The sequence below is a fragment of the Phyllobates terribilis genome, unplaced genomic scaffold (assembly GCF_046119375.1).
Source record: "Phyllobates terribilis strain yellow unplaced genomic scaffold, ASM4611937v1 Scaffold_5__5_contigs__length_657084704, whole genome shotgun sequence".
Lineage (NCBI taxonomy): Eukaryota > Metazoa > Chordata > Amphibia > Anura > Dendrobatidae > Phyllobates > Phyllobates terribilis.
The window spans coordinates 422,923,942-422,996,030 of record NW_027362765.1 but is presented as its reverse complement, the minus strand read 5'-3'; positions in this window follow the sequence as shown (position 1 = coordinate 422,996,030).

Genomic DNA, 72,089 nt, shown 5'->3' with positions numbered 1-72,089 from the left:
ATAATTTTTATCTGCATCTACCTCTGAAAAAATATTTGGGCTTCTAGCTGTGTGTGGGACTTGTTCTATTACTCCATTTATACTGACCTCCATCAGGTTGCAAATTGAATATAATTTTTTTCTGCATCTAGCTCTGAAAAAATATTGGGCTTCTAGCTGTGTGTGGGACTTGTATTAGTCCATCTATACTGACCTCCATCAGGTTGCAAACTGAATATATTTTTTTCTGCATCTACCTCTGAAAAAATATTGGGCTTTTAGCTGTGTGTGGGACTTGTTCTATTAATCCTTCTATACAGACCTCCATCAGGTTGCAAACTGAATATAATTTTCTTCTGCATCTAGCTCTGAAAAAATATTTGGCCTTCTAGCAGTGTGTGGGACTTTCTCTATTAGTCCATCTATACTGACCTCCATCAGGTTGCAAACTGAATATAATTTTTTTCTGCATCTAGCTCTGAAAAAATATTTGGCCTTCTAGCAGTCTGTGGGACTTTCTCTATTAGTCCATCTATACTGACCTCCATCAGGTTGCAAACTGAATATAATTTTTTTCTGCATCTAGCTCTGAAAAAATATTTGGCCTTCTAGCAGTGTGTGGGACTTGTTCTATTAGTCCACCTATACTGACCTCCATCAGGTTGCAAATTCAAAATAATTTTTTGTCTGCATCTAGCTCTGAAAAAATATTTGGCCTTCTAGCAGTGTGTGGGACTTTCTCTATTAGTCCATCTATACTGACCTCCATCAGGTTGCAAACTGAATATTTTTTTTTCTGCATCTACCTCTGAAAAAATATTTGGGCTTCTAGCTGTGTGTGGGACTTGTTCTATTAGTCCATCTATACTGACCTCCATCAGGTTGCAAATTGAATAGAATTTTTTTCTGCATCTAACCCAGACAATAGTTTTGGCCTAATACCACAGTTTGGCCACTCAGCTCTGCTCGGTTCCCATCCATTGTTTTTTTGTGCAAACAACTCCAGAGTTGTGAATTAGTTAATCACCAAAATGAGTGGAAAAAGGCCTGCTGCTGGTGGAAAGGGGAATAGGCGTGTTGGGAAGGGGAAAAAAGGTTGTGTCCGTGGGGTAGGTGTTAAAGCAACAGTAACATCTGCAGAAGAAAGACCATCTTCCAGCCAAACTAAAATGTCTACTTCTTTTAGCGGACAATGTGATAAGATCCCTTTCTTACGGCCACGCCAATCGCTACAAATTCCAGATGAGGCACAAAAACAGCAGGTGCTTCAACGGATATCAAGTGCTCCTTTAAGTGGGCTCTCCTCCACATCAACTTCAACATCACAAATACTCCAGTCCTCAAAGGTGTCACCCCAATCGCACTTGCTTCCTCACAGCTCCCAAATTTCCAGCTGCCCGTCTGAGTATGAGGTAGAACAGATGGTTGAGTCTGCAGAGCTGTTTACTCATACTATAGCCTGGGAATCAGATGTCGACTCCAGCGCTTCTGTGAATCCAGACGAGGAAATGATCTGCACTGATGCCCAGAATCTTTATGAGTCGGATCCAGGACCAGACGCAGAAGGTTCTGACCATAATGTAGACCCTCATTCCCAAACTGTAACTCCTGTTGGTGGAGACAATGAGGAAGACGATGATGAGACTCAAATACCTGATTGGAGCGACAACTTTAGTTTTTTGTCAGGGCAGGAACAGGTTGGCTCTGAGGACGACGGGCGTGATAACGCACAGGGTGATGATGATGAGGTTGGAGATCCCACTTACTGTCAACCCACAGTCAGCCAAGAGATGAGGTCAGCAGAGGAGGTGGAGGAAGATGCTAGTGACGACGAGGTCAGGTTGCGCCTTCCTGGACAGAGACGTAGTACTGGAAGCACGTCAACAACTGCATCCTCAAACACAACTCTGCCTCTCACCACAAGTCGTGGTGGCTCTTCAGGTCGCATGGGTGCTAAGCCTTGCATAGCCTGGGCATTTTTTCAGATTGATAAAGATGACCCAACTCGTGTTATCTGTAACATTTGTCAGCAAAAGCTAAGTAGAGGCCAAAAAATACATAGTTTGAGTACTTCATGCATGAACCGGCACATGGACATGAAGCATAAGTTGCAGTGGGAAGCTCAGTGTGCTACAATGCGGCCTAGCCGGCCGGGCCAACCACCGTCTGCCATATCTTGTGCATCCGCGGCCTCTTCATCCTCTGTGACTGGGGGGACAGCAGTCACACCTGTTTTGGGGCGCAGACCTGCCACCTCTTTAAACGCAACAGCCAGCGTGATTGGCAGGTCATCATTTTCTTTGGAGGTGGTAACACCAGCTGGTGTTGAGCGCTGTCCGACATCGATAGCACCACCTTTGGATCAAGGCAACCTAACATGTCCGCCTGCATCTTCCTCACAGACAGGTAGTTTGCCGGGGACACCCTTATCAACCCCGTCTAAGCACAATAGCCAGCCCTCGGTCCCTCAGATGTGGACAAGTAAAAGACCATTTCCTCCTAGCCATGAGAAAGCTAAGAGGTTGAATTTCACCATCTGCAAGCTCTTGGCTACAGAAATGCTGCCTTTCCGCCTGGTGGACACAGAGGATTTTCGAGACCTTATGTCCGTCGCAGTGCCCCAGTACCAGATGCCCAGTCGGCACTACTTCTCAAAGAAAGGTGTGCCTGCGCTCCACCAGCATGTCGCACACAACATCACCGCTTCTTTGAGAAACTCTGTGTGTGACAGGGTGCATTTCACCACAGACACTTGGACGAGTAGGCATGGACAGGGGCGTTAGATGTCGCTGACTGGGCAATGGGTAACTATGGTGACAGCAGGACAAGGGGCTGCTGTCCAAGTCTTGCCGTCCCCACGAGTTGTGCGTCAATCCTCTTTATGTCAAAGTTCCTCCACTGCTTCTGCCTCCTCAACCTCTTCTCGGTCTTCCACCTGCACCCAAAGCCTGTCTGGTCATGCCACAAGCTTTCTAACTGCGCAGAAGGGATCCTGCACACCTCCTTACTATGCTGGCAGTAGGGCTCAACGTCATCAGGCGGTTTTTACTTTGAAATGTCTGGGAAATGTGAGTCACACAGCTGAGGAGTTGTGGTCAGCTTTGGAGAACCAATTTCATGAATGGTTGTCTCCACTGGACCTGAAACCAGGGAAGGCCGTGTGCGACAATGCTGCAAACCTGGGTGCGGCCCTTCGCCGGGGCAATGTCACACACGTGCCTTGTATGGCTCACGTGTTGAACCTGGTTGTCCAGCAATTTTTAGCCCACTATCCCAGACTAGATGGCCTTCTGCAGAGGGCACGGTCGCTGTGTGCTCACTTCCGCCGTTCGCATCCCGCAGCTCAGCGACTTACATCTCTACAGAAGTCGTTGGGCCTGCCACTTCACCGGCTAAAATGCGATGTGCCTGCCCGGTGGAATTCAACTCTACACATGTTGCAGCGACTGTGGCAGCACCGACAAGCCCTGGTGCAATACGTTCTGACGTATAGCCTGGGCCAACGAGATCCAGACGTGGGGCAAATCACGCTGGAGGAGTGGTCTCAGATCAGGGACCTATGCACCCTTCTGCACAGTTTTGAAATGGCGACGAAGATGTTTAGTGCTGACGATGCCATTATCAGCATGACTATTCCGGTGATTTACATGCTGGAGCACATGTTAAACAGAATTCGGAGTCAGGTGGTGGCACAAGAGGAGGTGGAGGAAGTAGAGGAGGAGGAGTTGTATGCGGAAGGGCTAACATCTGCAAGGTCCAGACTGTCGGCAGCACCAAGGCGGCAGGCATGTGAGGGTGGGGGAGATGGTTTTACCAGGGCGCATGGTAGCAGCCAAACTAGTGAGGAAGGTGCAGGAGCCCAGGAAGAAGTGGAGGACGAACTGATGGAAGACTCATCAGATGAGGGAGACCTTGATCACATTTCTGTTGTGCGAGGTTGGGGGGAGAGGACAGAGGAAGGAAGCATGATTGTTACCTCGCCACCAACACAACAGGGACTTGGTGCTCCTGGATGCGCAACACACATGAGTGCCTTCTTGCTGCACTACCTGCAACATGACCCTCGAATTGGGAGAATTAGAAATAATCCTGACTACTGGGTTGCCACACTCTTAGATCCCCGGTACAAAAGTAAATTTGCAGAAATTATTCCTGCCATAGAAAGGGATGCACGCATGCAGGAGTATCAGCAGAGACTGTTGCAGAATCTTACATGTGCTTTTCCACAAAACACCAGTGGTGCACGTAGTGAATCTCACAGTTCCAACTTGCCAACCGTGGGACCGTCAAGTGTTCAGCACTCAAACCATAACAGAACCACAGTATCTGCTGGTAACATCAATTTTGCGCAATCATTTCACCACTTTTTTAGCCCATCCTTTGCAAGGCCACAGGAGACAAGAAGTCTGACACATAGTCAACGCCTAGAGACGATGGTACAGGAGTATCTCCAAGTAAACATTGAAGCCATTACTGTGTCACTGGACCCTTGCTCTTTTTGGGCTTCCAATCTGGATAAATGGCCGGAGCTAGCCACTTACGCCTTGGAGATCTTGTCATGCCCCGCAGCCAGCGTTCTGTCTGAACGTGTGTTCAGCGCTGCTGGTGGTGTGCTGACAGATAAGAGCACGCGGCTCTCCACTGATAATGTAGACAGACTCACGTTCATAAAGATGAACAAATCATGGATCCGAAACGACTTTTCTACCCCTGTGTCATCCTGGGGAGAGTAAAAGATGGATGATTGGTTAAAATCACCCTACCAACCGTTTTAAGCTTTCAAATTACTAATCATGTTTATCTGTATCTTGGCTGGAAAATAATTTGGGCTTTGTAGCAGTGTGCAGCACTGATTCTATTAGGCCATCTATAATAAGCTCCACCAGATTTAAAATTACTAATCATGTTTATCTGTATCTTGGCTGGAAAATAATTTGGGCTTTGTAGCAGTGTGCAGCACTGATGCTATTAGGCCATCTATACTAAGCTCCACCAGATTTAAAATTAATAATAATTTTTAGCTGCATCTAGCCCGGAAAATAATTTTGGGGCTCCGAGATGCGCAAGACACATGAGTGCCTTCTTGCTGCACTACCTGCAACATGACCCTCATATTGTCAGAATTTGAAGTAATCATGACTACTGGGTTGCCACACTCTTAGATGCGCCAAACTTTTCGATCAACCTTTTCATTTTAATAAAGACCAAAAAAATGGTCATTTTTGAAATTATAAGCATTAGTAGGTTATTAGAAACTGAAATCAAACAGTTTTCAACTCAAAACTTTATTCTAGGTGATGTTACATTTTCACATAGGACCCCTTGTTCGAAAGGAGCTTCTGAACTCTCTCGTCCATTGAATTTGTCAGGTTTTGGATGGTTTCTGCTTCAATTGTTTTGCATGAGGACAGAATACCCTCCCAGAGCTGTTGCTTAGATGTGAACTGCCTCCCGCCATCATAGACACTCCTTTTGATGATGCTCCAGAGGTTCTGAATGGGGTAGAGGTCAGGGGAGCATGGGGGTCACACCATAAGTTTGTCCCCTTTTATGCCCATATCAGCCAGAGATGCAGATGTTTTATGTGCAGCATGAGATGGTGCATTATCATGCAAAAAAATGATCTTGCTGTGAAATACACGGTTCTTCTTCTTGAACCATGGCAGGAAGTGATGTTTGAGAAAATCCACATACATTATGGAGTTCATCTTTAGCGCCTTCAGGGATCCTAAAGGGACCGACAATCTCTCTCCCCATGATTCCAGCCCAAAACATTACTCCACCTCCTCCTTGTTGGCGCTGTAGCCGTGTTTGCGTGGGGTGTCCATCAACCAGCCATCCTCCACTCCATCCATCTGGACCATCGAGCGCTGCACGGCACTCATCCGTGAACAAAACAGTTTTGAAATCAGTCTTCATGTAATGTTTGGCCCACTGGAGCCGTTTCTGCTTGTGTGAAGTGGATAGAGGAGGTCGACAGGATGGCGTATGCACAGCTGCAAACCTCTGAAGGACCCTGCATCTTGTTGTTCGGGGGACGTTGGAGGCACCAGCAGCTTCAAAAACTTGTCTGCTGCTATGACAAGGCTTTTTTGCCGCTGCTCTTTTAACCTGACGTAATTGCTTGTAGGAAAGAGTCCTCAATTTGCCCTTATCAGCACGCACACATGTGTACTGTGAATCAGCTACATACTTCTTGATTGCCAAGACACTTCATCCTGATCATCGCACAATGTTGATTGTAGTCATGCCTTGACCTAAACACTCCACAATTTGTTGCTTCTCAGCAGCCGACACATCCTTTTTCTTTCCCATTTTGGCAGAAAATGTAGGCTGCTTAATAATGTGAGACAGCCTTCTTAAGTAGTCTTGCCTTTCATTGGACACACCTGCCAAACTAATTAGCACAGGTGTCTGCAATTGCTTACAGTGATATAAAGAGCCCTGACACACATCACCATCAATGAGTTTAACTGACAAACAAACAAATTCTTCCCTTATCACTCCTAAACACTTTTTGCATAATAATTTGGAACACAGTGTACATGTGCTTTTCCACAAAACACCAGTGGTTCACGTAGTGAATCTTACAGTTCTAACTTGCCAACCGTGGTCTGTATGGAGTTGTTCAATAAAGGGCCCAAAATTAAGATAACATAGATGGGAGAGGTCTCTATGAATAGGAATTCCTAAGTATTTGATACCCTGTGAGGGCCAGGCAAAGGGAAAGTTGGACTGGATGGAATCCTATATGGATTTGGGGAGGGAGACATCGAGGGCCTCAGACTTCGCTGCATTGATTTTAAAATTTGACAATGTAACAAAGTGATCTATTTCAGCCATAACAGCATGGATGGATATATGTGATTGAGTGATATATACTAGGACATCATCAGCAAATAGAGAGCACTTGTACTCGGTGCCTCCCACCTCAATCCACCTAATATTGGGGTTATGGCGAATTGATGAGAGCAGGTGCTCCGTCACTAGGATGTATAAGAGAGGGGACAGAGAACATCCCTGCCTTGTCCCATTGGTGACTGTGAAAGGTGATGAAAATGTTCTGACGCGCCCCCTGGGCCTTGGGACACCCGGAGCCGGACCCTTTTTGGTGGATGCTGGTGGTTGTAGTCTCCGTGGCGGCGACCCGGTTCCGTGTCTCAGGGCGGTCAAACCAGCGGCGGAACTATTTATGTGGTTTTGATGTTTAAATGTCCGACTACGCCACCCGAGGATTGCGGTCAGAGTGAACCGCCGCTCCAGGGCAGACCACTGAGGCTGGTGTTGTGGGTGCAGCAGAGCGTAGCATAACTCCCCACGGGAGGAGTATAGCCTCAGAGCAGTGTATACGGAGGATGGGGGTGATGGTGCAGGGCAGCAGCAGTAACGACACGGAGTCAGTGATGCAGTCCAGGGCCTTTACTCACAGTTCTTATTATCCAGACCACGTCTGCAGGTAACGGCTGCCCACGTCGTACTGTGCTCACCAGGTGAGGGGCTCAGACAACTCCCAGATAACTTTGGAGCGCTTCACAGGACCCCCTTTGTGTGTCCTTTGTCTGGCCTTTCTTACCAACCCTTCTGTCCGGCTGCCTCGGGCCTCCTCTTGGTAAACTTGGCGCCAGTTTCCCTGACCCTATGTGGTGCCTTCCTAGCGGGTGTAGCGAGGGGCTGCGCCACATAAAATGTCACAGCCTCCGGTTTCTAGCTGAGGGTCGTTTCCTGCCTCCACTAGTTTCGGGGACCAGTCTCCCCCTTTGGCCTGACCCCTCCACGCAGGTGGATTCGGGCGTGCGGTGGCGACTCACCCGTCCGCACCCCTGGGATCCCTTAATTCCTCGTTCCTGGAGCCTTCTCCGCTCCTCTTCCTTCCTTCTCCCTCTTCCAGGCCTGGGCCTCTGTTACTAGGCCCGCCTCCGGAGCAGAGCTCATGCAGAGCCCCTGCTCCCTGCCACTTCTGCTCAGACTTCTCTGCACTGAACTAAGATGGTGCCCACCTTTTATACTCCCTTCTCAATGCACCCAGGAACTGCTTCCTCCCTGCTCCTGCACTACAGGGTTCCCCTTCCTCAGTGTTCCCTCCCCCCACTCCAGCCAGGGACAGGGACTGTCGTGCCCATCTCAGGGGCATATTGGTCGCCCTGCCCCACGGCAATGTGGTGTAATGCATGCAGGTGTCGGGTCCTGATCCACACTCCATCCTTACCTGAGAGTGAGATATCACACCTCTGGGTGAGGTGCAATACCTCTGTAGCAACCGAGCCCTCAGGGTAATACAGTTCCATTTATCTTCAGCCTAGGTGACGTATTGCGATACAGGGCCGTGATTTTGGCTATAAAAGGGTCCCCTAGACCCCTACCCCAAGCTTTTTAAGAGAATCATATATGGCGTGCCAGGAGACTCTATGGAATGCTTTCTCAGCATCCAACGAGAGTATCTAATTACAAATTTTTAACTGCATCTAGCCCAGGAAATACTTTGTGCCTAGTAGCAGTGTCTGCTAGTCAGCGGATTATCCCGGCTGTTAAGCAAGCTACACCACCTGTAGTTTGGACACTTAATTTTTTCAAAGGAAATGCTTCAGGACCACGGGATACTCAGTGAAGAGCATCAGGAGGCACCCCAAGGCATAGGGGCTGGGACTGGCAGTAGGATGCCTTGCGGTGGACAGCCGAGCTCGATCCTTATAAAAGCTTTTTAACTGCAGCAGCTTTAGTGGACGCTACTGGAGCTGGAATTACGCGGCTGCTGGCATGAGACTTGCCCTCCAATAGATCCTTGTAAATGGATTTAAAGTGTATTCATTCAAATTAGAGAGACAATTTAAATTAAAAAGCTTAGAGCTGCCTCCACCACAGGGGGGCTCGCTCGACCCACCAGCGGACAGGCACCAGTATTGGGAGAGGGGGGCTGGCCGTCAGGGTTCACCGCGGCTCTGGCACAAACCCGGCGACACGGAGGTGGCACGGGCAGGAGCGGACTGAACGTGTCGGCTTCTCACTTTTTGGATTTTAGAAGGGCATGACATGCCTATATCTGTGTCTCCCCCTCCTTTTACTCCTCCACCTCTTTTCTTTTCGCATGACTATATGTACTTGTCACTTTTCCATGTGTTAGTTGTGTCTTCAGAGCAGTTTGTCAGCTTTTGGACACCTTTGAAGGTGTTTTCTATGTGTTTCTATGTGTTTTTGTTTGCCTGCCATTGGTTTTAACGGTGTTCGAAGGTGTTCGACGAACAGTTCGACGAACAGTTCGGCGAACACACGGGTGTTCGACGAACCGAACTCGAACACTACGGGGGTGGCTCAACACTACTCCCTATCCATGCAACTCTGGCTTGGCATGCAATGTCAGGATAGAAACATTCAAGACATTCAAGACAAAGTGTATGTTGCCTATAGGTTACGTTATATTATGGCTTACCGGAAAGATTGAGCAGCAGCCGTAGACAGGCTTTCAGTTACTGCTGTTGAACTGATCAGCTTCTATCTCCGTTAGTAATTCCAATAAATTATATCTATATGAATGCTGTTTCCTGTGGGCGCTTGATTTATCGGACTGACATTGAGTGAGCAGTTTACTTTCTTTTACTGCCAGCTTGTACATAACCATAAAGCTATGTGAGCCGCTATTGAAAAATGTACTGGTGTGTGCTTTATCTGCTGCGCCGTCATTTTAATTGCAGAGCAGGTGTGGATGGGGAGAGGTGGTTTATAAAATCTACATATTAAAACGCTGCTTAGCATCATTTAGAATCATTTGCACATGATTATATTGAATAAATTGCTCAACACGCAAATATCATTGGATCAAGCTCGTGCTTATATAGATGCAAAGCATAGAATATTAATGATGAGTGGGTGCATAAAGTTTGGGAAAAGTTATCCTTAGTATTTACTTGTGTGCCTCTTATAGTAAATAGTATTTAAGGGGGAACATTTCTTCTTGTGGAGAGTGACAAGCCAAGCCTGGCATGCCAGAGTGAGGAGACTTATATACGCCATGTATGCTCCTTAGGGAAATTAAATATGCAAATAGCCTCTTCAGAAAGGAAGAGAACTAGAACTCTAGTGCCACCTATTGGAAGCAGTGATCCTAAAAGTCAATATCGACCCTTTCATGAGCCTTGTCATATGACTTAAGCCCCCGTCTCACATAGAGAGATCGCTAGCGAGATCGCTGCTGAGTCACGGTTTTGGTGACGCAACAGCGACCTCACCAGCGATGTCGCTATGTGTGACACTTTGCAACGATCAGGCCCCTGCTGTGAGGTCGCTGATCGCTGCAAAGTGTCCTGGACCACTTTTTGGTCGTGTGTGCGCACCTAGTAACCCGTTGTTTATCATGGTTACGAACCTGCTAAAGTGAGCGGTAACCTCCCGCTCACTGTAGCAGAGTGGTAACCATGATAAACAACGGGTTACTAGGAGCGCGTGTGCCCCTAGTAACCCGATGTTTACCATAGTTACCAGCCTGCTCCTGCTTCAGCAGGCTCGTAACCAGGAGCAGGACATCGTGGAAAGATTCTTTCCATGATGTTGCTGCTCCCCTGATCGTTGGTGAGCCTGCCTGTTTGACAGCTCACCAGCGACCACATAGCGACGCAGCAACGATCCCTGACAGGTCGTATCGTTGCAGCGTCGCTAAGTGTGACGGGGCCTTTAGGATATAAGCCAAACCAGAATCTCAATTTGTAGACACTGTGTTTTGGGGTATTGCCCCTGATTAGTGCAAAGTAAGAGATCTGATTGGGCTAGGTGAGTGGCTTAAGACTAAGGATCTAAGGGGTAACATTTCTCATTGTAGAGAGTGACAAGCCAGGCCTGGCATGCCAGAGTGAGGAGACTTATATATGCCATGCATTGCTACTTCCAATAGGTGGCTTTAGAGTTCTAGTCTTCATCCTCTCTGAAGAGGTAATTTGCATATCTTATAATAAAGAAATAGGCATTGTAAATCCAATATTCTGGCAGATTAGAAGTTGACATGTTTACCTAACATGTTATCATTTATATTAGACTAGGAATCCGGTCCTCTCCAGTGATAATCAAACTCAACAATGGCCTTCATCTCAGTGGTGCAAAATTGGGGAATAGAGGTCACTGGATGCATAATTCTTATGGGTGCAAAATTTAAAAATAATTATTTTTTTTTTCGCTTGAAATTTTGCACTCGTAAGAAGTGATGATGCTAGGACTGAAGATCCAGAGTAGTGCACGTGTCCTGGACTTCTGGCCATTTGCCCCAGATTGCCAAGAGAGAGCCCCTTTAAACTGTATCGACATAAATATGACAGCAATACAGTTGGATACTGTGTTTGCCATGGGCTCCCTGTCCCACCACTCTCTGTAGGCCACAGACCGCTGTATACCTATGGAGAACAAGACATCAACGCCTTGACGCAGCAGGCAAAATGACGTCATTGCATTGCACCGCCTTTGCCAGCTCATCTTTGCGCAGAGGAAAGGCAAACTCGGTCACTCAGATTAGGTTTGTATCAACTTCATTTTTTCAGGGGATGGCAAGAAAGTGGCATTATTCATTTCGGAGGGGGCACCGAGGAAGCATAATTATTTATTAAAGGAGTATTAATGCTTTCTAAAGGTGTCACTAAAGGGGCAATCAGTGGGCATTATGTCTGGGTTGAAAGCGAGACTTACCTTGCCTAGACGCTGGCAACCCATGCAACTCATTTCATCTACTTCTGCCGTACTAACCAACCCCAACCATCTCCCTTGCTTTTCACCAACAGTATATTTAATCCATGTCACCAAATTTGACAATCCAAACAATGTACAGCAATAAATAGATCTTTTAGATATGACAAATTAGGTTTTCTTACTTTGAAATCTGTATCCGTAGAGCTGTTTATTCATTTCTGAATGTTTTAAGCAAGATTGTGAAATGGCTCATAAGTCCAAATGTACTCATGCACTAAACTAAATCTCTGCCCACCCACACAGCCTGACTTACAGCTGCAGCTTGTACTGATTAGTGGGAGATTTTAGTAGCAGCAGGGAGGAGGACCAGCAGCTATCAACTTTGTTACTCGGATGGGATCGGTGGATGTCCAAATGGAAACTAGAGATATCACTAAACACTCAATACACACAGATTAATGTAAACCATTCATTTTTATGCCATCTCTGCTGTCCCCAAGAACAGTACACTTTGATCATGGAGCCCACAAGAAACTATTTCCATCTGCTATAACAAAGGGTAAGACGTGATCACTGTAGGATAATAAGGTAAATAATGTTCCCTTAATGGGAATTTCTCACCAGGTTTTTGCCACCTAATCTGTCAGTAGCACATTAAAGAGTCAGAGACCCTGATTCCAGCACTGTGTCACTTACTGGGCTGCTTACTGTAGTTTTAATATATTCACTTTTATCAGCAGGAGATTATGACTAAAGGACTAATAAACCTGCTGCTGTCGTCCGCAAAATTCGTGAGCTCTGTATAACCCCACCCCCATCACTGAGTGGCAGCTTTCTGCCTATGCACAGTGTACATAGAAAGCTGCCAATCAGTGGTGTGAGAGGGCTTATGCAGAGCATAGTATTACAAGCATCGCTAGATCTGCAGCTGATAAAAAAGGGATTTTAACAAAACTACAGAAAGCAGCCCAGTACCCAGCAGCCCACATCGCTGGAATCAGGGTCTCTGCCCCTACATGAATGCTGCTTTCAGTTGCAGCAGTAATAACCTGATGACAGATTTCTTTTAATAGTATATGAAAGTTTTATCAATAAAATTAAAATGATTATATGGCCTAAACTGCTGCATAAGGTGTTTAAAAAATGGAGGTGTGGAAGAGAAGTTAGGAAGAATGGATGGAGTTGCTGCTGCTCTTTCTATTCATTTTTTTTTCATCGTAATTTAAGTGCATCCTGCTAGATATATTAGGCATGCTTCCTTTGCATTGAGACCTCTCGTCTGGCTTACCCCAAAATTTGAACCAAAATAGTTGTGCATGTTACTCGTAGTCCAGTGCAGTTTACAACTCCTTTTAGCCCGGCCTTCTTTTATAACCACTTTTATAAAAGACCATAAAAAGGTGTAAAACACATAATAAGTTTGGCACACTGCAGGTATAATAGATTTTCATGCAATTTGTACCAGATTTCTGCCGCAAGTTTCTTTGTAAATCTCTTACAATGTGATTAATACAAGATGTGTTTCTAGCTATTATATGTCTGATGGAATTAAAATTCTTGGTTCTTTTTTTTTTGGTGTCACTTATCATATAATATTGTAAAAAAGATATGTTTAATGTTTAATGTGTAATGCTCACATTTACTTTGCTAATAAAATTCTAAGGAGCAGAATATCGGATTATAGCCATGTATTGACATATGTATTAAATTGGTGGCAAAGCCATGAGCAGACAAATAAAAGACTTCCGTTTTAATGGATATGTTATGTTTAAGCATTTAATTATTTATTGCTATTTGATTGAATATATATTGGACCAAAAACCTGGGATTATACAGCATTGCTGATTAAGTTAGGTTTCCTGCCTTAAAAAAAAGGACTCGAAGGGAGCCCATCACGATGGAAATGCAGCCATGTCGGTGTAATAGGGGCACTGTCAATCTCAGGTAGCAGGAAAGGGTAAGACAGACGGAAGCTGCTTGTTGGACATATCTCCTTGGCTTGCATAGTGGACACCATGATGGAGTATCTGTGAAAATTTTCTTTAGTTTTGGCTGTTTTTACTTTGTTCTTTTTCTACTTTCCTTACCACGTTAGAGCCACAGTTATAGCAACCTAATTCACTTGTCTCTGCTCCAGGAAAGCCTCCACTCATCCCCACCGTTCTTTGTTTGGGGGTTGTCATATCTGTTGGTTTCTCATTAATTACATTTATTCTGTGGCCTTTTTAAAGACCATGCCAACTTCACTTGCGTATTAAGGACATGTTTTGCTCTTCTTTTCTTCCAGATTGTTATTGTAACTCTGACCTTGACCTTGACTTTATTTTCTGGATTTTGCTGCCATCTCACTCTAGGATTTGTGTTGATCTACTCCAGTGTCCCTCAACTCCAGTCCTCAAAAGCCACCAACAGATCATGTTTTCAGGATTTCCTTAGTATTGCACAGGCGGTGAGTTTATCATCTGGGCAATACTAAGGAATTCCTGAAAACATGATCTGTTGGTGGCTTTTGAGGACTGGAGTTGAGGGACACTGATCTACACTAATTATTGTCCCCTGACTCATCTTCTGTTTCTATGTCTCAACCACAGCTTTGCTTATTCTGACTCCTTTCCTAGTGATGATCCTCATCTATGTTAGTTTATTATTTGGACTGCTCAACCCTGCCCAAATCCGCTGAGCTCAGTTGTTGGCTCCAGAGCTGTTGTTGTGAAAAATTCACCGTTTAGTGATATATTCTCAACGGCATATAAATTACAATAACTCACAGAACCTACACTACTGAAAACATTACTTTTATTAATTAATTTAAAATTATAGAAAGACAATAAATTCGTAGTAAACAACAATTCCAAAATATCAGACAAGCATTAAGCAGTATCATTCCACTAAACCATAAGTAAACTACTGGAATAAGGGATAGAAGGTGGGCAAATTATCCTGTTATCAGCTATTGTGCCCTACCTTATCACGGAGGATGGCACCCTATATATTTGCAAATAGCGCCCCCGCTCAACGTAAGCTATCCCTAGTTCCCCTGTTCCACCCTACAATCAGTGATCAGTAGTGGTAAGTTATCATAAATTTATAGTATAAACAACCATATCTCATAGCCAAAGGTCTACTGGTATATTATTTGGGATGCACAATAATGTGCCAAACTGGTTCCGCCAAACATTCACCCACATCGGTCAAGTCATAGGTACATTTAAGAAATTCCAAAGGGCAAAATATCCACTCTTGCTTCAATGCAGAAGAATATCTACCTAATCTATACCCATAGGGTAAATTTACCCCAAATGATTCATTATATTGTAGACATAAAGTATGCCAATAGTATGGAAGTCAGTTTATAGTGTACTATACACAATTGCTCAATATCTCAATATATATCATATACATCAATATACTACTAATATGAAAATCAGTTCAAAGAAAATATGACCATATAGTATGCCATAGTCTATATCATAGGCACCAGTACAACATTAGCATGGAAGTCAATTCAAAAAGATCATAGCCATATAATATGCTATGCTCAATATCAAAGGCACAAATATGCCATTAGCATGAAAATCATTTTCAGAAAAGCATAACCATATAGTATGCCAAACTTGATGTATTTCCCCAGAATAGGTTCATCAGGAGTACATCCTAAGGAAACATATATATATATATATATATATATATATATATATATATATATATATATATATATATATATGTATATATTGTGACAGAGTTACTGGTACGATATACGATGGGAGGTATGTGTCACTCAGGTTGCTGTCCTGTGTGAACTGAAACCTACTAAATTTCTGCCAGCATGTTATATGCTGGGGGTTAACTCTCTTAAAGGGTGTGGTTTTATGGGAATGGCAAAGAGGGTGGGAGGCCATTCCCCTACCTCCTCTCAGTATGTGTCTGAGCAGGGTTAAATACTCACTCAGTTTGTTCGGTGAAGTGTGTGGTCTGGAGAGGGAAGTCTCCGGGTTGTGTTTGGCTGAAGCCAGAGAGCAACACCGGAGGACTGGTGTTGGCTAAGACTTTATCGTGCTACCAAGAGTGGGCAGAGCCTCGCTTGCTAATGGACTCTGTTATACCTTCTCATTTGTTTTCCCGTTAACCCCGAGAGGGCCTGTTTATTTTTATGGGACACTGCTGGAAGTTTATGCCACTGAATAAACCAGCAGGAAGTAAACCTGAACCATGTGTCCTGTCTCTGCCTCCGGAGAGTGGAGCGAGTCGATTTACCACAATATATATATATGTATATATATATATATATATACAGTGCCTACAAGTAGTATTCAACCCCCTGCAGATTTAGCTGGTTTGATAAGATGCAAATAAGTTAGAGCCTTCAAACTGCAAACGAGAGTAGGTTTTATGAACAGAAGCATAAATCTTACAAACCAAAAAGTTATGTTGCTCAGTTGAATTTTATTAAATTTTAAACATAAAAGTGTGGGTCAATTATTATACAACCCCTATGTTTAATATTTTGTGGAATAACCCTTGTTTGCAATTACAGCTAATAATCGTCTTTTATAAGACCTGATCAGGCCGGCACAGGTCTGTGGAGTTATTTTGGCCCACTCCTCCATTCAGATCTTCTCCAAGTTATCTAGGTTCTTTGGGTGTCTCATGTGGACTTTATTCTTGAGCTCCTTCCACAAGTTTTCAATTGGGTTAAGGTCAGGAGACTGCCTAGGCCACTCCAACACCTTGACTTTTTCCCTCTTGAACCAGGCCTTGGTTTTCTTGGCTGTGTGCTTTGGGTCGTTGTCTTGTTGGAAGATGAAATTACGACCCATCTTAAGATCCTTGATGGAGGAGCGGAGGTTCTTGGCCAAAATGTCCAGGTAGGCCGTGCTTTCCATCTTCCCATGGATGCGGACCAGATGGCCAGGCCCCTTGGCTGAGAAACAGCCCCACAGCATGATGCTGCCACCACCATACTTGACTGTAGGGATGGTATTCTTGGGGTCGTATGCAGTGCCATCCAGTTTCCAAACGTCACGTGTGTGGTTGGCACCAAAGATCTCGATCTTGGTCTCATCAGACCATAGAACCTTGAACCAGTCTGTCTCAGAGTCCTCCAAGTGATCATGAGCAAACTGTAGACGAGCGTTGACATGACGCTTTGAAAGTAAAGGTACCTTACGGGCTCGTCTGGAACGGAGACCATTGCGGTGGAGTACGTTACATATGGTATTGACTGAAACCAATGTCCCCACTGCCATGAGATCTTCCCGGAGCTCCTTCCTTGTTGTCCTTGGGTTAGCCTTGACTCTTCGGACAAGCCTGGCCTCGGCACGGGAGGACACTTTCAAAGGCTGTCCAGGCCGTGGAAGGCTAACAGTAGTTCCATAAGCCTTCCACTTACGGATGATGCTCCCAACAGTGGAGACAGGTAGGCCCAACTCCTTGGAAAGGGTTTTGTACCCCTTGCCAGCCTTGTGACCCTCCACGATCTTGTCTCTGATGGCCTTGGAATGCTCCTTTGTCTTTCCCATGTTGACCATGTCTGAGTGCTGTTCACAAGTTTGGGGAGGGTCTTAAATAGTCAGAAAAGGCTGGCAAAAGAGATCTTTAATCCACACATGTGAAGCTCATTATTCTTGGTGCCTGAACTACTTCTTAATACTTTAGGGGGACCAAACAGAATTCTTGTGGTTTGAGGGGTTGAATAATAAATGACACTCTGAATTAACTTTTAACGTTTTAAAAAAAAACAAAAAAAAAAACAAAAACAAAATTTGCTGCAGTGCATTTCCCACTTCCAGGCTGATCTACAGTACAAATGTCACAATGCCAAGTTAATTCCGCATGTGTCAACCAGCTAAATCTGCAGGGGGTTGAATACTACTTGTAGGCACTGTATATATATATATATATATATATATATATATATATATATATATATACAGTACAGACCAAAAATTTGGACACACCTTCTCATTTAAAGATTTTTCTGTATTTTCATGACTATGAAAATTGTACATTCACACTGAAGGCATCAAAACTATGAATTAACACATGTGGAATTATATACTTAACAAAAAAGTGTGAAACAACTGAAAATATGTCTTATATTCTAGGTTCTTCAAAGTAGCCACCTTTTGCTTTGATGACTGCTTTGCACACTCTTGGCATTCTCTTGATGAGCTTCAAGAGGTAGTCACCAGAAATGGTTTTCACTTCACAGTTGTGCCCTGCAGGGTTAATAAGTGGGATTTCTTGCGTTATAAATGGGGCTGGGACCATCAGTTGTGTTGTGCAGAAGTCTTGTGGATACACAGCTGATAGTCCTACTGAATAGACTGTTAGAATTTGTATTATGGCAAGAAAAAAGCAGCTAAGTAAAGAAAAACGAGTGGCCATCATTACTTTAAGAAATGAAGGTTAGTCAGTGCGAAAAATTGGGAAAACTTTGAAAGTGTCCCCAAGTGCAGTTGCTTATTTGTTATCACCAAGAACAACACAACTTTACAGAAGAATTAGCACAGAGAATTGCAAGTGTTGAAGAAAAAATAAAAGACAGATGGCATAATTGAAACACATTATACATAGAGAATTCTTCATTTAGTGCAGACATTTACATAAAGACCTATGAATAGCAGCACCGGACACGCACGTCAATGACGTCTATTAGGTGTTCTATTAGGTGCCAGGGGACTAACCTTAACCTAAAAGAAATGATTAACAAACAAGATTCTTATGTGATAGGAAAACCTGATAGAGTTGAAGAAATGGGATTTATAAAAGACTTCATAATGAATAGACATCAGATAAGCACTTGGCCAGTTCAATGATGGTGAAGAAGTCTAATGGGCAAAATATTTCATTGGAAGGATGGCTTAACTTTTTTTTTAAGGTATAGAAGGTATGATCAGCTCACTTATCTTCGAGTACACGGGATCCCAAAACCTGTTAAGAATAAGAAGTATTACTTCGAAATGCGTCAACCAGGACTTTGAATAATAATCTTCTTGGGACTTTTTTCCTCGGATGATATGTTTCTCCATCTGATTATGTGGATTTGCTATGTTTTTGCTGATGGAACTCTATTGCAATAAAATTTTGCATTTTATCTAAAGTGCTGGATCTACTCCCTTCTTTTGTGGACTGCTTAACTTTTTTTTTCTGGGGGCCAAATAATATATATATATATTCCAATAATATATATCCAATAACTTGTGTTAATATTTTGGTGATGATGCTTTATAAATTTGTTCTTTTCCAGAGAAAAAGGAATGCTAGCTCTCCTGATAGCAGCCATGTAAGTCAGCTCCAAGTCAATGCCCAAACCTTTTAGGAGCCTTGCATCCTGATGAGGGATACTAGTCAAGCCAGGAACGCAAGTACATACAGCTGTTTTAGGATGATTACTCTTCAACAGTAGCTACAGAACAGACCTCTTTAACCCCTTCAATGCAATTTTTCATTTTTGCACTTTTTTATTTTTCCGTCAGCAAAGGCTTTATTTTTGTGGAACATGTTGTAATTTTGAATGACACCACTCATTTTAACATAAAATGTACGAGAGAAAAAATTTCAAGTGTGGTGAAATTGTGAAAAAAAAAATACAATCCCATCAATGTTTTTTGGATTTGGTTTTTACAGCATTCATTGTATGACAAAAATGACCAAGTAGCATGATTCTCCGGGACAATACAAGTACAGCGATACCTTGATTTATATTTCAGTAGTGAAAAAAAAATTGGAAATTTGTAAAAAAAAATTGATTGTGTGGCCATGTTTTTATTTTTATATCAACGGAGCTCTGTGAGTGCTGGTTTCTTGCATGGAGAGCTGATGTTTTTATTAATACCATTTTGCGGTAGATACAATGCACTCACTGTTGGAGGCCAAAGCCAGCGTCTACAATGTATGATGCAGGCTTGTTTCTGGCATCATACACGGGGACATATCATATTGGACTTACCAGTACATCCAATGTTGGGAAGGAAATAATGAGAACAGTTGAGTATATAGTCTTATTGGCAATGCTCTATAAGAAATACATGTAAAATGTAAGGAAAATATTTTGCTAGTGCCACCTATTGAAGGTAGGTACCTTGTAGAGCAACTCATTCAGCCAGCCAAGCCCTGCTCTGAAATGATGAGAGCTAGGTACACACATTTGTCTGTAGTTTGTTTTGCCATTTATCCCTGCTCAGGATGGAAGGTTTGTTAGATGATCGTACATTGACTTACAGTTAGAGATGACATTTGTATTTGTCAGTTTGATCAAATTTGGCAAGAAAATTTGATTCAATTCAAATGTATTCATTATCAATCAAATGTGCCTTATTACACTTTAGGGTTTCTCCAGACCCAAAGGTAGAATAAACATAGGGATTACAAATGAAAAAAAACAGTATAGTTTGTTACGGGTCCGGGTGGTGGAACCTCTGTGCTGCGATGCAAGGAGGGACCCAGAGGGGCGTAACTAAGTATCAACTCGAACCGACCCTGGTCGGACGGCGGCTAACGACTCCGTGACCAGGGAGGATCCAAGCTGAGGGACCAGGTGCTACTCTGGGGATGACCTTGTAAGAGAGCAGGTGGCTCCCACGGGTCAGATGGCTGGGACTGACAGGTATAGCGGATGTACAACAAGCAGGCAGAAGTCTCTGGGTAGCTGACGGGTGGTCACGGCATTTGACAGCAGAGCAGGTAGAAGTCTCTTGGCTAGCAGGCAGGTGGTCACGGCAAGTGACAGCAGAGCGGGTAGTAGTCTCTTGGCTAGCAGGCAGGTGGTCACGGCAAGTGACAGCAGAGCGGGTAGAAGTCTCTTGGCTAGCAGGCGGGTAACAGACGAGTGCTCCCAGGTGAACGGGCTAGCAGGCACGGCAGGTAGCAGACAGGTAACTGGCAGGTGCTTCCTGGTAAGCAGACGGGCTTGCCCATAGACAGACTGGCTGGTACAAAGGAAGGCAGACTGTCGGGCTGGAGAGTAGTCAGGCTGGCGGACTGGAACAGTAGTCAGGCTGGCAACTGGACCTGAGGGCTGAAGCAGAGGTAAGTATACATGTGCAACAACTATTGCTAGGGCACCTCCATTTTTGGAGGAGGTGCCTAATATATGGGATGTCCTCCGGCTATTGGGCGGGGGCTCCTTAGGATGGCGCGCGCGGCCCCTTTAAGAGAGAGGGAGCGCGCGCGCCCTAAAGCACAGTGCCCGAGAAGCTGCACGCGCCGGCAGCAGCAGGAAGAGGAGCGTGGGAGGATGCCATGCGGGGAGCGGGGAGGTGAGATTGACAGGGAGGATGCCTGGCAGCGGGCAGAGACGCCGATGCTACATAGTTATTACTCAACTGTCCTGCAGCCACAACTCCCCGGCCAGTCCTCTGAAGGCTCCCATCAGCTACAGTCTCTTCTGATCTGGCAGGTGACGTCCTTCTCTGCGCGTTCCTTCACCTGGAGCTAACTGTCCCTCGGTATGCTTTGGGTGACACATATTTGAACATCAAAATATCAAGACGTGCATTACCTTACACCCACTCAGTGCAAAAAGTGCTGCTGCAGAGTGAAAGAAAAAGTGGAAGAGGACATTGCCTGCCATGAAGATAAGATGAGATCAGATCGGGACACGTGAGTAGCATTGCGAGTATATTAATTTTTTACTACAGAATTAAAGGGGTTAGTCATTTTCTAATTATTTTTACAATTGTGTAGTAATCACCCATTTACGCCATTGCTAGTAATATGTTATTGCCAAAGCAGTGTCGATGTCCTTGTCTGTGCTGCCACAACATTAAGTACTATCAAATTCATTGACCGTACAGTGCTCCAGTCTTGGACATGATGGCTGATCTATCCATCAGAAGCTTCCACTGAAGAACATTGCACAGGTGCAGGAGCAAGTGTAGTGTTATTAATTGGAGGCAGCGGATGGATACACCCTAATAAATGACTTTGATTAGAATTGAAGCTCTGTAGTGTTGAGCGAATGTGCTCGCCACTGTTCGATACTCATCACACATCACTGTGATCAACAAGCTCGGTGAGTATTTCTGGGTTGCTCGGGCGGGAACTCGTGTTCCCTCCCTGCATGTTTGGCACTATTTAGAGAGTCAATGAGCATGCAGGGATTGCTTGCCACGCACTGTAATGCTGTAGCCATGTTGGTTGTGGGCATTACAGTGATTGGCTGGCCGCACAGCATCATCAGGTCTATGTAGGACCTGGCGCCACCATGCTTGTCACAGTCTACCCTGGAAACAGGCCGAGCAGGGAGAGATACTGCTGAGTCAGGGAGAGATTTGCTTGTTTATAGTTAGTATAGGTATTCCACAACATATATATATATATATATATATATATATATATATGTATATATATATATATCCATCTTATCTAACAGTCCTTCTGATGACTAATCCAGCTGCATATATTCAGTGGTGATAGCAGGAGTTAGGCAGGTAGGCAGTGTATGTTGCAGACTGCAGTGCATGATACAGCACAAGAGGGTCCATTAAATGTTCTATCTGCTACTGCTGTTTTTACAGATACTATATCACTGAAGAACACAGCCAGATCTTTTCCATATTACAGCAATAAAAGTCCAGAAATTTCAACTGAACATGGAAAATATTGGCCTCCTTTTCCATTTTGTTGCAGTGTGTCAGTCAAGCTATTTACCCTAGGTCTCTGTGAAGAATAGTATTAGTAAACTACAGGCCTCCTATTTAAAACTGTGGTTCTGTCAGACATATCACATATAACAGTGTTCCAAAATCAGCCATTTCTGCCTTCTATTTCATTGCAGTGTGTCGGTCAAGCTATTCACACTAGGTCTCTGTGAAGAATAGTATTAGTAAACTACAGGCCTGCTACTGAAAACCGTGGTTCTGTGTCAGATGTATCACATATAACAGCGTTCCAAAATCAGCCATTTCTGGTTTCCATTTCATTGCAGTGTGTCCATCAAGCTTTTCACACTAGGTCTCTGTGAAGAATAGTATTAATAAACTACAGGCCCGCTATTTAAACAGTGGTTCTCTGTCAGATGTATCACATATAACAGCATGTAAAATCAGCCATTTCTAGCTTCCATTTCCATTTCGTTGCAGTGTGTTGGTCAAGCTATTCACACTAGGTCTCTGTGAAGAATAGTATTAGTAAACTACAGGCCTGCTATTTAAAACCGTGGCTCTCTGTCAGACGTATCACATATAACAGCGTTCCAAAATCAGCCATTTCTGGTTTCCATTTCATTGCAATGTGTCGGTCAAGCTATTCACACTAGGTTTTTGTGAACAATAGTATTAGTAAACTACAGGTTTGCTATTTAAAACTGTGGTTCTCTGTCAGACGTATCACATATAATAGCGTTCCAAAATCAGTCATTTCTGGCTTCCATTTCCAATTCGTTGCAGTGTGTCGGTCAAGCTATTCACACTAGGTCTCTGTGAAGAATAGTATTAGTAAACTACAGGCCTGCTATTTAAAACCGTGGCTCTCTGTCAGACGTATCACATATAACAGCGTTCCAAAATCAGCCATTTCTGGTTTCCATTTCATTGCAATGTGTCGGTCAAGCTATTCACACTAGGTTTTTGTGAACAATAGTATTAGTAAACTACAGGTTTGCTATTTAAAACTGTGGTTCTCTGTCAGACGTATCACATATAATAGCGTTCCAAAATCAGTCATTTCTGGCTTCCATTTCCAATTCGTTGCAGTGTGTCGGTCAAGCTATTCACACTAGGTCTCTGTAAAGAATAGTATTAGTAAACTACAGGCCTGCTGTTTAAAACTGTGGTTCTCTGTCAGACGTATCACATATAACAGCGTTCCAAAATCAGCCATTTCTGGCTTCCATTTCGTTGCAGTGTGCCAGTCAAGCTATTCACCCTAGGTTTCTGTGAAGAATAGTATTAGTAAATTACAGGCCTGCTATTGAAAATCGTGGTTCTCTTCTGTCAGTTATATCACATATAAAAACGTTGCAAAATCGGCCATTTCTGGCTTCCATTTCATTGCATTATGTCGGTCAGGTTATTCACACTAGGTCTTTGTGAAGAATAGTATTAGTAAACTACAGGCCTGCTATTTAAAACTCTGGTTCTCGGTCAGATGTATCACATATAACAGCGATCAAAAATAAGTCATTTCTGGCTTCCATTTCCAATTCGTTGCAGTGTGTGGGTCAAGCTATTCACATTAGGTCTCTGTGAAGAATAGTATTAGTAAACTACAGGCCTGCTGTTTAAAACCATGGTTCTCTGTCAGACGTATCACAAATAACAGCGTTCCAAAATCAGCCATTTCTGGCTTCCATTTCGTTGCAGTGTATTAGTCTAGCTATTCACCCTAGGTTTCTGTGAAGAATAGTATTAGTAAACTACAGGCCTGCTATTGAAAACCGTGGTTCTCTGTCAGTTATATCACATATAAAAGCGTTGCAAAATCAGCCATTTATGGCTTCCATTTCGTTGCAGTGTGTGGGTCAAGCTATTAACACTAGGTCTCTGTGAAGAATAGTATTAGTAAACCACAGGCCTGTTATTTAAAATCGAGGTTCTCTGTCAGACATATCAAATATAACAGCGTTCCAAAATCAGACATTTCTGGCTTCCATTTTATTGTATTTTGTCGGTCAATTTATTCACACTAGGTCGTTGTGAAGAATAGTATTAGTAAACTACAGGCCTGCTATTTAAAACCGTGGTTCTCTGTCAGACGTATCACATATAATAGCGTTCCAAAATCAGCCACTTCTGGCTTCCATTTCCATTTCGTTGCAGTGTATCGGTCAAGCTTTTCGCAGTAGGTCTCTGTGAAGAATAGTATTAGTAAACTACAGGCCTGCTATTTAATACCGTGGTTCCCTGTCAGACATATCACATATAACAGCGTTCCAAAATCAGCCATTTTTGGCTTCCATTTCCTTTTTGTTGCAGTGTGTCGGTCAAGTTATTCACACTAGGTCTCTGTGAACAATAGTATTAGTAAATTACCGGCCTGCTATTTAAAACCGTGGTTCTCTGTCAGACGTATCACATATAACAGCGTTCCAAAATCAGCCATTTCTGGCTTCCATTTCGGTGCCATGTGTCTGTCAAGCTATTCATACTGGGGCTTTGTGAAGAATAGCATTAGTAAACTACAGGTCTGCTATTTAAAACTGGGATTCTCTGTTAGACGTATCACATATAATAGCGTTCCAAAATCAGACATTTCTGGCTTCCGTTTCCATTTTGTTGCAGTGTGTCGGTCAAGCTATTCACACCAAGTCTCTGTGAAGAATAGTATTAGTAAACTACAGGCCTGCTATTTAAAACTGTGGTTCTCTGTCAGATGTATCACATATAAATGAGTTCCAAAATCAGCCATTTTTGGCTTCCATTTCCATTTCGTTGCAGTGTGTCTGTCAAGCTATTCACACCAGGTCTCTGTGAAGAATCATATTAGTAAACTACCGGCCTGCTATTTAAAACCGTGGTTCTCTGTTAGACGTATCACTTATAACTGCGTTCCAAAATCAGCCATTTCTAGTGATCGTGGAAAATATTGTCCTCCATTTAAAATGGGCAAGGTGCGTGGCAAAGGACGGGGAAGTGGAAGTGATTGTGCATGCAGAGGCCGAGGACGTGGCCGTGGGCAAGCTGAAATTGTGCCACATCAAACACCCACATCTTGTTGCTCGACCTTCCTGTCCCAATTACTAGGGGACCGCAGCACACCATTATTGAATCCATAGTAGTGTCAAAAGGTTGCTGGTTGGATAGCAGATAATGCTTCCAGTGACTTTGCCACCACCACCACCCTGTCTTTGACACGGTCAAGTCTCAGTAGCCATGAGTCTGGACCGCATATTCCTCACCCTGATCCTCCTTCCTCCCACCATGCTGAGTGCCCAGAGACAACTGATCTCACAATTGGAAACTCAGAAGAGCTGTTCACTTTTCCATTTGTAGATTCCGGCCTCTCTCCCGGCCAGCTTCAAGCGAGTCAAGAGGAGAACGCGTGTAGCGATGCCCAAATATTTGATCAGCCACAGTCACATGAAGGCAACAGTAGGAACGCGCAATTACTGTCGCAAGAGGTGGATGATGATGATGAGACACAATTGCCAGAAAGTCAGGAGGAGGAAAAGGGTGCGGAAGTATAAGAGGAGGTGGTGGATGATATAATAACTGACCCAACATGGCAGGGGGACATGCAGAGCTGGGACAGCAGCACACAGGGGGAGAGAGGCATAGCACCACAACAGGTAGGAAGAAGCAGTGTGGTGGCTGCAAGCACAATGCGGGAAAGCGTTCCCCGTAATGCCAACACGACAGAAGTTGCCAGTACAACTGTTAGGTCTTCCATAGTCTGGTTGTTTTTTGAAAGACTTTGCAGATAACCCCAAAAAGATCATTTGCACCACCTGCCAGGCCATGCACACTCTCAACTACCACCATCAGCAATCACGTCCACGTCCTTGTCCCAGCACAGTGTTCAGTTGTCCCTACTCCAGTCCTTGGAACGCAAGCGCAAATATGCAGCCAACGCCCCACAGGCCACACTACTAAATTCACACATTTTGCGAATGCTTACGCTCGAAATGTTGCCTTTTAGGCTCGTGGAGACGGAAGCTTTTAGCAACCTGATAATGGCATTCGTTCATCAGTACTCGGTCCCCAGCCACCACTATTTCTTCCGGTGTGCCGTCCCCGCAGTACACGAGCACGTGTCCTACAACATTAGCTGTGCCCTCACCAATGCAGTTACCGGGAAATCCACCTAACCACGGACATGTGGACAAGTGCTTGTGGTCAGGGTACATCTCGCTGATGGCACACTGGGTTAATATAGAGGAAGCCAGGACCCAGTCAGACCTTGGGACGGAACACGTCCTCACGACGACGAGGATTCTGGGCCCTGGTTCAATCAGGGTTGCCCCCACATTCTACAGCTCCTGCACCTCGTCCTTCTCCTCTTCAGCCTTCATATCCGAAATGACCACATCAGTCACAAGCTGGAAGCACTGCAGCACTGCCTCGACCAAGCGGCAACAGGCTTTGCTGAAGCTTTCAAATCCTTAGGTGACAAACCGCACAACGCTGAAGAGTTGTGGACAGCTCTGAAAGAGAAGGCAGATCTGTGGCTGACACCGCTGACCCTACAGCCAGGCATGGTCGTGTGTAACAATAGCCGGAACCTGGTGGCGGCTCTAAAGCAACGTGAGCTCAAACACGTACTATGCCTGGCCCATGTGCTTAACCTTGTGATTCAGCAGTTTCTCAAAACCTATCCAGATCCGCCGGATCTGCTTATCAAAGTACGCCGCCTGTATGCCCATTTAAGATAGTCAGCTACAGCTTTCGCCGCTCTTGCCGTGCTTCAGCAGCGTTTGCAGCTTCTGGCTCACCGACTGGTGTGTGATGTCCCCACATGTTGGAACTCTACATTGCAGATGTTGGGAAATTTGTGAGCAGAAGAAGGCAGTTGTTGACTACAAGCATCAACAAGGCCGTCGGTATTCAGGTCAGACTCAACACATAAGACCTCAGGAGTGGACATGGATGTCAGACATATGTACCATTCTCCAAAACATTGAGGACTCCACCAAGATGGTGAGCGGCGATGACGACATAGTTAGCGTCACCATCTGCTTCTCTGTCTTCTGACATGCTCTCTGCTCACAATTAAAGAGGATGCATTGCAGGCGGAGCACGATGAGATGGAGCAAGGAACCATACAGGGTGATTCCTCACAGCCTCAACTCATCCCAATGTGGATTAGATAACAATGAGGAAGAGGAGGAGGAGAAAGAACAGGAGCTAATTTCCTGCGCTTTAGACGGTACTACCAGCACAACTGTCATACTCTCTGTTCAGCGTGGATGGCCTGAGGACAGGGAGGAGGAGGAGGAAGAGGAGAGCATGGTCAGTCATCCTCTTAGTGAGGACATGGAAGTCTTGCCTGTTAGCAGTCGGGCACAAATGGCGGAGTTTATGTTACGCTGCTTTTCCCGTGACTCTCGCGTTGTCCAAATTTTGGGTGACAGTCATTACTGATTGGTGACACTTCTAGACCCATACTACAAGGAGAACTTTATGTCTCTTATTCCCAAGCAGGACAGGCTTAATAAAATTGGGCACTACCAGAATGCCCTTGTTGCGGAATTATTAAAAAAATTCCCATCTGAAAAAGCTGGCGGCAAAGGTCACAGTTCGTTGGACAACCAAGGAACACAGGAAAGAGAGGCACAAATCCAATCCAGCAGAGGCAGGAGAACACTGTCAGAGTTCAGGGACAGTTTTCTCAGACCCTCACATCGCACAGACCCTGATGCGCGAGGTACTCTCACAAGGAGGGACAAGTTTCGGAAGATGCTGAAGGAGTACGTTGCCGACCGTACCAACGGACTCCGTGATTCCTCTGTGCCTTATAATTATTGGGTAACCAAGCTGGACACGTGGCATGAACTGGCTCTCTACGCCTTGGAGGTCCTGGCCTGCCCTGCCGCTAGCGTTTTGTCAAAGCGAATTTTTAGTGCCGCTGGTGGAATTATAACCGATAGGTGCATCTGCCTGTCAACTGAAAATTCTGACAGACTGACTCTTATAAAAATGAACAAGGGCTGGATTGGGCCAGACTTCTCAACACCACCGAATGATAGCAGCGTAACATAAACTCAAATCCAGTGTCTTTTTTTAGGAGGCCAAACTCTATTCCCATGCACCTCTGTCTTCAGACCCACACATGGGTATACGGTTCCTGATTTTGTCTGTTTGCTCTTGTTTGCCTCCTTCTCCTCATCCTCCACCACCATATCACCACTATATCTACCATATTACCATATCTACAACTCTTCCAAGGGGCATTGGAGTTCCTCCAAATTTTTGGCAGCCGTTGCATTCACTGCATAGGCAAGCAGTATGGGAGACCCACTTCCTAATAAAGAGAACATTGTTTTCAGGAGGCCCTCCGACCTCTACGTCTCTTGCAAGGGACATTGGAGTGCCTCCAAATTTTGGCAGCTGTTGCATTCACTGCATAGGCAAACATTATCGGAGACCCACTCCCTAATAACGGGAACATTGTTTTCAGGAGGCTCTCCGATCTCTACGTCTCTTGCAAGGGACATTGGAGTGCCTCCAAATTTTTGGCAGCCGTTTCAGTTATTGCATACGCAAGAACAGTATGGGAGACACACTCCTTTTAATGGGAACATGTCGTTACTGTGGCCCAGCTCTATGTGTCTTTAAATTGTTAGTGGGGTTTTTCCTAAATTTTGGCTGCCGTTGTACTCACTGCATGCCCTATAACTGTATAGCAGACCCTCTCCTTTGTAATGGGAACATGTCGTTACTGTGACCCATCTCTTTGTGTTTTTAATAGAGTTGAGCCACCCCCGTAGTGTTTGAGTTCGGTTCGGTTCGTCGAACACCCGTATGTTCGTCGAACTGTTCGTCGAACTGTTCGTCAAACACCTTCGAACATCGTTAAAACCAATGACAGGCAAACAAAAACACATAGAAACACATAGAAAACACTTCAAATGTGTCCAAAACCTGACAAACTGCTCAGAAGACACAACTAACACATGGAAAAGTGACAAGTACATATAGTCATGCGAAAAGAAAAGAGGTGGAGGAGTAAAAGGAGGGGGAGACACAGATATAGGCATGTCATGCCCTTCTAAAACCAAAAAAGTGCGAAGCTGACACGGCCAGTCCGTTCCTGCCCGTGCGACCTCCGTGTCGCCGGGTTTGTGCCAGAGCTGCAGTGGACCCTGACGGCCAGCCCCCCTCTCCCAATACTGGTGCCTGTTCGCTGGTGGGTCGAGCGAGCCCCCCTGCTTTGAAGGCAGGTCTAAGCTTTTGAATTTAAATTGTCTCTGTAATTTGAATAAATACACTTTAAATCCTTTTACAAGGATCTATTGGAGGGCAAGTCTGATGCCAGCAGCCGTGGGAATTCCAGCTCCAGTAGCATCCACTAAAGCTGCTGCAGTTAAAAAGCTTTTATAAAGATCGAGCTTGGCGGTCCACCGCAAGGCGTCCTACCGCCAGTCCCAGCCCCTGTGCCTTGGGGTGCCTCCCCGATGCTCTTCACTGAGTGTCCCGGGGGCCCGAAGCATTTCCTTTGAAAAAATTAAGTGTCCAAACTACAGGTGGTGTAGCTTGCTTAACAGGTGGGATAATCTTCTGACTAGCAGACACTGCTACTAGGTCTAAAGTATTTCCTGGGCTAGATGCAGTTAAAAATTTGTAATTAGATCTACAGGCGGTGGCTACTCTGCTGACTAGCAGACACTGCTACTAGGCCCAAAGTATTGCCTGGGCTAGATGCAGTTAAAAATTTGTAATTAGATACTCTCGTTGGATGCTGAGAAAGCATTCCATAGAGTCTCCTGGCACGCCATATATTATTCTGTTAAAAAGCTTGGGGTAGGGGTCTAGGGGACCCTTTTATAGCCAAAATCATGGCCCTGTATCGCAATCCGTCAGCTAGGCTGAAGATAAATGGAACATTTTCATCACCTTTCATAATCACCAATGGGACAAGGCAGGGATGTCCTCTGTCCCCTCTCTTATACATCCTAGTGACGGAGCACCTGCTCTCATCAATTCGCCATAACCCCAATATTAGGTGGATTGAGGTGGGAGGCACCGAGTACAAGGGCTCTGCATTTGCTGATGATGTCCTAGTATATATCACTCAATCACATATATCCATCCCTGCTGTTATGGCTGAAATAGATCACTTTGTTACATGGTCAAATTTTAAAATCAATGCAGCGAAGTCTGAGGCCCTCGATGTCTCCCTCCCCAAATCCATACAGGATTCCATCCAGTCCAACTTTCCCTTTGCCTGGCCCTCACAGGGTATCAAATACTTAGGAATTCGTATTCATAGAGACCTCTCCCGTCTATGTTATCTTAATTTTGGGCCCTTTATTGAACAACTCCATAAAGATCTTACTTCTTGGACGGTGAAGGATTTTTCCTGGTTCGGCAGAATAAGTATGCTAAAAATGAACGTCCTGCCTAAACTCTTATACCTCTTCCAACCATTCCCGTGGTAATTCCCTCAAATTTTTGGAAAAGACTACGCAGTAGCTTTTAGTCTCCCCAGGATGACACAGGTGGGGAAGATGGTGGTTGTCCCGGCCCGCTAGGCGGCATTGTAGCACAGTGAGCTTCGCACTGCAACTTATGCTTCATATCCATGTGACGGTTCATGCATCAAGTACTCAAACTATGTATTTTTTGGCCTCTACTTAACTTTTGGTGACAAATGTTACAGATAACACGAGTTGGGTCATCCTTAGCGATCTGAAAAAATGCACAGGCTATGCAAGGTTTAGAGCCCATGCGACTCTGCTACTATCAATACTATCAAATGACTGGCTGGGTTAGATGCAGAGCGTCTGGGTTTGATTGGGGGTCCCCACAGTCTGCCTAGGCTAGATGCAGTTAAAAATTCTCATTAGATACACAGGCGGTGCAGCTTGCTTCGCAGCTGGGCTAATACGCCCAAAGTATTGGTAGACTCTATACTAAATAAGGAAGGTTTCACTGACTGTGGTGGCCCCTCCGTGGGCCTTGGCGATTGGTGGAGATTTGGTGGATGATTATAGGAGAAAGCTCCTTAATAGAGAAAGTTGGTGGATTTATACACGTGTACCAGCGGGTTTAAACATCAGACATGATTTGATGTATCATTATGAGTGATCATTTATAGATTATTATTATATATATGTTCCTTTTTTCTTCTTTTCTTTTTCTTTTTGATTATTTACATCTATATGCATTGTTTCTATGCTATACGATTTTGACATGGTATGTGTGTTTAAATTTCTGATTAACTCAGCCTTGAACAGGTGCATAGCAGGACATGACATATAAATACCACTTCCTTGCTGTTTTTTTGCTATGCAATGATTAAGAACTCGTATATATATTGTGCAGAAAGAAGGGTGAAAGTCCGCCGAGGGAGGAGGAAATTGGAGTTTCATAACACATATTTGAACTGGAGAGGTATTAGAGGCCTGCAATGGCCACACGTACTAATGGAGGTAATCAAGGTAGGGAGAGAGGCAAGAGGTCCGGTCATCTTAGTTATACAGGCCGGGGGAAACGACATAGCTTATCACAAGAGCGCATAACTAATGGCAATAATGAAACTAGACACTGAGCGCTTCAGAGAATTTTTCACAAAACTAACTATAGTATGGTCAGAGATTGTGCCGAGAACGATATGGCAAGGTGCGTGAGACATCACGGCCATCGAAAAACAAGGCAGGTAATAAATATTCGGATGGCAAAATTTATAAGAGACAGAGGCTGTGTAGTGATACAACACCGACAACTGGAAGGAGATAAAGCAGGCCTCATAGGGCCCAACGGTGTTAATGGATATTGGACTGGACATATTACTGTCAGGACTCCAGGATGGAGTGGAACAAACGTTAAGAGTGATGGATGGGGGTCGGAGTCCTGCATACGAGTAAGCAGGATCCTCCATGGCCTGGAAATAGAAAGGACATGTTGGAGAGTTACACTTGTTGGCCAACTTGCCGTTGTGGAGACTGGAGACACAGGGCATGCTGCAACAAGCTGAATTATTTTAGAAATAAAATGCATTTCTAATGGAATGAGTATAAACAGTTAATAAAGCTGTGACCGATCCTCACTCATCCAGTTGTAAGAGTTACATGATTGTATTGTCAATGAAAGGGGGGCATTAGGGGGCTGAGCATCTGGGTTTGGTTAGGGCTCCCCACAGTCTGCCTAGGCTAGATGCATTTAAAAATCATTATTAGATACACAGGTGGTGCAGCTTGCATCGCAGCTGGGTTACTACGCTGACTTGCAGACACTGAAGCTTTGAAGCAGACCTCTGAGTAAACAGCTCTTCAGACTCAACCATCTATGTTACCCCAAGCCATAGTGTATGTATTTTCTTACGGTTAAAAGGGGGGGGCGGAGACCCAACCCACCTCTAATTGACGATGGCAACGTCACGTAAAACAAAGCAAGGGGACTCCAAAAAGAGTCTCCATTTTTTCCAAAAATTTGTGGCACAGACACCACTTAAGTGGCATCAATTGCCCCAGAGTTGCTTAAAACGGTTGGTTAGAATGAGTACCACACACTGCTACTATGCCCAAAATTATTTTCCAGACAAGATGCAGCTAAAAATTATTAGTAATTTGCAAGCTGGTGGAGCTTGGTATAGATGGCATAATAGAATGAGTACCGCACACTGCTACAGGCCCAAAATTATTTTCCAGACAAGATGCAGCTAAAAATTATTAGTAATTTGCAAGCTGGTGGAGCTTAGTAAAGATGGCATAATAGAATAAGTCCCACACACTGCTACAAGCCCAAAATTATTTTCCGAGCTAGATGCAGATAAAAATTATTTGTAATTTGCAAGCTGGAGGAGCTTAGTATAGATGGACTAAGAATAAGTCCCACACACTGCTACAAGCCCAAAATTATTTTCCGAGCTAGATGCAGATAAAAATTATTAGTAATTTGCAAGCTGGTGGAGCTTAGTATAGATGGCCTAAAAGAATGATGCTATGCCCAAAAGGTTTTACTTGGCTAAGTGCAGTAAAAAAAATGTATTCTATACACAGGTGGTGTAGCTTGCAACACAGATACGCTACTCCACTGACTAACACACACTGCAATAGGCCAAAAAGGATTTGCTTAGCTAGATTTAGCCAAATGCTGTGAAAAACACTTGCACAGCACTGGCACAGACCTGCCTGGCGAAAAGTCCTAGGAAATGCTGTAACCTAGTCCTCAAAAGGACTGCAATTACAATTAGTCCCTACTCCCAACCCATCTATTTAAGAGCACAGACCTGCCTGCTAAAAGTCGTGGGAAATGCTGTAACCTAGTCCTCAAAAGGACTGCAATCACAACTATTCCCTACTCCCAAGCTATCTGTATATTTGTGATAAAATTGGCTTGAAATTAACACTGAAAGTATAGTGCACACAGCAACAGCTGTGCCGTCTAACACGCAGCTGCAGCAGTGAGAAAATGGTGGCGACAGGGAAAATGGTTGGGTCTTATAGGGCAAGGACATGTGACATACACAGCCAATGACAAATGACCTTGCTTGTGTGAAAAAAAGCAGTTCTCTCCGTGTGTGCGCTGCTGATAGGCTGACAGATTGCACCTCCCCACTGTAAATGCGGGAAAGAGAAAAAAAAATGGAGATCTTCATTATTTATGTAGAGATCCATCCCCTGCCCCTCCCCCCACCCCGCTGTACACTCAAACTGCGTATTAACATTGATTATCAGCATTACTGTGAAAAAATCCAGTTATGATTTTGGTGCACGAACAGTTATCGAACATAACCTCGAACAGCCGGATTTTTTTCAAATCGTTCGTGTTCGCCGAACGGCTCGAACATCGCTCAAAACAGCTCGAATTTGAGATTGGGGAACAGTTCGAGTCGAACACCGCTCATCTCTAGTCTTTAAATTGTTAGTGGGTTTTTTCCTAAATTTTGGCAGCCATTGGACTCACTGCATACCCTATAACTGTATAGCAGACCCTCTCCTTTGTAATGGGAACATGTCGTTACTGTTGCCCAGCTCTATGTATCTTTAAATTGTTAATGAGTTTTTTCCCAAATTTTAGCAGCCCTTGCAGTCACAGCATGGGCATTACCACTATAGGAGACTCACTCCTTTAAAATGAGAACATTTTTTTTACTGAGACCCTCCTTTATGTCTCTTCAAAGGGGTATTGTGGTGTGTCCAAATTTTTGGCAGCCCTTGCAGTCACTGCATACGCAATAACAGTATAGGAGACCCACTCTTTAATAATGGGAACAACAAAGCATAGCCGACTGTGGGCTCTTTAAGAATAGTAAGGGCCGCCTGATGGCCCTATAAAAATTGTGTTTGTGACTTTCAGAGTCCCTCCTTCATAAATGAAACAGGATGTGTTTGATGATGTCTCACACACCACATGGCCAGATAAGGTAGTAAAATGTTAAAATTACATTTCCCGGTGAATGCAGTTTTCATGGTTGAAAGCAATGCAAAAGTGCAAAAACACATCAAAAATGCTACGTGTGAACATAGCCCAAGGTGTGGAGTAGCACTTTTGCTTTTGTATATGTATTTTGCCCTATATACAAGTCATTACCCAGGAAAGGATGTTTCTTAACATTTTTCCCAGGAAAATCCATTTTGGTTTCGTTTTTGTATGTTTTATTGTGAGTCGGTAAATGTGGCGTAATACTCTGACAACATTGTTGACAACAGTGACCTGGAACTCAGAGATGCTTCCAGGAGTCTTCCTCATGCTGTTCCCATGTCATTTGGGCAATTTTTAGTATTTAGACCCTCTGCAGACCGCCGGGTTGAGGCCGCCAGAAAAATGCTTGAGTTTCCCATAGATTTACATTGGGCTCCTTGCTCAGACCGAGCACTCGAGCATTTCAATTTGCTCTACCCGAGCAATGAGTACCCGAGCATTTTAGTGCTCACTCATCACTAGTGTTGAGCCACCCCCGTAGTGTTCGAGTTCGGTTCGGTTCGTCGAACACCCGTGTGTTCGCCGAACTGTTCGTCGAACTGTTCGTCGAACACCTTCGAACACCGTTAAAACCAATGGCAGGCAAACAAAAACACATAGAAACACATAGAAAACACCTTCAAAGGTGTCCAAAAGCTGACAAACTGCTCAGAAGACATAACTAACACATGGAAAAGTGACAAGTACATATAGTCATGCGAAAATAAAAGAGGTGGAGGAGTAAAAGGAGGGGGAGACACAGATATAGGCATGTCATGCCCTTCTAAAATCCAAAAAGTGAGAAGCCGACACGGCCAGTCCGCTCCTGCCCGTGCCACCTCCGTGTCGCCGGGTTTGTGCCAGAGCCGCGGTGAACCCTGACGGCCAGCCCCCCTCTCCCAATACTGGTGCCTGTCCGCTGGTGGGTCGAGCGAGCCCCCCTGTGGTGGAGGCAGCTCTAAGCTTTTTAATTTAAATTGTCTCTCTAATTTGAATGAATACACTTTAAATCCATTTACAAGGATCTATTGGAGGGCAAGTCTCATGCCAGCAGCCGCGGTAATTCCAGCTCCAGTAGCGTCCACTAAAGCTGCTGCAGTTAAAAAGCTTTTATAAGGATCGAGCTCGGCTGTCCACCGCAAGGCATCCTACTGCCAGTCCCAGCCCCTATGCCTTGGGGTGCCTCCTGATGCTCTTCACTAAGTATCCCATGGTCCCGAAGCATTTCCTTTGAAAAAATTAAGTGTCTAAACTACAGGTGGTGCAGCTTGCTTAACAGCCGGGATAATCCGCTTACTAGCAGACACTGCTACTAGGCACAAAGTATTTCCTGGGCTAGATGCAGTTAAAAATTTGTAATTAGATACTCTCGTTGGATGCTGAGAAAGCATTCCATAGAGTCTCCTGGCACGCCATATATGATTCTCTTAAAAACCTTGGGGTAGGGGTCTAGGGGACCCTTTTATAGCCAAAATCACGGCCCTGTATCGCAATACGTCACCTAGGCTGAAGATAAATGGAACTGTAGCACCCTGAGGGCTCGGTTGCTAAAGACGTATTGCACCTCACCCAGAGGTGTGATATCTCACTCTCAGGTAAGGATGGAGTGTGGATCAGGACCCGACACCTGCATGCATTACACCACATTGCCGTGGGGCAGGGCGACCAATATGCCCCTGAGATGGGCACGACAGTCCCTGTCCCTGGCTGGAGTGGGGGGAGGGAACACTGAGGAAGGGGAACCCTGTAGTGCAGGAGCAGGGAGGAAGCAGTTCCTGGGTGCATTGAGAAGGGAGTATAAAAGGTGGGCACCATCTTAGTTCAGTGCAGAGAAGTCTGAGCAGAAGTGGCAGGGAGCAGGGGCTCTGCATGAGCTCTGCTCCGGAGGCGGGCCTAGTAACAGAGGCCCAGGCCTGGAAGAGGGAGAAGGAAGGAAGAGGAGCGGAGAAGGCTCCAGGAACGAGGAATGAAGGGATCCCAGGGGTGCGGACGGGCGAGTCGCCACCGCACGCCCGAATCCACCTGCGTGGAGGGGTCAGGCCAAAGGGGGAGACCGGTCCACGAACTAGTGGAGGCAGGAAACGACCCTCAGCTAGAAACCGGAGGCTCTGACATTTTATGTGGCGCAGCCCCTCGCTACACCCACTAGGAAGGCACCACATAGGGTCAGGGAAACTGGCGCCAAGTTTACCAAGAGGAGGCCCGAGGCAGCCGGACAGAAGTGTTGGTAAGAAAGGCCAGACAAAGGACACACAAAGGGGGTCCTGTGAAGTGCTCCAAAGTTATCTGGGAGTTGTCTGAGCCCCTCACCTGGTGAGCACAGTACGACGTGGGCAGCCGTTACCTGCAGACGTGGTCTGGATAATAAGAACTGTGAGTAAAGGCCCTGAACTGCATCACTGACTCCGTGTCGTTACTGCTGCTGCCCTGCACCATCACCCCCATCCTCCGCATACACTGCCCTGAGGCTATACTCCTCCCGTGGGGAGTTATGCTACGTTCTGCTGCACCCACAACACCAGCCTCAGTGGTCTGCCCTGTAGCGGCGGTTCACTCTGACCGCAATCCACGGGTGGCGTAGTCGGACATTTAAACATGAAAACCACATAAATAGTTCCGCCACTGGTTTGACCGCCCTGAGCCACGGAACTGGGTCGCCGCCACGAAGACTACAACCACCAGCATCCACCAAAAAGGGTCCGGCTCCGGGTGTCCCAAGGCCCAGGGGGTGCGTCAGAACATTTTCATCACCTTTCACAATCACCAATGGGACAAGGCAGTGATGTCCTCTGTCCCCTCTCTTATACATCCTAGTGACGGAGCACCTGCTCTCATCAATTCGCCATAACCCCAATATTAGGTGGATTGAGGTGGGAGGCACCGAGTACAAGTGCTCTCTATTTGCTGATGATGTCCTAGTATATATCACTCAATCACATATATCCATCCATGCTGTTATGGCTGAAATAGATCACTTTGTTACATGGTAAAATTTTAAAATCAATGCAGCGAAGTCTGAGGCCCTCGATGTCTCCCTCCCCAAATCCATATAGGATTCCATCCAGTCCAACTTTCCCTTTGCCTGGCCCTCACAGGGTATCAAATACTTAGGAATTCCTATTCATAGAGACCTCTCCCATCTATGTTATCTTAATTTTGGGCCCTTTATTGAACAACTCCATACAGACCACGGTTGGCAAGTTAGAACTGTAAGATTCACTACGTGAACCACTGGTGTTTTGTGGAAAAGCACATGTACACTGCGTTCCAAATTATTATACAAAAAGTGTTTAGGAGTGATAAGGGAAGAATTTGTTTGTTTGTCAGTTAAACTCATTGATGGTGATGTGTGTCAGGGCTCTTTATATCACTGTAAGCAATTGCAGACACCTGTGCTAATTAGTTTGGCAGGTGTGTCCAATGAAAGGCAAGACTACTTAAGAAGGCTCTCTCACATTATTAAGCAGCCTACATTTTCTGCCAAAATGGGAAAGAAAAAGGATGTGTCGGCTGCTGAGAAGCAACAAATTGTGGAGTGTTTAGGTCAAGGCATGACTACAATCAACATTGTGCGATGATCAGGATGAAGTGTCTTGGCAATCAAGAAGTATGTAGCTGATTCACAGTACACACGTGTGCGTGCTGATAAGGGCAAATTGAGGACTCTTTCCTACAGGCAATTACGTCAGGTTGAAAGAGCAGCGGCAAAAAAGCCTTGTCATAGCAGCAGACAAGTTTTTGAAGCTGCTTGTGCCTCCAACGTCCCCCGAACAACAAGATGCAGGGTCCTTCAGAGGTTTGCAGCTGTGCATGCGCCATCCTGTCGACCTCCTCTATCCACTTCACACAAGCAGAAACGGCTCCAGTGGGCCAAACATTACATGAAGACTGATTTCAAAACTGTTTTGTTCACGGATGAGTGCCGTGCAGCGCTCGATGGTCCAGATGGATGGAGTGGAGGATGGCTGGTTGATGGACACCCCACGCAAACACGGCTACAGCGTCAACAAGGAGGAGGTGGAGTAATGTTTTGGGCTGGAATCATGGGGAGAGAGATTGTCGGCCCCTTTAGGATCCCTGAAGGCGCTAAAGATGAACTCCATAATGTATGTGGATTTTCTCAAACAGCACTTCCTGCCATGGTTCAAGAAGAAGAACCGTGTATTTCACAGCAAGATCATTTTTCTGCATGATAATGCACCATCTCATGCTGCACATAAAACATCTGCATCTCTGGCTGATATGGGCATAAAAGGGGACAAACTTATGGTGTGACTCCCATGCTCCCCTGACCTCTACCCCATTCAGAACCTTTGGAGCATCATTAAAAGGAGTGTCTATGATGGCGGGAGGCAGTTCACATCTAAGCAACAGCTCTGGGAGGGTATTCTGTCCTCATGCAAAACAATTGAAGCAGAAACCATCCAAAACCTGACAAATTCAATGGACGAGAGAGTTCAGAAGCTCCTTTCGAACAAGGGGTCCTATGTGAAAATGTAACATCACCTAGAATAAAGTTTTGAGTTGAAAACTGTTTGATTTCAGTTTCTAACAACCTGCTAATGCTTATAATTTCAAAAATGACCATTTTTTTGGTCTTTATTAAAATGAAAAGGTTGATCGAAAAGTTTGGGGGATCTAAGAGTGTGGCAACCCAGTAGTCATGATTACTTCGAATTCTGACAATATGAGGGTCATGCTGCAGGTAGTGCAGCAAGAAGGCACTTATGTGCCTTGCGCATCTCGGAGCCCCAAAATTATTTTCCGGGCTAGATGCAGCTAAAAATTATTTTTAATTTTAAATCTGGTGAAGCTTTAGTATAGATGGCCTAATAGGATCAGTGCTGCACACTGCTACAAAGCCCAAATTATTTTCCAGTCAAGATACAGATAAACATGATTAGTAATTTGAAAGCTTAAAACGGTTGGTAGGGTGATTTTAACCAATCATCAAGCTTTTACTCTCCCCAGGATGACACAGGGGTAGAAAAGTCGTTTCGGATCCATGATTTGTTCATCTTTATGAACGTGAGTCTGTCTACATTATCAGTGGAGAGCCGCGTGCGCTTATCTGTCAGCACACCACCAGCAGCGCTGAACACACGTTCAGACAGAACGCTGGCTGCGGGGCATGACAAGATCTCCAAGGCGTAAGTGGCTAGCTCCGGCCATTTATCCAGATTGGAAGCCCAAAAAGAGCAAGGGTCCAGTGACACAGTCGTGGCTTCAATGTTTACTTGGAGATACTCCTGTACCATCGTCTCTAGGCGTTGACTATGTGTCAGACTTCTTGTCTCCTGTGGCCTTGCAAAGGATGGGCTAAAAAAGTGGTGAAATGATTCCGCAAAATTGATGTTACCAGCAGATACTGTGGTTCTGTCACGGTTTGAGTGCTGAACACTTGACGGTCCCACGGTTGGCAAGTTGGAACTGTGAGATTCACTACGTGCACCACTGGTATTTTGTGGAAAAGCACATGTAAGATTCTGCAACAGTCTCTGCTGATACTCCTGCATGCGTGCATCCCTTTCTATGGTAGGAATAATTTCTGCAAATTTACTTTTGTACCGGGGATCTAACAGTGTGGCAACCCAGTAGTCAGGATTATTTCTAATTCTCACAATTCGAGGGTCATGTTGCAGGTAGTGCAGCAAGAAGGCACTCATGTGTGTTGCGCATCCAGGAGCACCAAGTCCCTGTTGTGTTGGTGGCGAGGTAACAATCATGCTTCCTTCCTCTGTCCTCTCCCCCCAACCTCGCACAACAGAAATGTGATCAAGGTCTCCCTCATCTGATGAGTCTTCCATCAGTTCGTCCTCCACTTCTTCCTGGGCTCCTGCACCTTCCTCACTAGTTTGGCTGCTACCATGCGCCCTGGTAAAACCATCTCCCCCACCCTCACATGCCTGCCGCCTTGGTGCTGCCGACCGTCTGGACCTTGCAGATGTTAGCCCTTCCACATACAACTCCTCCTCCTCTACTTCCTCCACCTCCTCTTGTGCCACCACCTGACTCCGAATTCTGTTTAACATGTGCTCCAGCATGTAAATCACCGGAATAGTCATGCTGATAATGGCATCGTCAGCACTAAACATCTTCGTCGCCATTTCAAAACTGTGCAGAAGGGTGCATAGGTCCCTGATCTGAGACCACTCCTCCAGCGTGATTTGCCCCACCTCTGAATCTCGTTGGCCCAGGCTATACGTCAGAACGTATTGCACCAGGGCTTGTCGGTGCTGCCACAGTCGCTGCAACATGTGCAGAGTTGAATTCCACCGGGTAGGCACATCGCATTTTAGCCGGTGAAGTGGCAGGCCCAACGACTTCTGTAGAAATGTAAGTCGCTGAGCTGCGGGATGCGAACGGCGGAAGTGAGCACACAGCGACCGTGCCCTCTGCAGAAGGCCATCTAGTCTGGGATAGTGGGCTAAAAATTGCTGGACAACCAGGTTCAACACGTGAGCCATACAAGGCACGTGTGTGACATTGCCCCGGCGAAGGGCCGCACCCAGGTTTGCAGCATTGTCGCACACGGCCTTCCCTGGTTTCAGGTCCAGTGGAGACAACCATTCATGAAATTGGTTCTCCAGAGCTGACCACAACTCCTCAGCTGTGTGACTCACATTTCCCAGACATTTCAATGTAAAAACCGCCTGATGACGTTGAGCCCTACTGCCAGCATAGTAAGGAGGTGTGCAGGATCCCTTCTGCGCAGTTAGAAAGCTTGTGGCATGACCAGACAGGCTTTGGGTGCAGGTGGAAGACCGAGAGGAGGTTGAGGAGGCAGAAGCAGTGGTGGAAAAATGACATAAAGAGGATTGACGCACAACTCGTGGGGACGGCAAGACTTGGACAGCAGCCCCTTGTCCTGCTGTCACCATAGTTACCCAGTGCCCAGTCAGCGACATGTAACGCCCCTGTCCATGCCTACTCGTCCAAGTGTCTGTGGTGAAATGCACCCTGTCACACACAGAGTTTCTCAAAGAAGCGGTGATGTTGTGTGCGACATGCTGGTGGAGCGCAGGCACACCTTTCTTTGAGAAGTAGTGCCGACTGGGCATCTGGTACTGGGGCACTGCGACGGACATAAGGTCTCGAAAATCCTCTGTGTCCACCAGGCGGAAAGGCAGCATTTCTGTAGCCAAGAGCTTGCAGATGGTGAAATTCAACCTCTTAGCTTTCTCATGGCTAGGAGGAAATGGTCTTTTACTTGTCCACATCTGAGTGACCGAGGGCTGGCTATTGTGCTTAGACGGGGTTGATAAGGGTGTCCCCGGCAAACTGCCGGTCTGTGAGGAAGATGCAGGCGGACATGTTAGGTTGCCTTGATCCAAAGGTGGTGCTATCGATGTCGGACAGCGCTCAAGACCAGCTGGTGTTACCACCTCCAAAGAAAATGATGACCTGCCAATCACGCTGGCTGTTGCGGGTAAAGAGGTGGCAGGTCTGCGCCCCAAAACAGGTGTGACTGCTGTCCCCCCAGTCACAGAGGATGAAGAGGCCGCGGATGCACAAGATATGGCAGACGGTGGTTGGCCCGGCCGGCTAGACCGCATTGTAGCACACTGAGCTTCCCACTGCAACTTATGCTTCATGTCCATGTGCCGGTTCATGCATGAAGTACTCAAACTATGTATTTTTTGGCCTCTACTTAGCTTTTGCTGACAAATGTTACAGATAACACGAGTTGGGTCATCTTTATCGATCTGAAAAAATGGCCAGGCTATGCAAGGCTTAGCACCCATGCGACCTGAAGAGCCACCACGACTTGTGGTGAGAGGCAGAGTTGTGTTTGAGGATGCAGTTGTTGACGTGCTTCCAGTACTACGTCTCTGTCCAGGAAGGCGCAACCTGACCTCGTCGTCACTAGCATCTTCCTCCACCTCCTCTGCTGACCTCATCTCTTGGCTGACTGTGGGTTGACAGTAAGTGGGATCTCCGACCTCATCATCATCACCCTGTGCGTTATCACACCCGTCGTCCTCAGAGCCAACCTGTTCCTGCCCTGACAAAAAACTAAAGTTGTCGCTCCAATCAGGTATTTGAGTCTTATCATCGTCTTCCTCATTGTCTCCACCAACAGGAGTTACAGTTTGGGAATGAGGGTCTACATTATGGTCAGAACCTTCTGCGTCTGGTCCTGGATCCGACTCATAAAGATTCTGGGCATCAGTGCAGATCATTTACTTGTCTGGATTCACAGAAGCGCTGGAGTCGACCTCTGATTCCCAGGCTATAGTATGAGTAAACAGCTCTGCAGACTCAACCATCTGTTCTACCTCATACTCAGACGGGCAGCTGGAGATTTGGGAGCTGTGAGGAAGCAAGTGCGATTTGGGTGACACCTTTGAGGACTGGAGTATTTGTGATGTTGAAGTTGATGTGGAGGAGAGCCCACTTAAAGGAGCACTTGATATCCGTTGAAGCACCTGCTGTTTTTGTGCCTCATCTGGAATTTGTAGCGATTGGCGTGGCCGTAAGAAAGGGATCTTATCACATTGTCCGCTAAAAGAAGTAGACATTTTAGTTTGGCTGGAAGATGGTCTTTCTTCTGCACCTACCCCACGGACACAACCTTTTTTCCCCTTCCCAACACGCCTATTCCCCTTTCCACCAGCAGCAGGCCTTTTTCCACTCATTTTGGTGGTTAACTAATTCACAACTCTGGAGTTGTTTGCACAAAAAAACAATGGATGGTAACCGAGCAGAGCTGAGTGGCCAAACTGTGGTATTAGGCCAAACCTATTGGCTGGGTTAGATGCAGAAAAAAATTATTTTTAATTTGCAACCTGATGGAGGTCAGTATAGATGGACTAATAGACCAAGTCCCACACACCGCTAGAAGCCCAAATATTTTTTCAGAGCTAGATGCAGAAAAAAATTATTTTTAATTTGCAACCTGATGTAGGTCAGTATAGATGGACTAATAGACCAAGTCCCACACACTGCTAGAAGCCCAAATATTTTTTCAGAGCTAGATGCAGAAAAAAATTATTTTTAATTTGCAACCTGATGGAGGTCAGTATAGATGGACTAATAGACCAAGTCCCACACACCGCTAGAAGCCCAAATATTTTTTCAGAGCTAGATGCAAAAAAAAATTATTTTTAATTTGCAACCTGATGGAGGTCAGTATAGATGGACTAATAGACCAAGTCCCACACACCGCTAGAAGCCCAAATATTTTTTCAGAGCTAGATGCAGAAAAAAATTATATTCAGTTTGCAACCTGATGGAGGTCAGTATAGATGGACTAATAGAATGATGCTATGCCCAAAAGATTTTACTTCACTAGGTGCAGTAAAAAAATTGGTATTCTATACACAGGTGTTATATCTTGCAACACAGATAGGCTACTCCACTGACTAACACACTCTGCAATAGGCCAAAAAGGATTAGCTTTGCTAGATTCAGCCAAATGCTGTGAAAAAAACTTGCACAGCACTGGCACAGACCTGCCTGGCAAAAACTGATAGGAACTCATGTAACCTAGTCCTGAAAAGGACTCCAATTACAATTAGTCTTTACTCCCACAACCTATCTATTTAAGAGCACAGACCTCCCTGATAAAAGTCGTAGGAAATGCTGTAACCTAGTCCTTAAAAGGACTGCAATCACAACTATTCCCTACTCCCAAGCTATCTGTATATTTGTGCAAAAATTGGCTTGAAATTAACAAGGTATAGCACACACAGCAACAGCGGTGCCGTCTAACACGCAGCTGCAGCAGTGAGAAAATGGTGGCGACGGGGAAAATGGCTTGGTCTTATAGGGCAAGGACATGTGACATACACTGCCAATCACACATGCCCTTGCTTGTGTGAAAAAAAGCACTTCGCTCCGTGTGTGCGCTGCTGATAGGCTGACAGATTGCACCTCCCCACTGCAAATGCGGGAAAGAGAAAAAAAAATGGAGATCTTCATTGTTCCTGCAGAGATCCATCCCCTGCCCATCCCCCCGCCCCGCTGTACACTCAAACTGCGTATTAACATTAATTTTCATCATTACTGAGAAAAAATCCAGTTATGATTTTGGTGCACGAACAGTTATCGAACATAACCTCGAACAGCCGAATTTTTCTCAAATTGTTCGTGTTCGCCGACCGGCTCGAACACCGCCCAAAACAACTCGAATTTGAGATTGGCGAACAGTTCGAGTAGAACAACGCTCATCTCTACTCATCACTAAAGCTCTGCACAGTTCTTGGAGCAAACTTAAGCTCTTGATAACAGTATATTAGCAAATAACAGCATATTTTTAAAGGATGACAAAAAGTAGCCTGCCCTTTTAAGCCTCCCCCCATTTTATTGCAAAGAAAATAACTCATTGGCAATGCAGTTATCTTCTCTTTCTGACACTGTTATGGTAAGTGCCCACGATGCAGATTTGATGCAGTGTTTTTGCCTCTCCCTGGCATAAAAAAACGCAAGCAGATTTACATGTGTTTTTTTCAGCCAGGGTGAAGCGTTTTTTCAGAGTTTTTACATGCGTTTTCGCATGTGTTTTTTCAAGCGCTTTTCCAAGCGATTTTGAGCATCACTTGGAAAAGTGCTTGACAAGTTGGTCACACAATATAAATCCATGCGACTTGCTTTAAATGCTGCATCTATAGTAAAAAAAAAAAAAAAAAGAATTAAAAAGTTAAAAATTAAAAAAACCTGTATACTCACCTCTCCGGTCTCCTCCCGGCGGCGATCCTCTCTCCTCGGCGTCCCGCGGTGTACTGGTAGGACCTGCGGTGATGTCATTTAGTCAGCTGATGGTCACACGACCATCACCTGACCGCTGACGTCAGCGGTCGCGTGACCATTAGCTGATTAAATGATGTCACCGCAGGTCCTGCCAGTACACCGCGGGATGCCGAGGAGAGAGGATCGCCGCTGCCGGGAGGAGACCGGAAAGGTGAGTATACAGGTTTTTTTTATTTTTAACTTTTGTATTTCTTTTTTCACTGCGTGGTAGCCAGGATGAAGAGGAGTTGTAGTCTCCTCTTCATCCTGGGTACCACACGCACCGCGATTACGCTGCAAATTCGCGGCCATTGAATTTAATTGAAATGCAGCAAATCCACATATACCTGCGTGTTTGCTGCGTTTCAATGTTCCTCAATGGCCACGAATTTGTGGCGTAATCGCGGTAGAAATGATCATGCTGCGTTTTGCAACGCAATGCGAATTCGGCACGCTAATTAGCGCATCATGTGCACAGCACATCCGAATTCACATTGCTTTGCATGGCAGATGGTTTTACAAGCGTTTTCGCGGCCGTAAAAAAGCCGCAAAAACGCTTCAAGAATGCTACATGGGCACATAGCCTTAACCTGACCCTTTCATGCTTCGAACTTTTACTTTCTATTGTTCTCACAAATAAAGTTGTTGAGATAGATAGTTGCTGCAAAAACAAAGCTGTAAAAATAACTGAGGTAAAAAAAGACAAGGATGGTTTCAGAAGTAGATGACAATTAGCATTGTCATATCTGTGTTTTTCCATTTGATAGCAGATTACTATTGTGAATATTGGGTTAATTTTACTCAAAATAAACAATTTACATATCTAAATAATCCCTTTAACAAAGAGTCTGTTATAGCAATCAGAACACTTGGGGGGCTTGGGAACATCAGTGGGGCACTTGCTAGCGAAATAACACATGAGAATTAAAGTGGTTGTCCACTACTTTTTTTATTGAAGACCTTCATCAATGTCTGATCGGTCGGGATCCGACTCCTGGCACCCCCCACCGAACAGCTGCTCTCGGTGTTGGCGGCTGCCAGCTGGAACTTCTGGATTCTGGAGCAGCTCTGCCTTCAGATAGTATTGCTTTGAATAGGTGGCAGATGTATAGTATCCTGCCGAAGCAATTATCAGAAGATGGAGAAACTTCGCACTCGAGCAGTTCCGGCCTGTGGCCCACACTGAGAACAGCTGATTGGTGGGAGTGACGGGTATCGGACCCCGACCTATCAGACATTTATGACCTATCAATGAAAAAGTAGTGGACAACCTCTCTAAGTTAATTTTCTTTGCTTTCAAATGCTATTAACAGCCTCAAAGATATATTGCCACTTGTTTTTAGGTCTCCTATCTTGAGCTGTTAATGGTTTTGTAGTCAGAAATTTTCTGACCCACAAACATGTATAATTACAAGAGCAGGACGCCATATCGCTTGGAGCAACAGTGACAAATTCTCTATTCACTCTCTATAGAAGAGGTGGATGCACATGGCCACTTAAATCCCATAGACTCATAGAAGTAAATGGAGCTGTTGTCACACATGTACACTACCGATCCATTCACACAAATTTTGAAACCCTCCATTCTTTTAATTTGTGGCAGTCCCGGAGGTCACGTCCCCACCGATTTTACATTTATCTCCTATCTTGTGGATAATTAATAAACATTGCTTGTGGGATACATGGACTGGCTGGCAGCTCTTCCGACCCAAGGATGACAGCTGGATGTGTTTCTATGGCCTGTCCGCTCATTGCGGTCCAATATTGCTGATATATATAGCCGTCTGATTCTTCTGACTATTCTTAAGAATTTTTTATCTTGACTCTACATATTCTTTTATAAGTGATGTGAGATGCCCAGATTTAATAAAGAAACATGATTTTGTGATTCCTTGTAGGAAAATATTTCTACTATACGTGTCTCTATGTGACCACCCAGTGTATTTAATATGGTATGCAACCTGATGCAAATAAATTGCCATTATTAACAATTGTTCCCAAGATAGTAAGGTCTTCCATTTCCAATGCAAATTCTCAATTGGTTTGGTTTTATGGTTAGAACTGAGGTTTCATACACAAATGGGTCCTCCCCTATCTAACACACAAGTTGTTAAAGGGTTATTCCCATGAAAGGAAGTTGGATAGAAGATAACTTCCTGTCTGCTGGAGGTCTGACCGCTGAGATCCCCAGAGATCTCCCAAGAATTCTGGATTGTAGAAACTGAACCACATCTTGACTGTAGCAGAGGTGGCATTTTTAACCTCCACTCCATTCATTGTCGAGTACACCTCTGTACTATTTAGAGCATTCTCATAGACAATGAATAGACCAGAGGTTAAGCATGCACACCTCAAGATGGGGATTGGTAAAGTTCCAGACCTCCATTCTTGGGATTGCAGTGTGGCCCAGTGATTGGACTCCCAACAATCAGTAAGTTACACCATATCCTATAGATAGGGAATAACTTACTTTCTTGGTAATAACTGTTGACTCATCTGTGTATGAGAACAATAGCTCTAGCCAGTGTCAGACTGGGGTGCCAAGGGCCCACCAGTAACCAACTCCAGGGCCCCACTTTTCAGCTACATGCAAAAGTGACATTATCCTCAATCACAAATTTATATAACAATGAACTGGGTAGATTGTTACATGAATAAGATGTTGCCATTGTCTTTACATAGTGATTCAAGTATATTGTGCCAAGTGCTGCTCAGATAAGAGGGTGATGGCCCACCAGAGGATTCTCCTGTTCTTCTGTGGGCCAGTCCAAGCCTGGTTCTAGCCATAAAGCAACTAAGAATTTGCATTTGAAATGGAAGACAGGGTTGAAAAATAATATGATGAAAATGTGATTCTGAAAATGAACTTTTTTTCTGAGTCAGCACATTTAGCTGCTAAGGTTTCTCCTCCCTATAATTCTGAATCTCATAACTATTACACTCATTAGAATGATTGCCAAACGATTAAAAATGTCATCATGAGGTCTGGTAGTTAAACTAAAAATAGGTATTTCAAGAAAGTCTTTCAGACTTACAGGGTTTAAACTCAAACTTATTTTTCTAATTTCAATTTTTTTAAGCCTTCTTATTTTAACAGTTTGTTAAGAATTCAGCTCTGACAGGTGTGAAGTTTCACACATTGCCCACATGCTATAATTCCTAAATAAAATTGCATTATATTTCCCTAAACTTAAGGACTGAAACAATTAACTATTGTGCTCTCTTTTCACAGTACTCTTTTCCATATAACCATATTTATATACTGATATACAGTATGTCATTTTTTGGCATGTTGCGCTTCTGTAGATTTGCTAACAATATTCGTTCATGTGAGGGTAAATCAATGTAGTTAACAAAAACCTCTCCTTAAAACTTTTATTATGATTAAAATGTCAAAAATCCCAACAAACAACACCTGTGAGAATGCGCATGATTAAAATCAGAAAAAAAGATTTTATGTACATGAACTATTATCAATACATAAATATCAGACAAGAAATATATCCCAAATATACGTCAAAAATTATATCATTGACAGTATATGGAATATAACCTGAATATATCTTAGATATACGGCAAAAATTATATTATTGGCGGTATATGGAATAATATCTGACAAGTTACACATTCAGTGGTATAATAGATATAAAAAATGTGTATACAATGGGATATAGAAAATTGGGATATACTCTTATGGATTATAGTGTCTCTCTAGTCTCCCCTAGAGTAGTCCTTCCTGACCGCAGGTGTTGGCACCCTAGATACAACACTCAAATGGTGTATCCGAACTTTAGTCCAAAGTTTGGTTTGGGTACCAGAACTGTACTTGAACTTTAACCAGAACCTGAACCCAATTGAAAAAAATGGATACCTGGACTTTGAATCTGGGAAAAAAATCTCTCTCTCTCCCCAACGGACTTCCTCCCAAACTCCGAACTTTGCAGTGTACTTCCAGGAGAAGTCAGTGTTCGACGTTTAAGTTTGGGTTCGCTCATCTCTAATCAGTCACCACTGCTCCATTCCTTCTCTGTGGGACTGCTAAAGATAGCCAAGTAGTACATTACTTGTCTATCTACGGCAGACCCATAGACAACTAAATCAGCACTGATCCATAAGCACAGCATGTGCTCATTGCAATGGGGCAAATTGGAGCCTTTTTCTTGAGATAGGTGAAATTCCCAGTGATCAGCAAGTGGATATGTGAAAGCAAGCTAAATTGGGATAATGCCTTTAAAGGGGTTGTCGATAAGTCTACAGAGTGACTGCACATCCCCTTTCACCTCTTTCAGCATTTTATACTATTTTGTGGAACTACCGTATTTTTCAGACCATGGGATGCACTTTATTCCCAAAATTTGGAAGGAAAATGGGGGGTGAGTCTTATGGGCCGAACTTAGCTTACCGAGGAGTTGCGGTGGTGGTGGTGGAGCGGGATCGCAGGAAACAGGGTCCCTCCGTTCCCTTCCACAGGAACTCAGTGGTGGCAGCATAAGAGGTGAGATGCTACAGGGTCGGTTTTGGCGGTGTGGCAGAATGGCATACTCTGCTTTTCCGGTGGCCACATCTATCTTTCTGAAGTTGTGATCTACAGGAAAATAGCCGCCCGAGCTGGTGCATGTGCAAACTGGTAACTCGATGGCCATTTTCCTTTAGATCACAGCTTCAGGAAGATGTACGCGGACACCAGAAAAGCAGTGCACCCACTCTGCCTGACCGCCGATAGCCAGACACTGGCCCCACAGCATATCACCACTTCTGCTGCCACCGTAGGGTTCTTGAGGGAGGGACCCTGCCTCCCGCGATCCCACTCGACCACCACCGCAACCCCCTGCTGCTGGGGCACCTCTTTCTACCACACAGGGTCAGCAGCATTCTTCCACTTCCGCCAGTTTCCTGATGGACCGTGCCTCCTGTGACCCTGCTCCACCACCCCCCAGGTAAGAGACCTATTTGGATTATAAGAAGGACCCCCATCTTATTAAAAATATTTTCCCTATTTTCCACCTGAAAATTTGGGGTGAGTCTTATAGTCCAACAAATCCTGTATTTATTGGTATTAGATCAGATAAAAATAGCTCACACTTCTGCATATAAAAGAAGCCCTTGGCTCTTTGACCCTTCTTTCTGGTTCATCACTTTTCATTCAATGGACTGTTTTTGGTATATTTTGGATCTGATATAGGTCCAGTGAGTGGCAAGGAACATGTAAGCAGTAGCACATGTTTACATATATACTAACATTCTCAATATTTGTTTTTTTCCTTCTTCATAAGATAACACACCCTTCCATAATATATCTCCACCAAAGGTAATCACTTGACAACTCCAAATTATTCTCCACTCATTCACAGTTCAGTAATGAGCCTATGATTTACAATATAGCACTCAATTTAATCTAAATTATTACTAAACCAATCAGTTCATTCATTTCTTCATCGCAAATGATTTCAGCAAAGTCGTTGGATTAATTGCTTGATCTTCTCCAACTAATTTTTGAAACCGTCACAGTTCACCTTCATTTCTTTCCTTTTAGTAAATATCACACGATGCCAACAATTGAGGAATTTAATAGACTTGCCTCATTCATGGTGCAAGCAGCAAGGGGTTATCGAATTTATTTCACCCTTTTCCATAAGCTATGTTTGGTATTGCAATTCAGTCTCATTCACTTTAAACTTATTTCAGCCAATAGCATCACCTATCCACTGTATGTATTTGTTATAGATGTTACATTGGTGGAAAGCCACTACTAGATTATTACTCTGCAAAGTTTGGTTGTGGGCATTCACAGGGGCTGACCTCGGCTATCACAATTGTCCTTTGTCTACCTCTCTAAGATGTGTTCTTTTTATTTTGGCTTTGACCCCTGACAAAAATTCATTACTCTCCTATGTTGACCTTGGACAATACATATGGACTTTTTGCATTGTTTTTTTTTTGCATCAATCTTTCTGTAACGGGTCTGGGAGGCGGAACCTCTGAGCTACTATACAAGGGGGCAGTCCTTGTAAGGGAGCGGGTGGCGACCAGGCAGGCAGTCACAGCAGGTGACCGGGACAGTCTCTGGAAGAACGGGCAGGAGATCACGGCAAGTGACTGGGGCAGTCTCTGGGTGAACGGGCAGATGGTCACGGCAAGTGACCGGGGCAGTCTCTGGGTAAAGGGTTGGTACGACCTGTGGCGGCTGATGGTAGACTTGAGCTCCCAGGTGAGCAGGCGAGAGTCTCTGGATAAGCGGGTGGTCACAGCATGTGACGGCGGAGCCTCCAGGAAGACCAACAGACAGGCGGCAGATGAGCGCTCCCAGGTGAGCGGGCAGAAGTCTCTGGACAGGCGGGTGGTCACAGCACGTGACGGCAGAGCCTCCAGGTAGGCTAGCAGACAGGCAGCAGATGAGCGCTCCCAGGTGAGCGAGCAGGAGTCACTGGACAGGCAGGTGGTCACAGCATGTGACGGCGGAGCCTCCAGGTAGACTAGCAGGCAGGTAGCAGGTGTGTGCTCCCAGGTGAGCGGGCAAGCTGGTCCATAGACAGACTGACGGGAGTAGGAAGGCAGACCGTCGGACCTCAGGCAAGCATGCAGGTGGCTGGTGTGCGCTCCCAGGTGAGCGGGCAGGCTGGTCCTTAGACAGACTGACAGGAGTAGTAAGGCAGACCGTCGGACCTCAGACTAGCAGGCAGGTAGCAGATAATCAGGCAGGAATCTGGCAGGTAACTGGCAGGTAACTGGCAGGTAACTGGCAACGGGACCTGAGGGCTGAAGCAGAGTAGTGAACAGTGCAACAACATTGCTCGGGCACCTCCATTTTGGAGGAGGTGCCTTATATATGGTGAAGTCCTCCGGCCATTGGCCGGGGACTCCTTAGGACGGCGCGCGCGGCCCCTTTAAGAGGGAGGGAGAGCGCGCGCGCCCTAAGCACAGTGGCCGGGAAGGAGCGCGCGCTGCCAGCAGAGCGGGAGGAGGACGCCGGGCACGGAGCAGGGAGGTGAGGGGAACAGCGTCCCTGCCTAGCAGAGGGCAGGGACGCCGGCGCTACACTTTCCATTGTAACCAATGCATCCCTACTGCTAACCCAAACCTCTACAGCGAATAGACAACTATTCTGGTCATCGAGACCTGGCTTTAGAAAAAAATCACTGGCTAATTGGCTAAATTGACTATCAAAATCACTAACGGCTCCTAAAAGACTTACAGTCCTGCTCATCGTTATTGTCAACAATGAAGTTTAAGTACATAATGTGGAATAGCTCCTGAAAAAAATTAATCAAGTGAAACAGTTTTTTTGTATAGAGCACTCGTGTTAAATACAAAAGAGCAAATGATAAACAATAATTTACAACCACAAACAATGGGAGATAAAAATGGAAAAACCTAAAGCTTGCTGTGACACTGGTATTGGCACCCTTTATAATAATTTAGTATGGAAACACATTTTGACTCGCCTGTGGTAATTGTCGGTGCCTATGTGACATGAATCAGGCAATGAATGATGACTTCACTGTTTTAAAAAGCCACGTGGTAAGACCTGTTCCTTTGTTTACAATGGTGAAGACAGAGAAGCTGTCTGAGGACATTAGAACTGCTATTATTAAGAAACACAAGACTTCCAAAGGGTATAAAGCCACCTCCAAAGACCTTGGTATCCCAGTTTCAACAGTGCACAATGTTATTAAGAAGTTTGCCAAGCATGGAACCGTCAAGAACCTCCCTGGACGTAGGGAAAAGAGGAAAATTGACAAGAGATGTCTTTGAAGGTGTGACGGATCCGGGTGGTGGAACCTCTGTGCTATGATACAAGGAGGGACCAGATGGGCGTAACTAAGTGCCTACTCGGACCGACCCTGGCCACACAGCGGATTAGTCGACTCCGTGAACCAAGGAGGGACCGGGAAGGTGAACCAGGTGCCTCTCTGGGACCGACTTGTGTAAGAGCAGGCGACTCCCACGGGACTGATGGCCGAAGCTGACAGGCACAGCAGATGAGCACGGCTGGTAGACAGGCAGGTGATGCGGTAGACAAGCAGGCGGGCACGGCTGCCAGACAGGTTGGCGGACACGGCTGATAGGCAGGCGGGCACGGATGATAGACAGGCAGGCGGGCACTGGAACCAGATGACTGAGGAGAGTGTTAGCACACAAACAACAATCTTGCACAGGCACCTCCATTTTGGAGGCAGTGCCTTATATGAGGGCAGTCCTCCAGCCATTGGCCGGAGACTCTTTGGGACGGCGTGCGCGGCCCCTTTAAGAGGGAATGAGTGCACGCGCCACCCTAAGTACAGTGCCCGGGGAACTGCGTGCGGTGCACGCACCCCGGACAGACGCAGGAGGGGAGCCGGATGACGCCGGACCGGGATCGCGGCGGTGAGGGGATCAGCATCTCTGGCCGGCAGGAGGCAGAGACGCCGATGCTACAGTACCCCCTCTTTACACCCCCTCTTCTTTAGGCCCGCCAGAATTTTTTTCTAGAAGACGGGGAGCATGAATGTTTTCCCTGGACTCCCAAGACCTCTCCTCAGGACCAAACCCCTTCCAATCCACAAGAAAGAAAGTCTTTCCTCTTACCATCTTGATGGCCAAAATATTCTCTACCTCAAAGACGTCCTCAGCGGAGACTGGAGCTGGAGTGGTTCCTGGATTGTCAGAGAAAGGATTAAGGAGAACAGGCTTGAGGAGAGACACATGAAAGGAATTGGGAATCCGTAAGGAGGCAGGAAGTTTCAGCTTGTACGCCACTGGATTTATTTTGTTCAAAATCTCGAAAGGACCGATGAACGGCGGACCCAATTTGTATGATGGTATCTTGAGATGGACATATTTGGAGGAAAGCCAGACCTTGTCTCCCGGACGAAAGAGAGGCGGATCCAGACGTCTCTTATCAGCATGCTTCTTCATTCGCTTGGAGGACTGAAGAAGCGCAGATCTAGTGTCTTCCCAAATCACTGAAAAGTCACTGACGAGAGACTCCGTGGCAGGATTGTCCACTGGAGAAGAGATGGGAAACGGAATTCGGGGGTGTCGACCATAAACCACAAAGAACGGAGACTTAGCAGAGGACTCAGTCGCATGGTTGTTATAAGAAAACTCAGCCCAAGGCAGAAGTTCTACCCAATCACTATGGTGAGCGTTGACAAAGTGCCGAAGAAAACTGGTAAGGATCTGGTTAATACGTTCCACCTGACCATTGGATTGAGGATGATAGGCCAAAGAAAAGTCCAAAGTGACACCCAGCAGCTTGCACGTGGCTCTCCAGAAGCGAGAAGTGAACTGAACTCCTCTGTCCGAGACAATGTGGAGATATAAGCCGTGGAGACGAAAGATGTGACGGATGAAGTCCTTAGCCAGCACAGGTGCGGACGGAAGACCAGGCAAAGGAAAGAAGTGAGCCATCTTGGAGAAGCGGTCAGCGACTACCCATATGACGGTAGAACTGGCAGATACCGGAAGATCAGTGATGAAGTCCATAGCAATATGCTGCCAAGGAGCAGAAGGCACGGGGAGAGGAAGAAGACGACCAGCTGGAAGTTGTCTAGGTATCTTGTTACGGGCACAGGAGGAACAAGCTGCGACAAAATCCGCAACATGCTTGCACAGGGGGGGCCACCAATAATGTCGGGCAATGAGCAGAAGCGTCTTCCTCTGGCCGGCATGACCAGCCAGTTTGGACGACTGACCCCAGAGTTAGACCCTCTTCAGATCCTGAGCTGCTACAAAGGTCTTGCCGGGAGCTAGATGAGACAGGTCAAACGGAGCAACAGTCATTATTCTAGAGGGGTCAATGATGTTTAGAGGCTCCTCCTCTTGGTCGGTAGACAGGAAAAAGCGGGATAGAGCATCAGATTTAATATTCTTGTCTGCCAGTCGGTAATGGAGAGTGAAACTGAAATGAGCAAAGAACAAGGACCATGTGGCCTGACACGGATTCAGTCTTTGGGCGGTCTGCAAGTAAGCGAGGTTTTTATGGTCAGTGTAGATGACCACCGAGTGCAGAGCCCCCTCAAGCAAGTAGCGCCACTCCTCCAGTGCTAATTTGATGGCCAGCAATTCTCGATCTCCTATGGAGTAATTGCGCTCGGACGGAGAAAAGAGGTTGGAGAAGAAGCCGCAGGTCACCATTCGCCTGGACGAGGATTTCTGGGTGAGCACTGCTCTGGCCCCGGAGGAAGAGGCATCATAACTAAGTCCTGGAAGACGGCTGGAGCATTACAGAGACCGAAGGGCATCACGCGGTACTCCCCAGTGTTGAATGCCATCTTCCACTCGTCTCCCTGGCGAATCCGGACCAGATTGTACGCCCCACGAAGATCAAGCTTAGTGAAGATCTTCGCACCTTTTAGGTGGTCAAACAGCTCAGAGAAGAGAGGCAGGGGGTACTTATCTTTGATGGTGATCTGGTTTAGGCTTCTATAGTCGATACACGGACGAAGAGAGCCGTCTTTCTTTTTGACGAAGAAGAATCCTGCTCCAGCCGGAGAGGTGGATTTCTGTATAAATCCCCTAGCAAGATTCTCTTCTATGTACTCAGACATAGCACGCGTCTCGGTCAGCGACAAGGGGTAGATTCGCCCTCGAGGAGGTGAAGCACCAGGTATTAGGTCGATGGGGCAATCATATGGCCTATGAGGTGGTAATGTCTCGGCCTCCTTTTTATCAAAGACATCCGCATATGACCAGTAGGGTGCCAGCAGGACAGGTAGGTTAGCTGTAGTAGACAGAAGTCGAGCAGGACGAACCGGAACCAGACAGGACTTATGACATTCCTGACCCCAACGGAGCACCTCACCTGAGCTCCAATTCAGGACAGGCTCATGTCTCTGTAACCAAGGCAGGCCGAGCAAGAGGGGATTAGAGAGACCAGACAGCACGCAGAAGACGATCCTCTCCGAATGTAGCATTCCCACCTGAAGAGTTACAAGCTCAGTGACAAACAACATGGTCTCAGAGAGAAGCTTTCCATCCACGGAGAAAACCGCTAATGGATCAGCCAGACGTATGGTAGGAATCTGATATCGCTCCACAACAGCCTGTTGAATGAGGTTCCCAGCGGCTCCAGAATCGAGATAGGCAGTCTCGAAGAAGTGGGTCCTCCTGGCGAGACTTGACCATCTTAACTTGGTCTATTTGCATAGACTCTGTAATTACATCAGAGGGGATGCTGGTTGCGAGAATGGCCTTTGGAAGGTTGGTGTGAGGTGCAGGGGTCTTCTCTCATGGGTCGCCTCCTTAGAATGCTCCTGAAAACGGATGTCAATCCGTGTAGCTAATGACACCAGGTCGTCCAGAGAGGGAGGTATGTCACAACCGGCTAGCACATCCTTGATCTGTTCCGGAAAGGCGGACACCAGAGCCTCATTGTTCAAGGCAAGTTCAGAAGCGAGGGTGTGGAAACGCACGGCATACTGTCCCACAGAGAGACTCCCTTGGTGGAGTCGGAGAAGATAAGAGGCAATTGAAGATTTTCGTCCTGGCTCATTGAACACCTTCCGGAAAGCCGCGCGGAAGGCCTGGAGGTCGAACACAGAGGATCTCATCTTTCCCACAAAGGGTTAAGCCACACCAACGCCTCTCCGGTGAGGTGAGACATGATGAATGCCACCTTGACCCAGTCTGAGGTGAACTGGTGTACCAGGAGCTCTAAGTGCAGCGTGCACTGATTTATGAAGCCCCGACATAGGGCAGGGTCACCACCATAACATGGAGGCACAGAAAGCCAGGGTCCTAAGCCAGATGCCACAGCGCCACTGGGTTGAGGTGCCGCCAGAGTGGGTGCCACTTGGTAAGAGGCGGACACAGTAGGGGTGGACAGCGTGTCCAGGCAGGAGTTGACTGTCTGCAGATAGGACAGGATAGTATCCTGTTGGGATCTCTGACGAGAGATCTCTTGGTACAGGTCTGAGAGCGAAGGAGCCTGGGAGCCACCGGATTCCATGGCCTGTGCAAACTGTTACGGATCCAGGTGGTGGAACCTCTGTGCTGTGATACAAGGAGGGACCAGAGGGGCGTAACTAAGTGCCTACCCGGACCGACCCTGGCTACACGGCGGCTTAGTCGACTCCGTGAACCAAGGAGGGACCGGGAAGGTGAACCAGGTGCCACTCTGGAACCGACCTTGTGTGAGAGCAGGCGACTCCCACGGGACTGATGGCTGAAGCTGACAGGCACAGCAGATGAGCACGGCTGGAAGACAGGCAGGTGATGCGGGTAGACAAGCAGGCGGACACGGCTGACAGACAGGCTGGCGGGCATGGTTGATAGACAGGCAGGCGGGCACGGCTTTTAGACAGGCATGCGGGCACGGCTGATAGGCAGGTGGGCACGGCTGATAGACAAGCTGGCGGGCACTGGAACCTGAGTACTGAGGAGAGTGTTAGCATACAATCAACAATCTTGCACAGACACCAGCATTTTGGAGGAGGTGCCTTATATGAGGGCAGTCCTCCGGCCATTGGCCAGGGACTCTTTAGGACGGCACGCGCGTGGCCCCTTTAGGAGGGAGCCTAAGTACAGTGCCCGGGGAACTGCGCGCGTTGCGCGTACCCCGGGCAGACGCAGGAGGGGAGCCGGAGGACGCCAGACCTGGACCATTGCGGTGAGGGGATCGGCGTCTTGCCCGGCAGGAGGCAGAGACGCCGACGCTACAGAAGGCTGGTGCGAATGGTGGAAAAAAACACCACGTCAAACTTCCAAAGATCTGAAGACCAATCTGTAACAGTCTGGGGTCATGGTTTCAACAAGTACCATATGCCACACACTTAAGCAAGCAGAGCTTTATGGGCAAAGGCCAATGTAGAAACCATTGCTGAAGAAAAGACATAAAAAGGAAAGACTGATCTTTGCCAAAAAGTACCTTGACAAACCACAATCCTTCTTGGAAAATGTTCTGTGGACAGATAAAACAAAAATAGAGCTTTTTGGCAATGCAAAGGAACAGATTGTCCTCCAGAAAGACAATAACCCAAAACACACATCCAAAAGTACACAGGAATGGTTGAAAAAGAAAAAATTTACTGATTTAAAATGGCTAGAAATGAGTCCTGACCTCGATCCCATTGAAAATCTTTGGGGTAAGCTGAAATCTGCCATTGGGAAAATTGACCCTGCAAACATTCAAGAGCTTGAACAAACTGCAAAGGAAGAGTGGGAGAAAATTCCAGCTGAGAAGTGCAAGAAGCTTATAGATGGTTACAAGAAACATTTGGAAGTTGTCATCAATGCCAAAGTGTCACGCAAAGTGCAACATGAAGGGATGAGGGGAAGAGTGCCCAGACACTAGGGAAAGGCGGAGTGGAGACCTCCTAGGCTGATCTGATATCACCCTGTCTCCCCTAACGCCCCTATATTGGTTCTTCACCAATCGCCGCACAGGAACCTGAAACCCTGTATTTCCCTAGACCTAGGCCCTCACTATGGAAGGGGGGATAAGCACTAGTCAGTCCCCACTAACAACTAAAAACAACAAGGTAGACAGACATGGGGGAAAGTAACTTAGCTTGAGCCGATTTCAGAGAGAAAGCCCACGTCCTCTTAGCACCAAAGAGGAAGTAAGAACAGCACGAGCTCCAAGCCTTCACAAGGAAACATGTGAATATCACCGGCACTTTCTTGCTGAAAAGCGAAACTATTTAAACACCCAGGCCAGTATATCAATTAAAGCAGGAAGTAGGTACCTGCTGGGTCCTAGAGTGAAACAGCTAAGAAGGTGTCTGTAATGTAAGATCTTCTGCAACCAACTGCAGGGCGACTGTATGTCACATCTGACACACCCGTGACACAAAGGGTGTGCACTCAAGTACTAATTATAGATGCCTTTACTTCTTTTCATGATGTTTATTCAGTTGTTTTTTTTGAAATTGCAACATGGAAGTTGAAAAACAATGTTTTAGGCTGTGTGCCCACGATGCGTTTTTTAAGCGTTTCTGCAGTGGCAAAAACGCTGCAGAAACGCTTAAACGCATGGAAGAAGGCCTGCCATGTCCCCCAATGATAATCCGCATGTGCTGTGCACATGCTGCGGAAATTTCCGCTGCGGATTATCATTGTGGAAAAAAAGCAGTACTACCAATTATTTTGCGGAAGTGCTGCATTTTCGCCGCCATTGACTTGCATTAGAATGCGCCAATTCCGCAAGACTGCATCTGTACTTGCGTAATTGGCGCATTCTAATGTGCGGATGGTACCCGGGTGTAGAGGAGAGGAGAGTCTCATCCACACCCAGGTACCATTAAAAAATCTGTAAAAAAAGAATAAAATAAAAAATAAATATATACTTACCTTCTGGCAGCCCGTGCTGCGCTCCTACTCGCTTCCCGGCACTTCGCGATGGAATGAAGGACCTGCGCTGATGTCAGAGTCATGTGACGGGTCACGCGACGCTGACGTCGGCAGGTCCTTCAGTGTACCACTGCCGGCAGCCGAGACGGTGAAGCAAGACAGCGCGGGCCATCGGAGGGTAGGCATACATTATTTTTTGACATTCTCTCGGGTCACACTATATAAATCCATGCCGTTTGCATGGATTTATATAGTGTGACCAAGTTGACAAGCACTTCCCAAGTGATGCTAAAATCGCTTGGAAAGCACTTGTCAACCCGCATGCGGAAATGCATGTGAAGAACGCTTCATTTCCGCATGTCCCTGGCAGGAAAACGCATGTACAATCTGCATGTACAATCCACATGTACAATCCGCATGCGTTTTTTTCTGCCAGGGAAATGCAGAAACGCTCAGGAAAAAATCCTGAGCATTTCTGCACCGTGGGCACATAGCCTTATTGTTGTATTACTTTGGACCACTAATTAAAAAATCCTGAGGTTATAACTTTGATACCTTTCCATATATTTCTGAAGATATTGAACAGTCTATGAAAAAAATGAAGGGGTGCCAATAAGGATGACCAGCACTGTAAATCTGAGCCAAAATAACTTTTCTAAGTCTATGTATTATACTTTTTTTTGCATACTTTCATGCCTACCCATCATTTTCTCACCCTGAAATAAATAATCATTGCAAAGCAATACTGAGATGTATTTTTTTCTTCCATTGGCAAAATTAAAAAAATCAACTTTTAATGCAAAATTGATTAAAACATCCTACTCCATAGTGTATTCAGCTTTCGCTTAGGCTAATATGCACCAATGTATTGCAGCTGGCAATCAATGGTTACTGTCTGCAAACAAATCCTGCAGTCATGTGTTACTTCTCGCTTAATAAACTCCTCCTGAGCACTAATGAGGCATCTTTATTAAGAAGAATTTAGTGGTGTCCATACACATAGGTTTCCCCGAGGATACTATTGAGCTTGCAACTGATTAATCTGGTAATCATGTGTACAGTCATTGGCACTTAGCTCGGAGTTTACAATTTATGGAACACATCTTTTTGTTACAGTCCATGACACATAGCTTGGAGGTTACAAATTCAATAACTCAAGGCACCACAACTTGGTAACTCAGCCACCGGAAAGGGAGGCATACTGCCTTGGTCTCTCCCTCTGTTCAATCTATCTTTGTTGGGGTGCAGGCATAAATAGTTATCACATATGCTTATATATGGTACTTGCCAAAAATCGTGGAATGTGTAGGAGGATCCAAGAAATGATGAGGATTTCTGTAGACACCAGAATGAGCTGGAAAATCTTTCAGACATTACAGAAACTTGCACGAAAGCCGTACTTCTTATGGAGGTTTCTTTTAAGTGACATCATCAGATGGAGTCCCGACATCCAATCGCACATACGGCGGCTGGAAAGGGTATAAAGGGTGAGGTCTATAAAGTGGGTGTGACTATGGACAAAAAAATTTCCCAACTGTTTCCTGGAAAAACAGTATCAAAAGCTAGTTGATACTGTATGGGTAATCAATAGGAATTTCAAAGATACAGTACCTACAATTAAATAGTTTGTGGCATGACCACCTTTGCATAACCGACAAAACAGTGGCACATAACTCAGTAGCTTTAAGTCAGCTCTTTATTTGTGGACTAGTAAACTACTCCTCTGTTATACCATTGGCACCCTCCTTACATGCTCGTCTGTGATAGTGTAAAGACAAAGGCAAATACCAAAACTAAAACTTCTGGATCCGAATGCAAAATCTATACAATAACCCTAGATTCCCATACACACAGCTACTATAGGCATTTTTAATAGTGGTGCTTTCGTATGTAACATGCTATTGGGCTCCCTTAGGGTGCTTTCACACTGTGTTCTTTGCCACGTTCAGTGGTCCTGTAGGGGCTTATGTCGGAACCCCGCACAAAACGGGATTCGGGTGTTGGTGCCAACAGGGCAATTGACTATAATGGTGCAGAGTCACAGTTTTCTCAGTCGTACATCATTTTTGGGCATATAAGCCTACTACACCCAGATGTATTATACCGGGTGTCCGCCTCTAGTAAACGTATATATCCAAAAATGATGCACGACAGAGCACATTGTGACTCCATCTGCACCATTATAGTCAATGGCCCTGTTGGCAATAACACCCGAATCCCGTTTTGTGCGGGGTTCCAACGTAAGCCCCTACAGGACCATTGAATGTGGCAAAGAACTCAGTGTGAAAGCACACCAAGCCCTTGGACAAAGCAGAAAGAGCTTTGCTCACATCCTGATTACTTTCCTTGTTGCATTTGGGTTACGTAAATACGCTGAAATCTAGGACTAAACTCTCTGGACATTTGATGCTTCACAAGTGAAACATAAATTAAAAGCTCAAATGAAAACGTAAAGTTTTATATGACATCCATTACCTGCATGCCATGGCTTGTATATTGTACAGTGAGCCTTCTTATAGTGTAATTGATCAATTCACATGGGAATGGTAACGTCAGTGATATCTCTACTACTTAGTGAACTAAAAGCTGCATTACTGGGAGTATAAAGCCAGAACAAGACATAAATGGTTCTTTTCACGGCATGGAATTATTTTCCTGATGACCAGTTACGTAGTAGTAGAAACCTTGTTATTCTACAGACAGATGAGATAAGACTAGTAATTACAAAATAGCAAAGTGAAAATAAAAAATAAATAAAAGGAATTTTAATATTAGCCAAATGTTGGGAATTTTGCTCCAAAGCAAAATTCAGGAAAGAATCTTTATGCCATTGTGGGTAACATGTCTTATATCATATCCTTGGGTGCTTATTACTGATGTTTCCTGTCCTGCTACATTTCTTTGGGATACCTAAAAAAAGGCAAAAGAATCATTAACAAGAAAGCATTGCTAACAAATAAGTCTCTCTGGAGCTGTAATGTCATTTCTGGAAATACAGTAGATTCTTTTCCTAACAGCATCTGTGGGACTTGAAACAAACTGAATGCTCTTTTACCATCAGGAGTATAGACGTCTGGGAACTAGACAAGGATTTTAGCATCTATTGCAGAACTGAGATGTGTGATAATTAAATGTATCCCTGTAGTTTATTCAATTTTTATTTTATTTTATAAAACAGAAATGAAGACATACAGATTTGTTCACCCTTTAAGGGAATCTGTCAGCAGGATTTCACCCTCAAAACTATTTATATGCACAGGTAGCTCTTTTAAAGAGAAGTCTAGCAATACTTTTACATGGACAGTCCTTTCCCTCGTTACCAAGAAATCAGTGTTTGAATTGATTTGCAAATGAGGTTGAAAAGCTATTTCTAGATCTGAAGCCTCTGTCACTCCAGATCTATTTCCCACCCTCCTCTTGCTTCACTGATGACTCCTTTGCCTGAAGTCACACAGCATAGAGGCTGCCAGTGAAGCAGGAAGAGGCGGCGCTGGGCGGGAAATAGAGATGGAGTGACAGAGGCTTAAGATCTACCATAGCTCTTCAGCCTCATTTACATATCAATTCAAATACTGATTTCTCAGTAATGGAGGAATAGAATGGCCATGTAAAGTTATTGCTGGACTTGTCTTTGAAAGAGCTACATGCATAATATAATATTTAATGGTGTGACAGTTCCTTTTAACTTTCGGCAGATTTTGTTAAGAACGTATGATACAAATTCAATACATTATCAGTAAATGCTAACAAATGCCTCGTCAGGCTGCAATCTACATCACAACCACGGACTGGCCACACTTATATACTTATTGTAGAAACATCTCCGGTCAGATTATCGCAAAAACTTGTTATTTGTTTCAAAGTTGTTAATTTCTGGCCACTCATTATGGGATGTGTTGAGCCAAGTAGAATGGTAAAGAAAGACACATTTGTATGATTTGCAACTGTTTCACAGCTTTAATACATGTGAGGAATGCATAAGAAACAAGCATTCCTCATATGTATTAAAGCTGTCAAACAGTTGCAAATCATGAGCATGGAGTGACTCAAACATAACACCCAAGCACGCTGAAGATACTCGGAAAACACCCAAGCATGCTCGTACATCTCGAGAAACGAGCATGCTCGCTCATTACTACATCAGATATGAAAATGCTGGTTCTCCAAAATTAATGGTATTCTTGTTGCAAATGCATGTCTAGTCAGTAGCTTGGAAATAAGTTGCTTGCTTAACTGTTTCCATAAGTCTTATAGAGAGACTAGGTTCTCAATCTGTGGTACAGTATACCCCAGGGGATACACGTAATGTATCCAGAGGTTACGCATTTGGGTAAGTTGTGTGGTGTCTAACTTCTTGTTCATTGGCTGTTTTCAAGTCTAATCCATCTCTAGCAGCCGAAACTCCACGATGGATTACAGGAAATGAGAGGAGCTCTATGTGTCTCTGCTCCTGCTCTCCTGTCTGTCAAATTATATACAGGCATCATAGAGAGGCAAGTATTCAGTTCAGAGCAAGCAAGTTATTGGACAATGCGTTGTGGAAAGTGAGCAAATGGAAGTTCCAGCACTTATGACACTGGCAGAATAATAAAGAGAAACAAATTTCTGAAAAAGAGTGGATAGCAAATTACAGCGCATGAGAATAGGGACAGTTCCTGTTCATACTTTACCGGTATGTATGCTAAAAAGTAATCTAACCAATAGTGTGGGATGAGACCAGCAAGAATATGCTATTCTACAGGTTGTGCGTGAAAGGACAAATATTTTTTATCCTATTAGAAGCAGATCTCAAGTTTCCAATGGAAAAAAATAATTATTTTCTTATTCAAACAGACTTAGCGTGCACCAGTAGCAAAGCTTACAGGAATTGAAGCCCTTTTCAAGCAGGTGTGGCCCACTCTGCAGTATAAAGGCAGGTGCATATGGACGTTTTTACTTCATCTGATCAGAGTCTGATCACTTCGTCTTGGAGCGAGATTGATTCAGTGTGTGGACAGGTGTCTTTTATACAGGTAACAAGTTCAAACAGGTGCAATTAATACAGGTAATGAGTGCAGAGTAGGAGGGCTTCTTAAAGAAAAACTAAGGCTATGTGCACACGGTGCGTTTTTTTTTGTGCGTTTTTGATGCAGTGAATCCACACGGAATTGGCCCCAAAACGCATTGCAATCCTTATCCCAGCATTTCCTATGACATTTTGCAAGATCTGTGCACATGATCAGGATTTTTCCTTCCAGATTTTCATGTGCGGAAAAAGAAGCAGCATGTCCATTCTTTGGGTATGTGCCCACGTAGCGTTTTTCAAGCGTATATGCTGCGGAATTTCCGCAGCATAAATACTTGTGAAACGCTATGTAATCCGCCCCCCCATGGTCCTCAAGGGGATTCCGCAAGTTTAATGCCCATGCTGCGGATTTTTCCGCAGCGTTTTTGATGCGCGGAAAAATCCGCAGCATGTCCACTAATTTTGCGTTTCCGCAAGCGGAATTGCCTTTGCAATGCAATAAAAGAAGCAAGGCAATTTCGCATGTGGAAATCGTGCGATAAACGCGTGCGGAATTCCGCATGCGTTTATCCGGGAGAGAACATGCAGAAATGAAGCAGAAAATTTCTGCTTCATTTCCGCAGTGTGGGCACATAGCCTTTGTGTGTTTTCGCCTGCATTTTTCCTATACAATGCATTGGAAAAAATGCATGGCAAATCCGCAGGCAAAAACACATAAAAAACACATGAAAATGCAAAAAAATGCATCAAAAACGTGTGGAATTCCCTGAGCGCTTTTGCTGCCAAGAGATGCAGAGCCTTGCAGAAACGCTGCAGAAATTTCTGCAAGAAAATCCTGAACATGCGCATATAACCTTACAGGTCTGCGAGAGCCAGAATTCTTGCTGGTTGGTAGGTGATCAAATACTTATTTCATGCAATAAAATGCAATTTAATTATTTAAAAATCATACAATGTGATTTTTAAGTTTTTATTTTTAGATTCTGTCTGTCACAGTTAAAGTGTCCCTACTATAAAAATTAAAGACCTCTCCATTCTTTGTAGGTGGGAAAACTTGCAAAATCGGCAGCATATCAAATACTTATTTTCCCCACTGTATGTGCTTTATATTTTTCTCTAAGGGTGCATTCCCACATTCAGGATTTGCTGACGCGTCTAATCCGCAGCGGCCAGATGTTACAGCATAGTGGATGGGATTGCTTGAAATCCCATGTCCACTATGCGCCTCTGTGCACCTGCGGATCACTCGCGGAAACTGATATGCGGCGCGTCTTTCAGATCTGCAGCATGTCAATTTCTTCAGCCATGCATGTGGATTTTCCCCATAGACTTACATCAATGAGGAAAATTCGCATGTGTAAAAAAAGAAAATGCGTGTCGCCTAATTTGCATAATTGACGGGGAAGCTCTGCAGCGTCGAGGCCGCAGCCGGTCCTAAACGTGGGAACGTACCCTTAATGTGTTATATTTGCACCTCTTACTATTATGTAATGTTAAGTGCTGTTAATATGTTAGCACTATATCGATCAAAGTTCATAACAACAATTCATAACTTCTGCAATTGACTTCTTACTTCAAACACTGTCAGATTCCTAACATTACAAATTCTGACATTTTAGCATATTCTTTTTTCACGTCCCCAATTTCAACCTTATTGATTGCCCCCGCAAACAATATGTATCCCACAACTGCATCAGGTTCTAAAATATCATTTTACATTTTATAATCTAAAATTAAAAATAATAACAAATTGCGTTTATATTTGAGAAGATGTATGCCAATTTTCTTTTCTTACCGACTTAGCATTTAACCAGGGCCATGCCCACCGGGCGAGAATAAATCAAAGGCATTCAAGGATAGTTGCTTGGGTAAGATTCATGTATTCTCTCCAGCTGATTATTGCAGTAATTAGGTGCTAACTTTGGGTGCAGCTTACTGTTTGCCTGGAAGGGTGCAGCTCTTTCTAACTTTTCATCTGTTGTTACAACTAATGGGCATCCTGAGGCAGGTGAATGGCTGCCGGGGGTGCGAGGAAATGCCTTCAGCGCTTCCAATATATAGCTATTCTGTATATTGTAAAGTTTTAGAGTTATTATGTTAAAAAAAGAAAATGTTTTTAAAAAGTGCTCCTATACAAATCTACATTCTGCGCTCATTTTATTTTCAGTCATATTACGCATCTGCAGAAGTACAAGCTAAAAAAGAAAAGACGATCAAAAAAGTCCTCATAGAGTATGTCATATAAAAATTAGAAAATGTATTTAATATTTAAATTACAACAATATGTGTGACAAATATGTGGACAATGGACATGGAACCCATGTGCAGATGGGACCTGCGGTCCACCCAGAAAGCAGCCATTTAAGCAATATTACAAACACACAAGTGTACAATGAAAATCCGTGATTTTAAACCCCCATGATCCATACCTCTGCCTAATTGTGCTTACAGAAAACAATGCATCTATAAATAATATTAATATAATGTGCAGGGTGCTTGTATACCTTTAATAAGGGGATCAGGGGATGCTTTCGCTAGCTGGGTGGGCACACGACTGCCCCAACGCGCGTTTCGGCGAGCCTTCATCAGGGGGCCAGTAGTAGCAGAACTGAGTTTGATACATGACAGGTTATTTAGTGCATGATGGTAACGGCAGAATCAAATTTCAAATTATTGACTTTACCTATTCATTGCGTTATGAATGAAAACCTGAGAATGACTATGCCTGTAAGACACACATATAGTAGATGTGTTGACTTTTTCAACTTTGGGTCCAATGACAGATGACATACCTACAGCTTAAAGGGTTGTCCAATACCTTTTTAAATTAAGTAGATCCCATTACAAAATAAAAATAACAGAAACCCACCTCTCCCACTGGCGCCACTCCAATAACACTATTTTAATCCATTTTTGGATCAAATTTACTCATTAAACTCAATGGATACATATAAAAAATAGACATCATTCGAATGCCATCTGTGTTTAATGGATTCATTGCAATAATTTTGTAAAAAACTGCCCTATTTTTTACTTTGTAGATGTAGAAAACTGACATACCGATTGGATGACATACGGATGTGAAAAATCGACATAGAGAAAACCATATAGATGAATAATCTTGATTTTCTGGATAAAAAATTAGGAAACAAAAAATGTGGTAAAATATTTCAAAATAAGTCTGCTGACACTGTAATGGAAAAATGAAATTTGCTGCTGATGCACCATTATGGGGGTGGTCTACTGACACTGTTATGGGGGAGATCTGCTGCTGGAGGGACACAGGTTATGAAACACTCTTGCATGGGGACAGCAGTTGTGCACAACCTGTCTGGCTCTGCAACTGTTGCCAAACTACAGCTCTCATCATCTCAACCTGTCCAAGCATAATGGGAGGGGTCAGAATTGTGAAGCCGGACTTTGGGTAGGATCTTCGCTTCCGATGTCGCCCCTCCACATTTGTATGAGCCCCCTGTTTATACTTTAGCGCTAGCGCCCCTCTTGCTGTGGGTGGCACTTGCATACATTCATGTCCCAGCGTTCTCCTGCAAAATGGTGATGGGGCGGTGCATGCTCAAATTAACCTCCAGCGGTCCCAGCAAAATGGTATGCTGGCTGCGCCTGCACAGATTGGGATCTCGCCTCAATGACAACCATCAGCGTCATTTTGCTTGAGTCCGCCGGAGGAGCCCTGCCCCTGCCTCCTGTGACCCCACTCCAATGCCGCCGCTCTCCCCCACAGCGAGCCAGGAAAGCTACATTTGGACTATAAGACACATACCCCTTTTTCTTCCATATTTTGGGGAAAAAAAGTGAGTCTTAAAGTCCAAAAAATATGGTATTTTTCATTCGCTCATCTGAACCGGACCTAAAAGCATATCTGGATTGTACTTTTCGATGTCTGCTGTCCGTCTTTTCAATTATCTAAATAGCATAAACCCTATGACATAAGACATGTTTCTATTCTGTAAACATGGAGATACTCTATATAAGTCTACATAGGAGCTCTATACTCAAACAATAATACATGTGTAAGGCCAGGTTCACATGACCGTATAAAAAATTGTTTAACGTTTCATCCAGAGAACTCGCTATTAATCATTTACAGGAACATTTACAGCTTCCTATGTTACAGAATTGCAATGTATCCATAAAATTCAGATGCTACACTGTGACTCCGTATGGCATCCAACTCTTTTTGTGCACTCATAGACTTCAAAGGATGAGTCTCATCCGATTTACCCAAGAAACTAGTGGATGCTAAGATTTTTTTCACATGAAGATTCGGTCAGTGAAAAAAAATCGCTCATTGAATAACATTGGTCAGTGTGGTCTGTTTTTTTCTCGGAAGCACTCAGACTAAAAATATGGACATGATAGACAAAGACCATTTAGTGCATTGTAGCCATTCAACAATTTAATAGTAAAGTTGGACGGACTTGTATAGAACCATCTCACTACCGCCCTATGAAAACTGAAGCTTTTACAATACATATTACCTGCAGAAAGAAATGCACTCCTTATTTCCGCCCCCTTCAGTTTTGCAACATTAAAATTAATAGTATTAAATGGGTTTTCCAAGTTCAAAATATCCAGAGAATAAGCCATCAATCTAGACACATATAACCCTAGTAAGTCCAGAAACTGTTCCAATTCTCATGCTTTACTGCTTGCCATCTGCTCTTTTTGAGTGGGTGATTCCTCTTCATCAGCATTCTGCTAGCACTGAAAGTGCTGGAACTAACTTTCCCTTATCTTCCAGCATGCTTTACTTTTTCCACTGTCCAATGGCATTCCTGCTCTGAACTGAAAGTCTGCCAATCTATTATAACTGTATGTAGTGTCACAGACAGGAGAGCAGAAAACAGAAAGACAAAGACCCGCTACTTCCCATAATCCATATAAGTCTTTCTGCTGCCTTGGATGGATTAAGTGGACAGCAAATTAGATAGAAGACACATAGTGTCTCCACTCTGGAGTGATTTTTCATAGGTAACACAACATACTTTCAAAATAAAGTGATTTTCAGATTGCCTATTTTTTGCATTTACTGGGTCGTAAGGTAAGAAAAACTTAAATACTTTAATGTCTTAACTTTTTTCTTTCGTACTGAAAACTTTCAGAAAATGGACTCACCAATTATCTAAGCCCCATACAGTTTTACATATTGCAGTTCCTTCTATTAATAGCTGCGACTTTACTCCATGAATTATTCTCTCTGGGATATTACAATTCATTGCCACCAAGCGGAGCGTTTAGTCCCTTCTAGACTATACCCGGCAACTATACAGTAACAAGTGTCATGATTACTGCTCGTAGTCTGCCACTTCAGACATGGCATGTTGACTAAAAATAGGTGAAGAGAATTTGTTCTTAAATGTTCAAGTAAATCTTATAATTCTATATCGCACGTTACAGTGTAAAATTGCTTTTCAATTTTTTGATGTAAAAGGTAAAAGTCAAGTGATTGCAGCAGCCGGGGATGTATATTAGGTTTATCATGAAAAATATGACCCTCTGCTGGATCTGTCACGCAGCTTAATGGACTCCATTGACTCACAGTGGGATTTGTTGGGCTCCATCATAGTTTTCAACATTTTGGCAAATCTGAAAGGACTGCCAACAGAGCCTCTGAAAGCAGTGTGAAAACAGTTTACATTTAGCCAGAAATGTTGTTTGTATACTGTTTATATTGGCTTTTTTAAACATTTCCTGTATATATTTCCTATTCTAAAGGGGGTTTAAGATTTCTAAAATATTGAGGATCCATTATTAGTATAAGATATCAATAAAGTCCGAAAACTAGCTTGTGAGCCCTCACGGGCCGGGTCCTCTCCTCCTGTACCAGTCGGTGACTTCTATTGTGTAAGATTATTATACTTGTTTTATTATGTATACCCCTGTTCACATGTAAATTGCCATGGAATAAATGGCACAATATTAATAAATAATAATAATCTACTATATAATCGGCTTATCCCATCTGTCCGTCCGTCCAGGAAATCCCGCGTCGCTGATTGGTCCGGCCGCGGCAAATCAGCAACACGGGATTTCAGAACAAGTCGGGAGATAGCAGGGCTGACTCCGCCCATGTGGTCATGTGACTCACCAACTGCCCATTACATACTGAACATGTTTTGCCAGTCACAGTGTGTGATGTACTTCTGTCATGTTTAATTAATGCATTCTGTCAGTCACAGTGCGACATTGTTCAGTCACGTTTACTAAACACGGTCAGTCAGAGTGTGATGTACTTCTGTCATGTTCAGTGAACACGTTCTGTCAGTCACAGTGTGATGTACTTCTGTCACGTTTCATTCACCGTGGTACGCGGAACAGGAGACCCCTGGCTGCAGCCGCAAATAGTCGTGATGTAAGCGGAAGCAAGAGCTGGCTGCAGCCGGGGGAATTACGTGCTGGCTGTGCGTGGTCAGCGATGTTGTCACAAGCAGTATTGACAACATGACGTAATTACAAAATTCATTAGGGGCCCCAGGGGGATGCATTGGGGGGTTAATTTAAAGTAGTGCACAATCCATTTAAACACTGCTTCGCTGATTAGTCGCGCCTGGTCGGCCGCATACATATTCTAGAATACCCGATGCGTTAGAATCGGGCTGTGGCACCCCTGAGGGTTTGACCGCCACAGGGATGCTGCACTTCTTTAATGGGGTGTGGAATCTCTCCCTTGAGGTAAGGATGGTGCAACTGTCAGGACCACACCTCTGCATCCAACACTACACCTCTCCCACCAGAAGGGGGCTAATAGGCACCAGTGTGCTGCCCCAGCCGGGATAATGGGAGTTTGGGGAACCAAAAGATAGTGGGAACCATGTAGTGGGTGAGGGTGGAGGACGCACATTTAAGTTACACTTAATAATTCATATTTAATAAACAGCCATCTTGGGCTTATGGTCTTTTGATTGTGATCTTCATCACTGAACGTGGCTTTCTGTGTGAACCTGCAGTTGATGGGGACACGGTCCTCGTACTCTGGCCTTGAGTCCAGGAGCGGGCAAGAGTTAACTGTTGTCTCTACCCGGTCAAGGTCCCTGCCCAAGAAGGCCTTGAGCTGAGGAATCTAGCTCCACCGCAAAAGGATCCCAGGGGGATGCAGACGGAGTGGTATACACCACCTGTCCTCGCTGCTCTGGCCTAGTCAGAGGGATTCCTGCTGCAAAAGGGATACCGGCCCCCGATATCTGACTTTGTTACTCTATGTCTCAGTCGGAGAAGCCCGGAGGCTCAGTGGATCCCACCGGGTAACGGAGTAGAGTCGCCACCCGTACCCTTGTTCTGTGCATAGTCCAGAGGGAGACCCAGCCTTTCTACACACATGGATAGGAGAGGACCTAGTTTGAAGTCTAGGAACACTGTGGTGCGGGGTCCTGGCTAAAGCACTTGAATTACTCAGAGGTTGTCGGACCCCCGGTCCT